This window comes from Quercus lobata, chromosome 6 (assembly GCF_001633185.2).
Source record: "Quercus lobata isolate SW786 chromosome 6, ValleyOak3.0 Primary Assembly, whole genome shotgun sequence".
In the NCBI taxonomy this organism is placed as follows: domain Eukaryota; kingdom Viridiplantae; phylum Streptophyta; class Magnoliopsida; order Fagales; family Fagaceae; genus Quercus; species Quercus lobata.
Window position 1 is genome coordinate 42,568,267 of NC_044909.1, and position 72,089 is coordinate 42,640,355.

The 72,089-nt window shown below is 35.1% G+C and overlaps 3 protein-coding genes and 1 non-coding gene across 7 annotated transcripts in view; 1 reads left to right on the top strand and 3 right to left on the bottom strand.

Annotated features, from left to right (window-relative positions):
- Nucleotides 1-6,266: 6,266 nt before the first annotated feature.
- Nucleotides 6,267-6,340, top strand: TRNAR-UCG. Its single transcript has one exon. It is a non-coding gene; the product is annotated as a tRNA-Arg (tRNA).
- Nucleotides 6,341-15,319: 8,979 nt separating this feature from the next.
- On the bottom strand, nucleotides 15,320-38,433 carry LOC115993812 (mitogen-activated protein kinase kinase kinase 5-like). The gene is made up of 10 exons (XM_031117786.1): nucleotides 38,318-38,433; nucleotides 38,123-38,244; nucleotides 37,480-37,639; nucleotides 37,312-37,399; nucleotides 35,714-35,776; nucleotides 35,458-35,618; nucleotides 35,206-35,281; nucleotides 21,897-21,962; nucleotides 21,704-21,823; nucleotides 15,320-15,934 (listed from the first exon to the last, which is right to left on the bottom strand). Exons 1-10 carry the CDS (start codon nucleotides 38,344-38,346, stop codon nucleotides 15,755-15,757), a joined length of 1,065 nt encoding a protein of 354 aa, XP_030973646.1. The 5' UTR covers nucleotides 38,347-38,433; the 3' UTR covers nucleotides 15,320-15,754.
- An 18,839-nt stretch (nucleotides 38,434-57,272) lies between these two features.
- LOC115993813 (mitogen-activated protein kinase kinase kinase 5-like) lies at nucleotides 57,273-65,753 on the bottom strand. 4 transcript variants are annotated; one of them, XR_004093083.1, is made up of 11 exons: nucleotides 64,868-65,753; nucleotides 63,760-64,356; nucleotides 63,592-63,679; nucleotides 61,928-61,990; nucleotides 61,668-61,831; nucleotides 61,420-61,495; nucleotides 60,531-60,590; nucleotides 60,332-60,457; nucleotides 58,192-58,401; nucleotides 58,016-58,102; nucleotides 57,273-57,861 (listed from the first exon to the last, which is right to left on the bottom strand). XR_004093083.1 is itself a non-coding variant. In XM_031117787.1 (11 exons), the coding sequence occupies exons 1-11, from the start codon at nucleotides 65,386-65,388 to the stop codon at nucleotides 57,666-57,668; spliced, it is 2,202 nt and encodes a 733-aa protein (XP_030973647.1). In that variant the 5' UTR covers nucleotides 65,389-65,749; the 3' UTR covers nucleotides 57,273-57,665. The 4 variants fall into 4 exon arrangements, 2 of the variants coding, with proteins under 2 accessions (XP_030973647.1, XP_030973648.1); XM_031117787.1 differs by having other exon boundaries at nucleotides 58,016-58,116; nucleotides 64,868-65,749; XM_031117788.1 differs by having other exon boundaries at nucleotides 57,699-57,817; nucleotides 58,016-58,116.
- Nucleotides 65,754-71,776: 6,023 nt separating this feature from the next.
- The window catches only part of LOC115993814 (50S ribosomal protein L25), a 3,026-nt gene continuing 2,713 nt past the window's right edge, over nucleotides 71,777-72,089 (bottom strand). The window contains exon 3 of the mRNA XM_031117789.1: nucleotides 71,777-72,089. This exon is cut by the window's right edge and continues 366 nt beyond it. The gene's annotated coding sequence lies outside the window, so the exon portion shown is untranslated.

Here is a 72,089-nt window from a genome sequence, read left to right on the forward strand (position 1 = left end):
CGGAGCTCACTCAGCCTTCTTCTCCACCATGCACCGGAGCTCACAAGCAGACCAACAACGAGTAGATCATGCTTCTCTCTTGATGTGGAGAAAATGATGGGAACAATGGATTTCACTGGAAAAACAAACTCGACTTGCATGAGAGAGAACGATGCGACAAGGCTAAACTCTCTCTTCGATTGATAAGGAGGAGGAGGAGGAAGGGGTAGTCGTTTGTTAGGATAGCATCGTTTGACGAAGTGGCCGAGGAAGCAGAAATGGTGGGATTTGACAACTTCGTTTTGGTGGGGTTAGGGTTGGTGGTGTGAAACATTTTCGTTGGATTTGAGGAGGCAGAAATGATGCCGTTGGATCTGCTCCAAACCCAAATACTCAGATTTGCTCTAAACCCAAAAACCATAGAGTTCGTTGTTACTTGTTACTGTGTTTGGTTGCTAAGAGATGGGTTTGTTTGGTTGGGTTTGACTTGCTCTTAATCGATGGTGGTGGTGGGTTTGATTATGAGAACGCGAAGTTTGCTGGGTATTCTTGCTCTTGTTCTGGGTTTGACTGTGAGAATGTGAAGTTTGATTCTGGGTTTGCTCTTGTTCTCTTTGACATGCATTGTTGGATTCTTTGATTTATTTCTTGTTTTTCTAGATTTGATAGAGATTAGATTTGGTTGTTGGGGTTTTTTTTTTTTTATTTGAAAACAATTTGGTTGCTGGATTTAGATTTGGGGTTTGTCATATATTGGTTTGGGTTAGGGATGGCAAAATGAACCCGACCTGCGGGTACCTGGTCTGGCCCGACCCTAAAACCTGACCCGTTTAACATTAGGGTTGTGTTTGGGTTTTCATTAAAAACTCGAAGCGGGTTCGAGTCGGGTCCGGGTATTAGGCATACTCGGCCTGAACCCGACCCGTATATATAATATTAAAAAATAAAAAATAAAACCCTAACTATAAATGCTCACTTTTCCCCTAAGTCCCTCAGACCCATTCTCTCACCCTTTCATTCTCTCCCAAGCCGCCTCCCATTCTCTCCCTCATCCTCACTCTCACTCTCACTCTCACTTGAGCAAGACCGCTGGCGCCACTCTTCGCCTCCCATGCTCACATTGCCGGCGCCTCTTCTCACTTCGCCGGCGTTGCTACTCCTTACATACCTCACCTTGCCGGCGCCGCTCCATTCTCCACCTCGCTGGTCTTTCCCCCCTGCCATCTTCACCTTGCCACAGCCTGCAGACGCCGCTACTCCTCCTTCACCTCGCTAGGCCCTCCTCCACCTCACAAGGCCGCAACTCTCTCATCTCCCTCACCTCGTGAACTCAAGCTTTTGTTCTTTTAGTGAAAATCGTTCTTTTTGTTCAAATAATCAAATTTGTAATTTCTAGTTTTAGTGCTATTTTGGTTGAATAGATCGGCTTGTTTGATTTGATTTTGTGGGGTCTTATTGTTCAAACCTAGGGTTTGTATGTTAATTCTTGTTTTTGCTTTTGATGTGGGAAAATATTGTAATGAAAAAAAAAGAAAAAGGGTTTCCGATTTGTTGGTTGCTGAGAAAATAATGGGTTTTCTTGAGTATTCTTTTTCCCCTCTTGTTTGGTTGCTGAGAAAATCAATATTAGACAAACATTTTTTTTTTGATTGGGCCACAGAATGGGCCCTGAAGTACCACGGCCCAACGAGGCCCGTGGGGCCCGACGGGGGCGGGTCCGGGCCCCCGAAAAAAATCCGTTTAGTAAACGGGCCGGGTCTGGGCCGTGGGTCTTGGCCCGCGGGTCGGGTCCGGGTATGGAAAAACCCGACCCGTTGCCATTCCTAGTTTGGGTGCTGGGTTTATTTCTTGGATTTAGGAAGAACATGAAGAACAAGTTCTTATTTTCTTATTAAAAAAACAATGAAATTAGATTTAAGGTTTGTTTTTTTAATTTAGTTTAAATTTTTTGAGCTAGCCTTTTTTATTAATTTAAATGTTGATGTGGCATTTAGAAAATACTAAATATAATTTTTTATTTTATTAGCCATGTCAGTAAACAGTGTATTTCATCTGCCACGTATGTATTTTCTGTTGTGGGTTGACGGTAGGGACCAAAATAAAATCGATTTTCTAATTTCAGGGACTAAGTTAGGAGTAAAATCAGTTTAGGGACCAAATCGAGAAATGGCCCAAAATGTAGGAATCAAAAGTGAATTTACGCCTATATATTACATTATACTCTTTTCACGGTAGATGTATGTGCCACATTTATGAATTGCGATTGCGTGAAATATATTTAACAGTGGATGGAAATCATGAAACGAATGGTCAGTAAAATAACAACTTTATAGAATTTCAATGACAAAATACCATATTGTGATAATCAAGAATGTGTATTTAGTGCTTGGTGGATAAGGAATGGTTTTAGAATGTGTTAGTTAAAACTTAAAACTTTGTGATAGCTTTTTGTGTTGAAACTTTGGTGCTGCGTGGAGCATATAATTTAAAGGTATTTTTTTAGCACATTTTTGAATAATTATTAATCTTTTGTTTGGTATATTAGAGGTACATCACATGCAAAACACTCGTATATGAAAATTTTATTTTACCCAAGCAAAACACTCATCACACCTCTAGGTACTTTTGTAGTTAGAAAATGTTTTGTAGTTGAAAAATGTAGTAATCAAGATGAATTCATATTATATCAATATTGTAAAATAGAATGAAGAAGCAAACTCAACCCAAAAACAAAAAGATATCAACAAAAAAAAATTCAAAAGTCTTGAACCTTACATAGTAATATAATCATAAAATTTGAGGCAAACGCCCACAAAAATTGTTAAATTCTATTTTTTTTTCCCTTTGTTTGACATAATCTACAACTTTCTTTTGATAGAGTACATTTTATCCTTTGTCAAAAGTTTTTGATGGTTAACATTAAAAATTATTTATATTTTTTTGGTTGTAATTTTATAACAAATGATAATGGGAAATTGTGAGAATAACACGTACATGATAATTGATAAGTAGTTTGTGAGTATTATGCATTTGTGAGTGAAATAATTTTTTCATCACACTCCTAAGTATTAACCTTTACCCAAATTAAAATGGGTGCAAATTATCAACCTTTATCCAAAAAATAGAAGAGCCTCTGAGCACGTGCGTGAATAAATCACGAGTGTCCTCAAAGGCTAGTTTTATTGAAAAAACTATAAAACTGTGTTTTAAGCGTTGTGAAACAAAATAATTTATCGTTTTTTAATTGTGAAGGTGGCAGATTTTTAGATGGCTCTTTTTCCTACATGGCAGTATGATCTTAATTGCAAGAAAAGACTTCTGTTTTTATATATAGTATATAATTATTTATTTTGTTATTGTTTTTCAAATAAAATATATATTTTATAAGATTATGATAAAATCGTACAACGCACAAGCTTTTAACTAGTAATTAGAAAATCTCACCACGCCTACCCCACCCCAAGTGTGTGTATTATTTAATTTGTATATATGAAATTAAATTATTCATATATAATTTAAGCTTTTCTATACATATTATACTCCATATAACTTACTACTGAAAGATCCAAAACACACACTCTCTCTCTCTCTCTCTCTCTCTCAGCAGGCAAAACTGTTTTGGATGAGTCGTGACAGACAGATATGATAATAATAAGACAAAAAAAAGTACTTTGACTCCTTAATTAAAGTGAATAGATAATCCCTAATCAAGAAAAGATAATCACAGTTTAACAACAATTACTTTTATAAAGAAAGCAAGGGGAATGATATGAGTTAATTAAAAGAAGAAAGAAATCAGATCAAATCTGATCCGTAGGACCAAAACCAGAGAGGGAAGAACATCTCTTCTCAACGTGAATAATCTCTCAGGGAAATCCTGCCATGGAAATTAATCACTTTGAGGGAAACAAACCTGAATGGTTGGTGCATAAGAGAATTCTTTATTTCTGGCAGAGAGCAGGACTTTAAGAGGGAGAAAGGGAATCAACCTATTGGTACATGCCTGCCGCTCTAACTCTCTATCTTTTTCTTTCCTTCTCTTCTAATATTCCCCTTTCTTATCTTTTTTTCTTTCTTTTCTTTTTCTCAATACTTGTTTTCTATTCCCCGTTTTTTTCAAGTTCCTCTTCCGTGGTGCTAGTCTCCTATACACGGCAATGGCCTCTTTTTATAGTGCCTGTCGTGACCAAGTTTTATTATTTTAGCCTTTAACCATATTTGTCTGGTTTGGGTGTACTTGCCGACCACGATTGGTCCGTCTGTGTGCCACTTCCCATCACTAAACAAAAGAAAACTATTTTGTTTGTTTATCCGTCGTGGCACCCTTCCCTGCTATGGTGTGGGTGCCTTCTCTCTCCCTATCCCTCATGGCATGCACCTAGTGGTTTCAACTCAGTTTTACTTCTTTTGGGTGGTATGTCATCCCAGCAAGACACTTCCCCCAAAAGAGCCCGAGCAGGAACCTCAGAATAGGTTTTTCCCCTCTCCCCATCGCCAAACCATGCCCTCTTACCTCTAACCCATGACCTCACCGTGTCCTGTATTGGCTGGGTACAGGTTGGTGATGTCTGGGCCTTGTGTGTGCCTCTCTTCCATGTACGTCCAAAATCTGCCTGCTGCTCATGTGTTCGTTGTGGTTAGCCTACACAGTCTGCTGTCTGTTTTTTGACTATTTTCTGGTTTCCCTTTCTTTTATGGCTTGTCCCACTTATGGGCTGGGCCTTGCTTGATGGTGGGCTTTTCCTTTCTTCAGCCCACCCTTTTTTCTGCTACCATATCCTGCCATACCACTTTATCATTCCTGCTGCAAAATTGTTTGCCTCAATCCTGCTGGGCCTCTTTGGGCCTGCCGTTTATTCTTCTCCCAATAGCCCAGTATGACTATTGGTTCTTTTATTACATCACTGGCGGGCTCCTGTGTCCCATTTGTTTTCTCTTGGGTGTCCCTGGCCCATTTGCTTTCCTTAGGTTTCCTTGGCCCTTTTCTTAATTTCAAATTCCCATGGGTTTTTACTGAGTTCTTTGGGCTTCCTCGGCCCAATTACATTATCTCTCATCCTTGGGGCTCATGGGCTTGCCATCAACCCCCTACTTTCTTTGCTTTCATTATTTTGGACCTGCTGTGACCCATTCTCACTTTTCCACATCATATACTGCCCATGGTTTGCTTTTTTTCTCTCTTTCTAGACTCCTTTAAGCTCATTTGCTTCCTCAAGGCCAATTTGTTTATCTCATGGGCCTGTGATCTATTATTCCTGTCGCTTGGGTTTAGTGAGTTTTCTATCCATTTACCAACTTTTTTCTGTCCGCGTTGCTGGACTTCTCCTTTCCACTTGGACTTCCAAAATGGCAATCAACATATGTATCTCCACTACTTTACTACATCAATCGCTCTAGGAATTTTTTTCAAAATGATTCTTATAAAACTTAAATTATACAAAATCTAATAAAAAAAAATTTCATATATTGACAACAAAAACATTAAAAACACACACACATATACACAAATACATAAAATCTTACAATTTTTTTTCACAGATTTTCTTATTTTGAAATTGTTGTATGATAGTCTTATTATCAATACTATAAGTTATATTTCTTTCAAAATTTTAGTTCGATCAAAATTTTCTTGGACTTTTCTGTTTTGTTTGTAAGAGCCTAATATATGATTAAGGGAACCTAGGTTTAAGGACAAAATTTAACTATAAATTTAGTTGTAGCATAAAGCTACATCTCTCATTAAAAAATTAACATTGCAACATATTTTGAAAATCTAACAGTTAAATTGCGTGTTCTTTATGTTTTAAAAAACACATGTCAAATTTTATACCAATCGGATGTTATTTATTATCCGATCTATAAACTTATTTTCATGTATAATTTTAAACTACAAAAATTCAAAAATTAAACATTTGATTGATAATAAAGTTATTTATCTTTGATTTTATTGATATTTTGCAAGTACGAAAAATATAAAAATAAAATTTAATTCAACAGTAGATTTGTCAAAATTCAAATTAAAAAAAAAAAAAAAAATTTTAAGTGAAACTGTAATCTTAATTTACAATCAAGTTTGTTGTCAAATTTTGTCTAAAGTTTAATTTTGTTGGGCCTAAAAAAATTTAGAGTGGTCACAAAATTTTTTTTTTAAGGGTAAGAAAATCATAAAAAAATTTTGTTTCCATGTCAGTGGTTCTGTTAGCCGTCTTTAGCATGGTCATTAATGTTAGCCATCTTTTTCAAAATACTATATATATATATAAAGGGGGTACATTTAAAATTCATTCGACCGCATAGCGCAGTGGATTAGCGCGTCTGACTTCGGATCAGAAGGTCGTGGGTTCGACTCCCACTGTGGTCGTTCATTTTTTACCACCTTCTATGATTTTGATAAAAAAAAAAAAAAAATTTAGAATTTAAAAGCAGTTTATTGCATTGTTTAACAATTTCATGAAATACTAAATACTATGTAGTGCAAGTATTACATGTGAAGGGTCCAAATCAAAATTTTGAAACATAAAACCATTTACTACCAATATCTTATGTATTCTTCTTAGTTATATCATCATTTGCTCTTTCTAAAAAAGAAGAAAAAAAAAAATTAACGTTTACTTATAATTCTTATTAAAAAAAAAAACGTTTACTTATAACGTTCATATAAAGGCGTCAAGGTTGTTTCAAGCACTAGAATTTTTTTTTTTTTTTTTTGAGGAAAATAATTAAAATGCTAGACAGCTCCATTGTTTTGCTCAGCTAAAAGGAAAGCAAAGGTCTGTGCCATTAAAATGACAAGGGACTAGATGCTAATCCTTTTAGCCTATTACCATCTCCACCAGTATACCATAGGGTCTAATCCCTGACGTCTTCACTTAACCCAAAAAGACAAAAAGTACTAAACAAAATAATTGATCCTGTTAATAATTTTCCATAAAATAATTGTTAATATACTATTTTAAGAAAGTTTTGATACTATTTTTATAAAAAAATATAAAAAATTATCTAAATAATTAATTTTTTTTTTAATAAAAAATTTCTTAAAATAGCTTCTAAACTAATACTCTTAGACATCTGATCTATTAACATTTCCTTCTCCAAAATAATTAAGGACAGCTGGACAAAGCATTAAAGAAACCAAAAACAGACTTCCTAGCTATTTCTTTTTTATTAAGCCTCATTCAAATGCTCAATTAAAAAGATAGAAAAGGCTAGAGGGCTAGATGCCTATGACCTTTCGGCTTATTGAAAGTTGACACCTCCACTGGTATACAATGAATTTTGGTCCAACAAATGTTGAACTAACTTCCCGTCATGTTCTTCAGGAAACGATGCTCTAGTAACACAGAAGCAGATGGCCTCTCAGCAGGATTTCTCTTCAAGCAGCACTGCAAAAATTCCCTGCCCTCACATGGTTGGAACTACACAGTTGACCACACGTGTAATATTGTTTAAATACTGAAAGTTGTTGTTCTAAATACACTACCATTAAAAATAATTTTTTTTGATAAAATGTTAGAATTTATGAGTGGTTTTTTGACGCATTGATTGTTGGGAAATTAAGGCATGTTTGTTAATATTATTTAAAGGGTCTGGTTAATGTGTTTCCTAAGGGCACACATTAATTTCCATTTTTGGAAAAAAATTTCTCGAGAATTGAAAAAGTAATGCATTGATTGTTGGGAAATTAAGACATGTTTGTTAATATTATTTAAAGGGTCCGGTTAATGTGTGCCCTTAGGGCACACATTAAATTTTTTATTTTTGGAAAAATTTTCTCGAAAATTGAAAAAGCTGTCATTACTTTTTCAATTCTCAAGAAAATTTTTTCCAAAAATGAAAATTAATGTGTGCCCTAAGGGCACACATTAGTAAAATCCTTATTTAAACAGCACAATACGTATTTTCACAATACTTTTTTACTCACATGTATTTCCACAACACTTAAACAACTTTGTTAAAACAACATTACCAAATGGGTCCTAACTTTTTTTGTTTTTCCTCTCTTTTTTTGGGGTTTGAGATTCCATAAAGTGACATTGGAGAATTAGATAAGTGTAAAATAAAAAATCACATTTTCTTGATAAAACGAATGAATTTAAATGTAGTTTATTGACTCAAAATGCACTCTCAAATACACAAAATCTAGAATATAGATTATATTAATGGGATGGATTGTAAAATAAAGAATGAGATGTTAGGTATATTGTTAAGTGAGAATGTAAAATAAATAAAATTGTAATTTAGGCAGACAAAATGCATATTCTTTGTTGGAAGAGAATGCTCTTAAAATTTAAATACAGTTTATTTCCGCCGCTTTAACCATTGAGAATTAACCTCTCTCTTTTTTTGGGACTCAAAACTTGACACAGTTACATCAGTAGGATAATTAGATAAGTGTAAAATTTAAAACAAAGTTTTTATTCTATTTTCATATTGGTTATATTGTCCATTTTTGTTAGTAATATGACCATTAAATGCCCTTCATGTTTAACCATTTCATGAAATATTAGCTCTAAAATTTGGCGCAATGCAATAGTTTCATTGTTATAACTTATAAGTAGAAAAATATATTATTGAGGTTTAGATTATTAATGATAATGGACAACATAGTCAATATATGAAAAATAAACTCTTAACATGTAAAATTCTAAAACATGAATGGTCAAAATGAAAACAACTCCAAACTTTAAGGGCCAACAATATATTTTAGTCTAAAACCATTGAGTTTCAATGTCTTGTGTGATTTCTTAGTTATATGATTATATCAACTTTTACTTATAATGTACATATAAAGGCGTTAATTTGTTTCATGCACTAGAATTAAAAATGCTAATGACATGCAGCTCCATTTAATTGCTTAGTTTAAAAAAAAAAAAAAAAAAAAATTAGAGAGTTTCAACATATGACGTCTACTCCTGATAATTTTTCTTTATCAAATACTAATTGATTTTTGGTGTAAACGGGGATTAAACTCAAATTTCTTATTTAAAAACAAAATTTTTTACCAATTGAGCTAATTAAAATCTGCAATTGCTAGGCTAAAAGGAAAGACCGAAAGAATAGATCCATGCCATAGAATTAATAAGGGGCTTGATACTAATGGCCTTTTAGCCTATCAGCACCTCCACAAGTATACCTATAGAGTTTAATGATCCCTGCGTCTTCACTCGACCAAAAAGATAAAGGGCTAAACGAAATTATTCAGGACAATTGGATAAAGCATTAAAGAAGCCCAAAACAAACTTCCTAGCTATTATCTTAGGTACATCAAACTAAGGCATTAAGACCATTTCATGCACCTGAATCAGAATGCTAATGCCGCAAGCCTCATTCAAATGCTCAATTAAAAAGATGGAAAAGGCTCATGCTGTGAGAATGATGAGGGGCTAGACATCGATATGCTTTTGGTGTCTTGGCACCCCATTGGTATACTGCTGGGTTGGATCCCGACATCTCACTTAACAAAAATTGATAAAGGGCTAGACCAAATTATTGAATGAGAAAGGACAGCCAGACAGCTTCCAAGTCAAAAACCAAATTCCTATTGTCAAGCTGGAACTGTTACTGATCTTAGGTACGTCGACCTTTACTTGTAATGTTGTTACAAGGGCGTTTGGGTTGTTTAATGCACCAGAATCAGAATGCTAATAAGGCATACCCCATTGAAATGCTTGGCTAAAAAGGAAGAAAAGACATACTATGAGGATTACAAAGGACTAGACCCCAAGGGCCAGACGATATATTGAGTCAGACAAAACAATTGGGTAGCCTCTAAAATTATTAGAGAAAGAGGTTTATGGAAGTTTAGAGAGAGAATTTTGAGAGAGAAGATATTTCTCATTCATCAAAATCAGAAAATGTGCAAAAGTGATTAATTAGATGAGTCCCTGTTTCTATATATATAGCAACAGAGGAGCTAAGACTGAAAACAGAAAATTAACTGACTCCCTAATCTAACGGAAATACAACTGAACCATTAGATGCTTGACAGGTGGACTACTAATACAATTAACTGGGATTAAATTACTTCACATGCTAAGCACGTGATCTTATTAATCAACACGCAGTCGTTTTGTTCTTCAGCTTACTCTGATCTTTTAACCTCACGCGTGTCGTTTTGCCTTGCACTTGATGTTTGGTTTTGCCATTTTTATGTGATTCAGTTCCAACTTCAACACTCCCCCTCAAGTCCTGAACCTCAAGTTCTGGGACTTGACCTTCTTGAACTGAAACTTGATCTGTGATTTGTGCCTTTACAATCCTGGGAACAAAAATGTCCTTCAAACCCAACTTTCCAGAAAGTCTTGTAAAAGTTGAGAAACCAAGTGCTTTGGTAAAAATATCTGCCACTTGTGAATTAGTAGCAACATGAAATGTTTTAATCATACCCTCCATGATCTTATCCCTTACCAAATGACAGTCCACCTCGATATGCTTTGTCCTTTTATGGAAGACTGGATTTGCAGCTATATGCAAGGCTGCTTGATTATCACAGAACTACATAGCTGGTCTTGTATGATTCACCCTTAAATCTTTAAGTATTTGTAGCACCTAAGTAATCTCACACGCCACACTTGCCATTGCTCTGTACTTAGCCTCAGTTGAGGACCTTGAAACAACACCTTGCTTCTTAGACCTCCATGAAATTAATGATTCCCCTAAGAAAACAGCATAACTTGTTAAGGACCTCCTAGTGTTAGGGCATCCAACCCAATCCGCATCACATAAGCTCTTAATATGCAGATTAGATTGGCTTGGGAAGAAAATGCCTTTTCCTGGTGAGCCTTTTATATATTGAAGTACTCTATTGGCAGCTAGTAAATGGGGCTCTCTTGGCTATGATACATACTGACTCAGCCTGTGCACAGCATATGTGATGTCTGGTCTTGTCAAAGTAAGGTATAAGAGTCTCCCAATGAGCCTTCTAAATTGAGCAGGATCTGTCAATGACTTTCCCTCATACTTAGACAACTTTAAGTTCTGCTCCATGGGAAACTTGACTGGTTTGGAACCTAGAAAATCTGTATCTTCCAAAATTTCCAAGGCATACTTTCTCTAGTTCAAGCTTATACCTGTGTCAATTCTAGCCACTTCAAGTCCTAAGAAATACCTTAAGGACCCTAGATCTTTCAAACCAAATCTGTCATCAAGAGCCTTCTTCAAATGTTGAACACAAGTTGGATTATTACCAGTCAACAATATATCATCTACATAAACTAAGAGCACTGTGAATGAAGCTCCTTGTGTGTGTAAACAAAGAATAATCTGATTTTGATTGAATGAAGCCCATTTGCAAAATGGTGGATGAAAACTTCTCAAACCATTTTCTAGAGGCTTGTTTCAATCCATAAAGGCTCTTATTCAATTTACATACCAGATGCTCCCCCTTGCTGTGAAAACCAGGTGGTAAACACATGTAAACATCCTCAACCAACTCACCATGGAGAAAAGCATTATTGACATCCATTTGGTGAAGAAACCACCCATTCACATCAGCCAAAGATAAGACAATCCTAATTGAAACTGACTTAGCAACAGGACTAAAAGTTTTTGAATAATCCAAACCAAGCTTTTGGGTAAAACCCTTGGCAACCAAACGAGCTTTGTACCTCTCTATAGAACCATCTGAGTGATACTTAACCCTATAGACCCATTTACAGCCAATGGGAGACTTACCTGTAGGTAAAGGGGTTAGTGTCCAAGTATTATTGAGCCCCAAAGCTGCAATTTCCTTGTCCATGGCAGCTTTCCACTCAGGAAACTGAACTGCCTGAGAGAATGAAACAGGTTTTGATGGGACAGAACTTACAGCTATGACAAAGGATGCAAACTGAGGTCCAAGATGTGAGTAACTGAGAACATTTGAAATGTCATAAGGCAAACCAGAAGTAGGCTTGGTACTAACTTCTTTACAAGAATAATCAGCAAGGTAAGAAGGTGGGTGATGGGTTCTGGTTGATCTCCTTAAGGCAGGTAAGGAAGAGGATGAGGAAATAAGCAAAGATTGATCAAGGGAAGGTGGTGAGGGAGGAACAATAGGGTCCAAAGCAGAAGGTAAAGACACATCAGGTTGGTAATCACAATGGGAAGTATTAGAAGTAGAAGGAGTAGGATTAATGGTTGAATCAGGTTGGGAAGTGGCCAAGATTGAATCAACCAAAGGAAGGTTAGGAGGATCAGAAACATAAGGTGCATCAGAAACATGAGATGCATCAGAAACACAATGGGGAAACACAAAAGAATCAAGATAAGAAGTGGAAGGATGATCTGATGAGACAAAAGGAAAAATATGTTCATAGAAGATGATGTCCTTGGAAAAATGAATAGAATTGGATTCAAGGTCAAGAACCTTGTATCATTTAATGCCATGAGGATAGCCTAAGAAGACACATTTTCTGGCCCTAGGTGCAAATTTGTGCCTATTATGTGGTAAAGTGGATATGTAACACAAACAACCAAAACACTTTAAATGTTTATAAGATGGAGAAGACTTAAAAAGTAATTCATATGGACTTTTGTTATTTAGAAGTTTGGAAGGCAATCTATTAATAAGATAGACAGCAGTGAGAATGCAATCACCCCATAAGCACAAAGGCACATTAGATTGAAATTTTAGTGCTCTTGCAACATTGAGAATGTGTTGATGCTTCCTTTCAACAATTGCATTTTGTTGAGGAGTATCAACACATGACAATTGATGCAAGTGCCTTTGGAATGAAAAAAATCCCTCAAGAAAAATTCTGTACCATTGTCACTCCTAATAGCCTTAACAAAAGCATGAAATTGAGTATGAACCATGTTAACAAAATTAGGAATGAAAAACTGAGTATCAGATTTATTCTTGAGAAGATAAACCCAAGTACAACGAGAGAAGTCATCAACAATTGTTAAAAAATACCTAAAACCTTCAACAGTACAAGTGGAAAAAGGGCCCCACAAGTCACAATGAACAAGCTCAAAAGGCTGAACAAATGCATGATTGCTAGAAGGAAAAGGTAACCTCTTTTGCTTAGAAAGGTGACAAACTTCACAACAATCTGGATTATTGAAAGCTTCAGAACTTACAATCTTATTTAACAAAGAAAGCTTTGAAAAAGAAGGGTGTCCCAATCTGCTGTACCATAAAGTGGAAGAAGAATGGCCAGCAGAAGCAACCAAGGCAGTAAGAGCAATCTGAGAAGCAGGAGCTTGCAGCAGATACAACCCTTGACACTCTTTACCCAGACCAATCATGCTCCATTGAGCAAGGTCTTGGATAAAACACCAATTTCCAAGAAAAATAAGGCAACAAGAAGATTGTTGTGTAAGTTTGCTAATGGAAATAAGATTGAAACTGAAAGTAGGAACACATAAAACATATTTTGGATCAAATTTGGATTGGCTGAGGCAAAACCATCCATATTGCCAAATGTCCAGAAGCCAAAATTGCTGAAACTTGATTTGCCATAGCTTGATTGCTTCCCTTGTGCTTGTAGCCTGGACGATACCCATGTAACTTATAACACTTGTCTGCAATATGACCACTAAGGCCACAGTAAGTACAAATGGGTTTATCCTTCTTGAAATGACCTTTGTTACCACGATTGCCTTGATTCTGTCCTTGACTGCCATTAAAACCCTTAGCATGATTAGCAAACATAGCAGTAGCCTCAGTAGGATAAACTATATTGACTCCATGCCCAAAACTCCTTCTCTTTTCTTCTTGCAAGATCAAGGAGCAAACCTTGCTAATAGATGGAAAAGGCTCAAGCAATAAGATCTGACCTATTATGTTCCCATAACTGTCATTTAATCCCATCAAGAAATGGAAAACATGCTCCTTATGTTGTGCTTCCAATTGAGAAGCCTTAGAACCACATGTGCAAGTACAATTGCATACAGTGAAAGGTTGAAAATTGATGAACTCATCCCACAGAGTCTTAAACCTAGTGAAGTATGAACTTACTGTGAGTGTACCTTGAGAAAGACGAGCAATTTCCTTTTGCAGCTCAAATTGCCTTGGAGTATTGCCCTGTGAAAGTCTGTCTCTGAGGTCAATCCATAAATCCCTTGCAGTGTTGATATACATCACACTTGCCTTGAGATCCATGCTGAGAGAGTTGGTCAGCCATGAGAGCACAGTGGTATTACACCTACTCCAAGAATTGTACAATGGAGAGGTAAGATCTGGCTGTGAAATCGAACCATTCACAAAACCAAACTTGTTTCATGAACTTAGAGCCAAGAACACTGATCTCGCCCAACTCAAATAGCCCTCTGGACTTGTTAAAGGCTGCAAAGTAAGAACTATTCCTGGACTCTTAGTGGCTGGAAGAAAATAAGGATTGTTAGCAGATTCATCTGCCATTGTTGTGCTCAGAGAAGGCACGGATTGAGTGGAAGATTGTGCTTGATTGGCTGTTGAATCAAAAGCCATGAAAACTAGAATTTCAAGCGAATCAAGAAGAAAAGGAAGAAACTTTGAAAACTAAAACTGTTTCGTAACTAGAATTTCAAGCGAATCAAGAAGAAAAGAAAGGAACTTTGAAGACTAAAAAGTGTTTGGCAACAGCGAAAATGAAAGAAAAAAAAAAATCTTGCTCTGATACCATATTAGAGAAAGAGGTTTCTGGAAGTTTAGAGAGAGAATTTTGAGAGAGAAGATATTTCTCATTCATCAAAATCAGAAAATGTACAAAAGTGATTAATTAGATGAGTCCCTGTTTCTATATATACAGCAATAGAGGAGCTAAGACTGAAGACAGAAAATTAACTAACTCCCTAATCTAACGGAAATACAACTGAACTATTAGATGCTTGACAGGTGGACTACTAATACAATTAACTGGGATTAAATTACTTCATATGCTAAGCACGTGATCTTATTAATCAACACGCAGTCGTTTTGTTCTTCAGCTTGCTCTGATCTTTTAACCTCACGCGTGTCGTTTTGCCTTGCACTTGATGTTTGGCTTTGCCATTTTTATGTGATTCAGTTCCAGCTTCAACAAAAATGCCGAAAACTAAACTTCCTGCATGATTTAAAAAACGATTTTGACCTGCTAACTTTTATGGACAAAAAACAATGCTGAACTAACTTCTCTAATGAGGGAACAATGACTTTTGGTCCAACAATTAATCCTACCATCCGACATCTTCGTTCAAGAGAAGCTTTATCCCCCTTCATTGCAAGTAATGTATTTATGTAAAACAGTTGCAATAGGTCCATAGTTAAAATGAGAGGATAAGATAGATCAATAATTTCAACATCCAATATCTACAAATTCATTTATTGACTCCAATTGTACATGGAGGTAAAAGTATTAGCATCAGAAAGTATGGTTAAGTAACCGTGATATCTGAAGCTCTAAATGAGTAGTATGCAAAACTGCTTCTAAATTCCCATGCAGAATAAACTTCCAGAATGAAGAAGCTTTTCTAACTTCAGAGCTTTCAATGATAAAAAAAACGAGGCAATAAATCTACTATCACAACACCCTATGGCTGCAAGTCACATACTATAGCATCTGTGAAGTCTATAATCCAATTTCAACAGTTGCATATCAACACAACCCATGACAAAAAGCCAGCAGTTTTTCCCTTTCTCCAGAAGGGCTGGGATGATCACGATTATTTTCAGAATGTTATTTTATTTTATTTTTTTGAAAAGTTCAGAATGTTCTTTTGGTCTATGTGGTTTATCCTGACAATGTAAGACAAACTATAATAAAAACAACAATTTAGCAACAATAAATGGCATGACAATTATATTTATCGTCAAGTTCTTCCCATTAAATGCTCAGTTGCCATCCAGCTGCTCCGAGTTCCTCACGAAGGGATGTTCTAGTAAGCTTGCAGCAGATGGCCTATCTGCAGGATTTATCTTAAGGCAGAGACTCAAAAATTCCTTGCCCACAGGTGACAATGTTTCAGGTATAGGAGGGGTCATCCCTTTACCTAACCTGTAAATGACTGCTACCTGCATCAAATATGATAAAAAGAAATGTTATCTAATTACCACAATCCAGTATCTCCTACAAGCAGGCACCAGACAACTACATTGCAATGCCACCAGATACAACATAACATATGCCATACATGCTTCTCCCTCCCTAATGGAACCCACATTTTTTAATATGTAATTATCAATAACCATTTCTAAGATGAACTCCCAATTCAATGGACATGCTAGCCATAATCATCTCATAATTTGCAAAGCATATAAATAAGCACACTCACTGTGCTTCATCCACATCTGATAGCATGGACGCATTAAGTATGAATTATAAGTGTTATTGACTTACTTGAATTACAGTCACTTAAACCTGATTTATAGAGAAAAGACACAAATCTAAATATTGAAAAGAGATCTAGTATCAATCTAATAGGACTGGAATTAAATAAATAATTTCCTAAGTCACTGATTGTAACAAATAGATTGCGGTAAGATCCACACACAAAAATTCAGCGCACCTCACTTAAATTTATTACAACACTTGAATTGTACTTAAGAACAAATTGGACTACAAGTTTCATTACGTACATGCTGCTATTAACTTCACTTTACCACAACAAAACTAGCCACTAGTTGGTGACCAACAAGCACACTGCCAATACAACAAAATAATTTGCAGGGGACAAAGCCAAAGTGGGACTACTTCAAGAGGAACACAAAAGGAAGTTATTAATTATAAACATCAGGGAAAGGAAAAGGAAAAACTTGCACATCATATATATTCATAAAAAAAATTGTTTTTTTGGGGAAAAAACTACATTTCTAGGAAAAAATTTTAAGAGGAAAAAGAAATCCACCAACAACCCCTTGATATACCATGGTTAGGAACACAAGAACACAAGAATTACGTAATACAAATCCTATGTTATGATGAACCATAAGGAAATTTTTAAGAGCTACATCTTTATTATATAAGAATGTAGTATGAATCCTTTTTTTTTTACTGAAAGTACAAATCCTAAGTTATGATGAACTACAACATGGATGTATATAAGAGGTTAATCCCTAAACTAGCCATACATTAATTATGGTTAATAGACTTGAAGTACAAATAATAAGAGACTTAGTTTGCACAAGATTGGGCTTGGATTTGGGCCTGGGCCTATAACAATGGATTAATATATATCTCTAAAATGATTCATCTCAAAATAGCCCATTGTTGAAAATCTTGGGTCTTGATATTTATAACCATAAAAAATAGGTGGTTTGGAGATTATCATGATGCTCTCAAATAATAAGGGCCCGTTTGGTATTTGTGTTTAAACACATATTTTCAGTTTTTAAACAACATTACATGTATTTCCACCAACTTTTTTACCCACATGTATTTCCAAAAAATACAAACAGTATTACTAGAATAACATTACCAAATGGGTCCTAAGCCTCAGAAAATAAGGGAACAAGAACCTCTGTTGGTTGGCTGGCTGGCTGAGGTGCTCTGAACTGATTGTTATGGGGTTGGTGGGTTGGCACGACTAAAGTTCAAAGATTCTTATAGGACTTTGCTGGTTACGTTGCAGGCTTTCAAACAAAACTTTTGTGGGTTTTTTTTTTGTTTGACTTAGTCAGGTTAAGTTTTTGAGATAATTACGCTTTACCCACCTATGGTTTGCCTCTAATTTGACTTACCTACCCATGGTTTCAATTTTGACACTTTACCCACCCGAGGTTCAATCCGTTACTGCTCCATAACCCACCTCCCTGTTTGCCGTTACTCTAACACGTTTTCTTTCAAAATCAAAACACAAAACAAATCAAAAAGTTAAGGTTTTTGATTGCTTAAGAACTACTATGAGAACATATGCCCAGAAAAATCAAACCTAAGTCAACCACTATAAATATCATATTTTCCTTCTCTATGGTGGGCAGTTTGACCGAATAGACCTGAAGACACTATTTAGAGCACTGACTGAGAAGGTCGGTTGGCAAGATGAAGCAATTTGTGTTATTAGCCAAACAATAGCCTGCTGCCAAACAAGAAGTAAAAAACGCTAAGGAGCAAGTCTGAGAGCAGATATATGGTTTAATTTTGTTGGACCTGATAGGCTTGGTAAGAAGAAAATAGCTCTTGCTCTTGCTGAGAAATTACATGGAAGCCAGGAACATTTTATTTCTATGGATCTGAGTTCCCAAGATGGGATGATTAATTCAAACACAATCTATGGTCTCCGAGGAATGAATGGTTATGATGTAAAGTTCAGGGGGAAAACTCTTGTTGATTGTCTTGCTGAGGAGTTAACCAAGAAACCCTTGTCCATTGCCTTAATTGAAAATGTAGATAAAGCTAATGTACTGACTCAAAATAGTTTGTCTCAGGCTATTCGGACTGGTAAACTTTTAGACTCACATGGAAGAGAAATCAGCATCAATAACACAATAGAGAATGTTGTAGAAGAATAGGTGAGAGGAAAGAGACAAGTAGATAAGGAAAATATGATATTTATAGTGGTTGACTTAGGTTTGATTTTTTTGGGCATATGTTCTCATAGAAGTTCTTAAGCAATCAAAAACCCTACCTTTTTTATTTGTTTTGTGTTTTGATTCTGAAAGAAAACGTGTTAGAGTAACAGCAGACAGGGAGGTGGGTTACGGAGCAGAACAGATTGAACCTCGGGTGGGTAAAATGTCAAAATTGAAACTACGGGTAGGCAAGTCAAATTAGAGGCAAACCATAGGTGGGTAAAGTGTAACTATCCCTAAGTTTTTAATGGGCCGTGTTGGGGTTTTATTGGGGTTGGGCAAAAGGTTCCTAGGCTTCTTATATGTGTTAGGTTGTGACGGTTTGTATGATTTTAATATGAATCGGGTTGAGTAAAAGTTAGGGTTGTGGAGCTTCAATCGACATTTGGTGACCTCTTGGGTGGCGGCAACTCTTTGAAGGGGTAGAGGACTTTACAGTGATGGCCCTTTTTTATGGTTTTTAATTTTGGCAATGGTGGTGAGGTAGTTGGACACTCTAGTTTTGGTTTTGAGTCAAAACCTACAAAATGACTAAAATACTCTTAGAACCTTTAATTTAACGAAAATACCCTCGAAACATCCAAAATACCCCAAACCCCTATTTTAGTAATTTTAGAGGCTTCAGGTGTATTTTGTTCATCTTATAGGATTAGTGGTATGTTGGTCATTTTAGATATTTTGAGGGGTATTTTGGTTGTTTTAGGGGTTTCAGGGTATTTTTGGTAATTTTAGAGGTTTCAGGTTGTTTGTGGCCATTTTAGAGGTTTTGGGTTTATTTGGGCCATTTCAAAGGTTTAGGGGTATTTTCATTACTTTATAGGTTTGAGGGTATTTTGGTCATTTTTTAGGTTTCATGGGTATTCTGGTAATTTTTTAGGTTTAGGGGGTATTTTGGTCATTTTTAGGTTTCTAGACTATTTTGATCAATTTTTAGGCTTCGGGGTTATTTTGGCCATTTTTTAGATTTTGAGAGTATTTTTGTCATTTTTTAGGTTTTGGGGTTATTTTGGTCATTTTTTAGGTTTCAGAGGGATTTTGGTAATTTTTAGGTTTCGGGCGTATTTTGGTTATTTTTAAGTTTCGGGGGTATTTTGGTCATTTTTTGAATTTTAGGGGTATTTTGGTAATTTTTTAGGTTTCGGGGGGCATTTTGGTCATTTTTTGGGTTTCGAGGGGTATTTTGGTCATTTTTTGGGTTTTGGAGGTATTTTGGTCATTTTTAGGTTTTGGGGGTATTTTTGGTAATTTTTAGGTTTGGGTAGGTATTTTGGTCATTTTTAGGGTTTTGGGCGTATTTTGGTCATTTTGTAGGTTTAGGGGTTATTTTGGTAATTTTTAGGTTTTGGGGGTATTTTGGTCATTTTTTGGGTTTTAGGGGTATTTTGGTCATTTTCAAGTTTCGAGGGTATTTTGGTCATTTTTTGGGTTTTGGGGGGTAATTTGGTAATTTTTAGGTTTTAGGGTATTTTGGTAATTTTTAGTTTTTAGGGGGTATTTTGGTCATTTTTTGGGTTTCGAGGGATATTTTGGTCATTTTGTAGGTTTTGGGGTTATTTTGGTAATTTTTAGGTTTTGGGAGTATTTTGGTCATTTTTTAGGTTTAAGGGGTATTTTGGTATATTTTTTTTAAGGTTTTGGGGGGTATTTTGGTTATTTTTAGGTTTAGGTGTTATTTTGGTAATTTTTTTGGTTGAGGGGGTATTTTGGTAATTTTAGTGGTTTTGGGGCATTTTAGAGTTGGATGATTTGTAGAAATGATAGTTGGATCATAATTGGGTCTAATTGGGTACCCAATTAAAACCCAATAAACATTAATGTTAATTGGGTTTAATTGGGTTAATACCCATTTAATCCAATTAATAATTGGGTGGGTTTGGGTCTCATTTAAGTAGGTGGGTTTGAGTGGACAAATGAGTTTGGGTTGATTTTGTCACCCCTAGTTTTGACAGATGCTTTTCTGATGGGTGGGTTTGTTGTTTGGCTTGGGTTACCATGATTTGATGGGATGAGTATCACAGCAAAAGATTTTTATTTTGTTTGGGATTTCCAGCTGATGGGGCTATGGTGGTTTGGTTGTGTAATGGTGGGATATTGGGTTTGACTCGGGTTTTTGTTTTTTGTATGCGCATGTTTCAGACTACTATGGTGGAGGGATCTATGGGTCACAGTGGTGTTGGGTGTTAAAGGATAAAGCTCAAGGCTACATAGCAGCTTGCAGTTGTAGTAGATAGAAAGGAAGAAGCAGAGATGCTACAAGTCGTATTGTATAAGTAGTTCTAGAGCTACAAGTCGTTTAATATTGATGTAATTAGTTAGCTAGTGGTGGACACGTGTTAGCTCTGTATTGGTAGATTGATTAGTTAGTTAGTTTGTTAATAGTTTGTTAAGTTTTCCCGCCTATTCTTACTGTATATAAGAAACAGAGGTCCTATATTTGTAATACACAAAATCATTCACATACAATTCTCTCTTTCTCTGGTTTCCTTGAGTTCCACCATTATGTGCTTGAATTCTAACATTAGGATTTTGTAGAATTTTAGTGTGGCACTTGGGCTTGAAAGTGTGAAATATGATATGCCAGCAGGGTTTATTATTTTGGATTTGGTTGGTCTGTTTGTACTCTGATACCAAGTTGTTGCAAGACAATATCAATGGTAAAATTAAAGTATATCCCTAAGACTCAGCACTTAGGATTTGTTTAAAATCAGCATTAAGCTAGAAAACTTGGAAATCAACACCCAACAATTTGGAAAAGTCTCCAACCTAAAATTTTATTCCTCAAAAAGTCTACTTAAAAAACACCACCAGAGCCTTCCAACCTCCAGGATGAAAAGATAATGTCCATAAAACTCTCAACTGGTAATAATCTAAAACACCAATCCCAATCTGAACTCATAATAAAATGAAAGTCTAAACTAATCCAATTACTACATAAGAAATCCAATCTCCCACGAGATAAAGATAATCTAAAATAATAAATTCCAAAATAATTGTGTTAAGCTCCCGCATCACAAATGTAGCTTGATCTTAGCCTTTTTCAGTTGTCAGTAACTTAGATTAGATGGGATGAACATGAACCAAAACAGCTAATGCAAAGCAACAATCCAACCATATAAACCTTCAAGAACTGAATATGATGGGGTCTTATTGCAATATTTTTTTAATCAAAATTTAATGAGATATATGCAAAGAAACATCAATTATTGTAATATAATACTGCAAGGTAAAAGTTTCCCAATTAACAAAGCACATAAAGGAACATTAGGTGCCTACCGGTTCAAGATCACCCCAGGGAAGTCTTCCAGTTAACATTTCAAGAACAGTACAACCTACACTCCAAATATCTATAGCAAGAACAGCATTAGGGCTGGAAGGCTCCAAACCATGCACGAGCTGCAAAAAGACAATGAACTCAGTAGGGGAAGATACAGGCCTATGAGAAATTGATGTAGCAGCAAGAAAATACCTCTGGAGCCGTCCAGTGTGCAGTTCCAATAAAATAAAGCTTAGCTGGGTCTGCGTGTAGAGCAAGCTGTGCAATAATAAGTCCCAAATTTCTTAAGTCCAATATTAGACACATCATCTAGAATCCCAGAAAGCAAATTATAATGGAAAGTTGGCAACAACAATTCTTTCATTTTATTTTATTGATAAGTTGGCAACAACAATAAAAGATAACATGAATGGTTTTAATAATGAACATGATTTACATCAACTTATCAAATTAGGTAGGTAGTCACCCATATTTCTTTGAATTTTTCTCAGCCAGTGGGTAATTTGCTATTAAATGCTTGAAGTATGGAATGAATAAAACACAAAGAGAAAAGCAATATTATTGATTGTAATATTTTACAAGAGGATTCTTTATACCAAGGATTACACTGCGCTATATATTCTGCATTCTTATTGTTAGAGACATATTTTATGTAATTAGCTAACCTTTTGACAAAGTGCACTTTACTTGTAATTGGGTAGGTCTAGGTTGGGTTTAAGACTTCAAGAAACATGTTGTTTAAGTCAAGTGTTAAAGTCATGAAGATCTGACCAAGAATCAAGTGAAGAAGAGCTGTTCATTAAAGCTAGATAGATACTTCGACAGAAACAGTATTTATCGAGATTTAAGAACAAAGCTCGACAAAAGCTGAATTTGTCGAGATCTACGAAATCAGAATTTCCAGATCTGATTTTTAGGCCATTATGAAATATTTGTATAGGGTTTATTTTCTCACAATTCTAGATATATATAAGAATTATTTTAAAGGTCGTCACACATCTTTTGAGTGACCAAATGCAAACAATGACCTAGTTCATCATTCTCTCTGAAGAAGCTATTGTGTCTTTGTGCCATAGGGTTTTGTAACCAAAGAGTTTCTTGATCTTCATTGTTGATGAACTGAGGAATTTTGCAGTCAACATCTTCTTCAAGTTACTGGTGTTAGTCACGTACTTAGATCCGTGCATCATAGGTTAATCACGTATTGGGATTTGTGCATTGAATGGAGAGATTATCGCTACAATACAAGTCCAATTGGGTATTGGGGTAAATGTTCAACTGTAGGTTGGTATTTCGAGATAGGCCGAAGGGTTTGGTAAGATTCCTTATACTTGTAACCACTTGTGATTGATAATAGTGGATTCTCGAAAGTGGTGACCTTAAATTCACCCGTTGGGGTTTTGTCTCGATGGTTTTTCCCATTCATACACAAATCACCTGTGTCAAATTTAATTTCCGTTGCATTTAGTTATTTGGTGATTTATTTGTACTACCACGTTATTGCATGTAATTTGACTAATTAATTAACCTGGGTAATTAATTAATTTGCAAGGGGTCAATTCATTTTAACCCCACAAGTGGTATCAGAGCAGGCACACTTTGATAATGTTTTAATCTTTGTTGTGTAATCCATTGACCCCTGTTTGTCATGGATATAGGACAGTCTCAGTTTGCTACAACATTCAAAGGTTCACACCATCGATATCTCTGTGCCTTAGTTTGCTACAACATTCAGAGGTACACGTATCGTAGTTATTCCGGATCTTATATCTGAGGTACTATATGTTCCTAGGGTAGCGCATCTTGACTACCCTGGTTATGAGCATCTCAGGACGGTGTCTAGAGACAAGCTTATTTCTCACTTTTGTGAGAAATCTTCTCTTTGGGGTGGTTTTCTAAACACCCCTTACTCGGGCTTTGCAAAAGGTTCGAGATTTTTGAACATGGTTGTTAGTTTTTAGACCCCTTAAAACAATTGATTTAACCTAGGTAATTAGCCAAGTTGTTACTTAGTCCAATTAAACAAGTCTAGGTTATCACAATAACAAAGATCAAATCATGCAAAGCAACGGAAAATAAATAACACAAGATATGATCACCCAAGAAACCAAACCGGTGAAAACCTGGGGAGGATTTGACCTAACTATCCTCAAAGTAAACTTGAATCCATTATCTTGAAAGAATCGAAGTTCATACAATAAGACTTACAAGCCCCCACGCTTGACTTCTTATTGCTACCAACCAGTAGAACTTACTGACACGACCACGTGCAAGCTCCGAATCCACGGACTCCTTCTTTCTTGGATTCACCACCAGATACAAGCACACCCGCTTGTGTTTTCTTTATGTTTCAATGGCAGCAACTGAATTGATCATCAAGGCGTAGATAAATCTTCTCCTTGAAAACCCTAAGTTTGGGTAAAGGAAAGCTCCTCTAGATCTCACAAGAGATTTACACAAACCACAAATATGAGCAACACTAAAACGTGACTAGGGTTTGCCTTTTATACTTAGGACAAATAAGAAACCCTAAAAACGTTTTAAAACACTTAGGGCTGAGTTGGACGAATTTGCAGAAAAACATTCTGCCCGAGCTTTGATCGATCGAGTCTGTCTTTCGATCGATCGAGCCAGGTCGAAAGGCACAATCCTTTCCTGCTTTAACTCGATTCCAACTTTACATAGATGCACAACTTTAAGCTAGACTTAAACACTTCTAAACACATTGTTTTGATCATGGTTTGCCAACAATACAAATTAGAATTCTAAATACATAAAATCCTAAGACTTTAGAACCTAACAAACTCCCCCTTTGGCAATTCGTGACAAAACACAACTAGACGCTCAAAGTTTACAAAATAAAAAGCCCTTTACAAAATAATGCTCATAAAACAAATTCAATCCTAACTACTATCCATCAGTTCCAAGTATAGACAGCAGCTCAATTGAATCAACCTGTATATTTCCTGAAACACTAAACAAAATGCATAACCGCATGTGTGGAAACAATACAAGTAAACAAAATAACTTCTTGGTTTCAAACAACACATAAATAAAGACATATATCAATGAATAACTCATAAATATAAATCAATAAGCAGTTTGAAACAAGAAACATATAAAGTACCAACAAAAACGTAAAACTCCCCCTAACATGAATATCCCAACAAAAACAAGGCAAGAGCTAAAAAATGTAAAGTACAAAGTGAAGCACCTAGATACAATCTAAACTCCACAAGCTCTAACCAAAATAAATAAACTCCCCCTGAAAACAAAAACTCTACAAAGTACTCGCCCTTTTTATGACGGAATGCCAAAGGGCAAACAAGATATTCATCATCAAAAGGGAGGTGGTCTAAACTGCGCCAACTTCGCACGTAAGGCACGGATCTCATCGAGCACGTCCACCAAAACTGTCCTTGAGCCGCTTAAACGGTCAAGACATGATCCAATGTGCGACGAATGTCTGAATCATCTGAAGCAGTCGGTGGAAGAACATCAGCATCAGCAGCAGCACTTGATGTCTCAGCAGCAGTAGTACCTGTAGAAGAGGGAGGAGGGGGAACACCACTAGATGACGCACCTCTAGGACGAGAAGGAGCAACTCTCAACTGAGCATCCCTCTGACGAAGAAAGGTGGCACCTATGGGAGCAATCACATGAACAGGCTCACCAGATGGAAAACCATCTAGACCTAAGAAGAGCAAAATCCTATGAATGAAAATAGGATGAATCAGCGCATGCTCTACGGCAGAACTCCTATGAACCTCGTTCAAAGAATGAAGGAACAAGTGAGAAAAACTGATAGACGCTCCAGAAACAAAGGCATACAAAAACACACATCGCTCTAAAGGGATGGTGTGGAAGTGAAAGATAGGCCACAAGGAATGACACGCTATCCTAAAAAAGAGATAGGCCGTCTCGGTAAGCTCAATGGACGTGATCCGGGGATCAGAACTCCTCTGAATAGATGACCTAGTGATGTAAGACATGACTACATCTAATGAGGGTGACTCATCATAGGGATAGTCAGGCTCCTGAACAACCGGAACCCCAAGAGCCTTAACCACTACCCGAGGGGTAATAGTGAACTCTACACCTCGTATCCAACTCCTAACAAGGGTGTTGGAATCATAGATGTGGCAAGAGAGGTTCGAGAAGAACTCTCTAATCAGGGCGGTCGGGGGTGGATGATCTATTTCTAAGAGAGGCAACCAACCTCTAGACTCAAAATTGGCCCTAATGGTCGGATCAAGCTCATTTAAGACCACAGCTCGCTCAGCCCATATCTTACGCTTACAGTTCAAGGTCTCAAAAGCTTCTCTACACTTATCATTCCTAAACAACTCAACCCTAGTGGGAGACTCAGAGGAAGTGGAAGTGGAAGTGGTCCTATGAGCTCTAGTTTTCCTAGGCATGGTGCTAGGATAAGGACCAACACACAGAGAGAGAAAACAAACAAAACCAAGGGCAGACTACAAGTTAGCACAAAACAAAATATAGAATAAAAATCTATATGAAGCATGAACATGTTAAATGACATGATGCATGTTCTAATGCAGTGAATTAAGTCCAAAGGTTCAAATTCACAAAATTGGCTTGAACATTGAGGTATTAACACAAAAACCCCAAAATTTGGAAAACCACTTGATCAATTTGAAAAATATTGACGAATTGATCATCACATATGATAGAATAACAAAAATAATGACCAAATACATCAATTTGATAAGCCAATTTCATCAATTTAACCCAATTAGACAAAAATCCCCAATTCGGATCAAATTCAAACCCTAGAATTTCCAATTTTTCAAAAACCACAAAATTGATCAAATTAAACTACAAGGATCATTATTATAGCATCATAGAACAAAAACCCATTGATCAATTTCACCAAAATAGGTTCGAATCATCAAAAACCCCAATATTTTGAAAGTGCCGAAAATAGCCACAAGAATGCATGAAAAATGCATGAAAACATGAAATAAAATGCAAAAGGAAGGGCAAAAGAGACTTATCGGCCTTCAAGGACAAAAACCTTGCAAAAATCTTGAAGGAAAACAACAAAAAATTGATGGTGGAGCCTATAGCCAATGCGGAGAGAGAAAAAAGTTGAAAAACTTTTGAAAAAGTCCTTTTGAAAAAGACAATCTCACCTTTTTAAAAAACATGTTTCACGAGTTTCGATCGATTGAAAAACAGCCTTGATCGATCGAAACAGACAGAGACTCTATAAAAATAATTTGAAACAAGTTCAATCGATCGAAAAACAGTTTCGATCGATCGAAATAGACAGAGACTCTCTCTATCAAATTTAAAAATTTTCGATCGATCGAAATAGGCAGAGGCTCACCAAATTTTGAGGAAAAAACACAGTTTTTGAAAAACATTTAGAATTAACTCAAAGCATTGAAATTTAAGAACAAAAATGCATGAGTATGTGATGATATGATTTTCAAAACAAGAATTTGAAGCCCAAATTCCCAAAAACAAAAATTCTTGCATTCTCCACAAATTTTCTAGTAACAAATTAATTTTGCACAAAATTCAAAGTATTTGCAAAACTTGGTTGGTCAGACCATAAACACACGCAATAACATTTACAATATTTAGCAAAGAGTAACTCGTGTAGTGTGTGCAACTAGCAAAAACTTGAGATACATGTGAGGTGATATGTGAATAGCAATCAATCACAAAGTCTACAAAATTCATCACAAAGAATTTAAAAGAGATTATCACCTAAAGAGTTACATCATATAACTCCCATATCTCCTAGATCATAAGCTTGCAATCATGTAAGTTTCTTGTATTTATGCCTCATAATATACATACCAATTTTAAGTTGTGTGAGTTTGGCATCAAGCCTAATAGTACACACCAATTTTGATTTTAAGAATTAAGCAATTTAACCCTAGGCTTCACCTTATATTCTTTTTGTGCATATGCTATACTTTCTCGAACACAAAATCTTATGATATGCACTAAGGTGTTCATGATTGGCTAGTGAACTGTGGTGAGATGGTTATTTATACCTTTCTCTAAAAGTTCAAGTTAAACATTTAAAAACATGTGACTTCAAGATTAAGACATAGTAATCAAAAAACCATAAACATCTTTCCCACACAACATGCACTACAAAGTTTCAACTAGTAAAGTGCAATAAGTAAGCTCATCAAAACTAAACAAGGTACAAAAGACATGTTATGTGAAAATAAATTGACCAACCTTATTCTCAAAAACCAAGAAAAATAGTACAAAACACAATGTGCTTCATTTTTCTTCCCTTTTTATTTTTTTATTTTTTATTATTAAAAAAAACACCTAGAATGAAATGCATGAATGTTATGCAATGCAAATCCTAGAAACAAAAAATAAAAAAATAAAAACAAAACCAAAGAACAAAGGTCACAAAGGGTAGAGCAATGAAGTACAAGGACCATGTCAGAAAGACTCAGTTAGATCGAGTCTTTTGCATCCAAAACCTTTTAGATGTACCACGAGCATTGAAGTTCTTATTCACATGAGAATAATTACCAACTCCAGGATTGGAATAAAGGTTTAAAACCTTTACCAAATCACCAATAAGTACCATAGGATCAAGTGCTTAAGGCACAGGTACTTTTGGTTTGTTTGCTCTCTTAGCAGCTTGCAGCTTGTAGCAGTTTGGACAGATGTGTCCAGACTTTCCACAAAAGTGACAAACCCATGCAGGCTTATCATGTGTCTTATCCTTAGATAGGGTAGACTTCTTAGACTTAGACTCTTTCAGATCAACCATAATCTTCCTGGATGATGAACCTTCTAAGGGTTTAACAACCTCACTCACAAGGGGTTTGACAGTTTCACTCACTATCTCACTCACTGAAGGTACAGAAGAAGAAGATGAAGGAAAAAACTTTGTGGAATGAGGAGCGGACACAAAGATGCTTTCAACATAACCTAATCCAATTTTGTCAGAAGAAGACTTCTGAACACTCAGCATTTGATCAAGTTTAGAACTAGCAGATCTAGCAACAGATAAATCAAATTCCAAAGATTTAACTTTATCAAGCAAAAGCATATTTTCAGTTTTCACATTGTTAAAAAGATCATTAGCATCAAACAGTTTAACAAGCAAATTTTTCTTTTCAAGCTCAAGAGATTCAATTTTCTTCAGGTCAAGTTCAACATTCATAGCATCCTTTGCAGCAACTTTGTAAAGTGTATTATAGGCCTCTTGAAGATCTGCATCTTCAGAGAGTTCCCCATCAGAAGGGTTCTCTTCAACAGATATGCTCTCATCAACTACAGCAGTAGCGGTGAAAGTAATGAAGTTTCCATCCTCATCACAATCAAACTCATTATCAGAAACTTTACCATCACTAAGGGTTACAGCCATAGCCTTACCCTTAGACTTCAAATAGGTTGGACATTCAGATTTCATGTGTCCATACCCTTGACATCCAAAACACTGAGAGCCCAAGGAATTATTGGAAGATTGACCTACTTTTTCTCCAGGTTTATCATTGTTGTTAACCTTAGTGGGTTCATGCTTCCTAAAATTTCTAGGTTCATCAGTGTTTGTGCCTCTTGCCTTTCTATTACTATTCCTGAGAAAGTTTCTAAAATTCTTGGCAAGGTAGGTAATCTCTGTAGCAGAGAGCTCATCATCAAATCCACCACCTTCAACATCATCAACTGACTTAAGAGCCATTGATTTGGATTTGGTAATTTTGGGTAGATCTAACTCATAGGATTGAAGAGATCCTACAAGTTCATCAACAGGAACGGAGTCCACATCCTTGCTTTCAGTAATGGCAGTCACCTTGGGTCTAAAGTCTTCAGTCAAAGATCTAAAAATCTTCCTAACAATTTTAGGTTGATCATAGATTTCACCCAAGTTAAAAGCAAAATTAACAATATCATTCAACTTAGCATAGAATTCATCAAAAAATTCATCATCAGACATCCTAATGCTTTCAAATTTAGAAGTCAATTGCTGCAATTTACTAAGCCTGGTCTCATTATAACTCCATCACTAAGCCTTGTGCTTGTTTTCGTCTTTCCTTGATGGAGGATCTTTCCATTGACTTTGCCTCTCACTTCATCACATCTATTATAGATGTGTATCAGGATACCGCTACCCGTGATAAGCTTATCTTTCCTTTAGCTATCATGCAGATCCTTCAGCAGTTTTACATTCTCATTCCTCTCTCTCCTTTCTTTACCATCATAGATGTTATCAGCCCTGGTTCTATCTAGCGGAGTGAGGTTCAGTTTCGACCGAAGCGGCCAAGAGTGGAGACGACCGATCCTGCAACTTCTGCTATTCCATCCTCTTCCGCTCCTTCTTCCTCCGCGGTTGGTGGTGTGACCCTCGAGGCTATCATGGAGCAATTTCAGTGGATGCATGCTGACATTGGTGGTTGTCTTGACTATCTCATTGATGAGATGTGTTAGATGAACACCTGAGTAGGCGTATTGCCCGCCGACAGGCTTGCATGGTTGGTCTTGCTCCTTCTCCCTCTCCTTCTCCAGAGGCGTCGCCCGATGATGATGATGAGGATGATGCTAGCTCTTTCGATGATGACGACCTCTCAGTGACTTGCTCTTTGTCATTTGTGACAAAAAGGGAGAGTAGTTTTTGGTTTAAGAGTAGTCTTGTATTTAGGAGGAGAGTTAGTGTAACAGCCCATAACTTTGATACCTATTTAATTATTATATGTAAATTATAAAGGAGACCTACAATTAAATGGATTAAATCGATTTGGGCCTAAGATATTAAAAATAAGATAAATACTATGGGATATAAAGCCCAAATGAGGTGGCATAAGTAAATATATGGGCCTTGAAAACTCTAGCCTTCTTCCTCTTTAGTCACACGTGTATTTTACTGATGGGGCTTCCTTTTTCTTCAGCCGACTATTGAACTTTGCCTTTCTTCATTGTGGCGTTGAGTTGGAGTCTACAGGTATGATTTTCTCATGCATTTAAGAAGTTTGAATAGTCAATAGTTAGCAATTGTTATGAACCTAGACTATCATTATACTAATAGAAAAGGGCTCCTATAATTGTGTTATATTAGATAAGGATTGTTCAATATGTTAGGAAGGGCCACAAACTTTGAAATTGAACCAAATAGAGTAATAGGCTTGGACTTTGTCACCATGTTAAAGGGAAAAGAGCATTTGTAGTTGTGGTTAATATGCATTCACACATAGTATCAATTGTTGACCAATTAACCATCACATTTTATTATTGTCTAAAACTAGTCCAGCAGCATTAAAGGGGCAATAGGCAACTAGATTGATAGTAAGGCTAGTACATGGCTTCCCATGTTAGATTGAATATATATATATATATATATATATAATATTAAAGTCAATAGATATCCAGCGACATCAAGTGGGAATACTAAGCAACTAGATTGATAAATTGAGGGCTATCACGTGGCTTCCAATACTAGGTTGAATATATATAATATTAGAGTGAATGGATATATATAATATATGGCTTTTTTTGTTAGATGATCAGACATCCATCATTCAGCCTATATTGAGTCTTAAAGGGAAAAGAGCATTTGTAGTTGTGGTTAATATGCATTCACACATAGCCTCAATTGTTGACCAATTAACCATCACATTTTATTATTGTCTAAAACTAGTCCAGCAGCATTAAAGGGGCAATAGGCAACTAGATTGATAGTAAGGCTAGTACATGGCTTCCCATGTTAGATTGAATATATATATAAATATATATATATATATATATATATATATATATATATAATATTAAAGTCAATAGATATCCAGCGACATCAAGTGGGAATACTAAGCAACTAGATTGATAAATTGAGGGCTATCACGTGGCTTCCAATACTAGGTTGAATATATATAATATTAGAGTGAATGGATATATATAATATATGGCTTTTTTTGTTAGATGATCAGACATCCATCATTCAGCCTATATTGAGTCTTATTTTACTTAAAGCTATTCCATACATGTGACCCTGACTTTAGGTTCGGCCATATTGAAGTTCATGAATACCTATGTCCAAAAATCTGATCAAAGCTGAAAGTGAATTGGATAGTTAAGTGAATAAATGTAGGATTTTGGATATATCAATATTGTCTAGGATAAAACCGTTTAAGTGGGAAATTGTGTATTGATGAACCTATTTTTGGTGTTGTTAGGTTCTAATTCTACTGATTCATTGTGACTCAAGTTATTTTGCAACTAAGAGGTAAGTGGTGTTTACTAATTTTGGGGGTTTTCCCAAAACAGTGTTCATTATTAAACTATTTTATATCAAAGAAACATGTTGATATTTTATATATGAATTGATATTTTATAAATGTTTGATATGCACATTGACTATTCGTTTTATGAAAATTTGTGGGACAACCTGAATTTATTTAAACTTGTATGCGAGAATATATCTTTATATTTTTGAGAATTATGAATGGATTATTTTTGTGAGCATATTGAAATGTGTTTTGAAAACCTATGGCAAGTCGTGATTAGAAGCTCAGTATTGTATTTAGTCCTTAGCAAAGGACAATTAGACTGCAGCTAGTCCTTAGCAAGGGACGGTCCTAGAAAAGGGGACAGTGCACATTTGATAACTCCTTAGCAAGTGAGTATACTATTGAGAATCCAAAAAGGAAACTCCTTAGTAAGGGAGTGCACCTTTAGGCTCCAAAGGAGCCATCCTTAAGTAAAGAGATGTAAAGGAGGTTCTAGTCCTAAAAAGGGGATAGGACAACCCTGTCAACGGGGCGTAAATGTTGACCACAAGAAAAGTCTAGGAATTTGTTTATATGATGGTATTGATATATATTTTTATATATATATATATATATATATATATATATATATTATGATGTCTCACAATATAAAGATATTATTATTTTTATGTGAAATATTTGATGACAAAATATTGATAGGTTACAAGTTATGAATTTGTTGAAAGAATTATTTATTTGAAAGGTTTGTTCCCACACCCCAATGTTAGTGAATTCCACTTATTGAGTTATCCCACCCCTCCCCCCCTTTATTTCCCCTTATGGATACATTAAAGGAATTATTGGAGTAGAGACTCGTGGAAGACAACAGTTATGAATTATTTTGTGGAATTGAGGAGTTTATTATGATTTTTTTATGGCATTAAACTTTGTACTAGAGACTTATTTTGAGGATGTTTTGTCTTTGGTGGATTAGAGCTCTGACATTTGTGATGAGATTTTAGATTGTTGGTTTCTTTCATTTAATATTTTTTATGGATTATTCAGATTAAATAGACTTTTATTGCTTATGATTTTGGAGCGTTACAGTTAGTATAGGACATTTTTGATAGGGGGAGTGTATATAGTTTTGAGGGATGTAGTAAGGTTTATATGTACTTTTCTCTCTTTTTAGTAACATTAGCCTCTTGTATACCGGTCTTGTGACCATTTTTTTATGACATACTTTGTACTTTATGTTCATATATATGATGATGATGTATGTTTTTTTTCACTTATCTCTACATGTGTAGTTGTTGTTGTTGTTGTCTTTTTTTTTTTTTTTCTTCTTTATACACATGTTTTTTTATGTATGCAATCTTTATTTCTTTTTCACACATGATGCCTTGATGAGTCTTGTTTAAGTGTTTCAAAAAGAAAGGTTGTGAAAGTCTATCATGCCATGAACTCTCTTCTTGCAAAAATTTTCAAGAGTTTGTAGTAGGGATAGATTTCTTTTGTAATACAACAAGTGGTTATGAGTTTAATAATTTAAGACTTCTCTCATGATTATTTGTTTGTTATGATTTTGTCACGAATTGCCAAAGGGGGAGATTGTTAGGGACATATTTTATGTAATTGGCTAATCCTTTGACAAAATGCACTTTACTTGTAATTGGATAGATCTAGGTTGGGTTTAAGACTTCAAGAAACATGTTGTTCAAGTCAAGTGTTAAAACCATGAAGATCTGACCAAGAATCAAGTGAAGAAGAGCTGTTTATTAAAACTCGACAAATATCTCAACAAAAACAGTATCTATCGAGATTTAAGAATAAAGCTCGCCAGAAGCTCGACAGAAGTTGAATCTGTAGAGATCTACGAAATTAGAATTTCCAAATTTGATATTTGTATAGGGTTTCTTTTCTCACAACCCTAGACATATATAAGGATTATTTTAAAGGCCGTCACACATCTTTTGAGTGACCAAATGCAAACAGTGACCTAATTCATCATTCTCTTCGAAGAAGCTAGTGCATCTTTGCGCCATAGGGTTTTGTAACCAAGGAACTTCCTGATCTTCATCGTTGATGGATTGAAGAACTTTGCAGTTAACATTTTCTTCAAGTTGCTGGTGTTAGTCACGTACTTAGATCCATGCATCATTGATTAGTTACGTATTGGGATTTGTGTATTGAACGGAGAGATTGCCGCTACAATACAAGTCCAATTGGGTATTGGGGTAAGGGTTCAATTGTAGGTTGGTATTTCGAGATAAGCCAAAGGGTTTGGTAAGATTCCTTATACTTGTAACCGCTTGTGATTGATAATAGTGGGTTTTCGGGAGTAGTGACCTTAAATTCACCCATTGGGGTTTTGCCTCGATGGTTTTCCTCATTCATAAACAAATCATCTATGTCAAATTTAATTTCCACTGCATTTAGTTATTTGGTGATTTGTTTATGCTACCACATTATTGCATGTAATTTGACTAATTAATTAACTTGGGTAATTAATTAATTTGCAAGGAGTCAATTCATTTTAACCTAACACTTATAACAAGGGTCATGCTGTTGTCACATTTATAGACTTGATCAAAATTGAACATTTGAGCATAAAAATCAAAGTTTTGAATTATGTTCTAGATTGACAATTGGAACGAAATATTCCAGTACTGGTGTGTTTCGGTCCACCATTTCAAGATTACTCACCGGATATATATACACACACATGTACATAATTTATATATTTACAACTTCATATTTCATTATATCTAAGTAACCAAAAAAATTTTAAAATATGATATGGGAATAAAATGAGTCAAATGATGACTTTTGGGCTCCAAAGTTTAAAATAGGCGGGAATATAGAGACTAGAATAACTGAAATTCGTTCGGTACGTTGGAATAGTCCGAAACAAATTGGAATTTAGACCAAAACGGAGCAAGGAGTTATGTGCACCAAATTAAGGACTGGAATGGAACGGAATTTAAAACATTGATACAAATGTCAATTTATCTTCTTTAAAAATAAATTTGTCCACAAATATTGAGAACCTTCTTTAATGAGGAAAAAAAAAAAGTAGGTGAAGTCAAAAAGATATTTTCTTACCAAAAGTTCAAGATGATGAGGGACTGTTAAGGTGAATCTAAGTATAGGAAGAAGAAGAAAATGAAAAAAAAAATACCATCTACTAAATGTATAAGGAAGAACAACTACATCAAAAGAGAAATCATTATGCAAGATTAAAATCTAAGCACAAGATGATACAGTGATAAAGAAGAAGAAAACAAACTCACACATTTAGCCGTCCCAAAATCAGCAAGCCTGACAACTCCAGATGAATCAATGAGCAAATTAGCCCCTTTGATGTCCCTATTGACACATGAAAAATAAATAAATCCAAACATCAAGTTAAGCAAATTATCCCCAAGACTACTTCCATGCTGAAGAGATGCATAGAAATTTCACGTACTTATAATAAGTGTTAAATTCTAATTTGCAACACTAATTAGATTGTTTCAACAAATCAAATCAAACGTGAATTGCACCTGTGAACTATATTATTGCTATGCAAGTAATCCAACCCAGAGAGAATATGGGTAGTAAACCGGCGAATATCAGATTCTGGTATGGCTCCATTATCCTTAATATATTTTTTGATTGAACCTCTAGGAACATACTCCAGATATATACGAAACCAGCTATCAACCTGCATGCATAACATTAATTTCATACATTGCTGCAAGGATACTACAGTAAACAATGTTGAGAATGTCTAAACATGCAAACTGGGAGAATACTCACTATTTCGCTGCCATAATATTGCACAATATTTGGATGCTTTAGCTCGCTGAGAAGTTTGATTTCCTAAAACCAATAAGGAGTAATAAAGGCATGAGCCAAGAAATCCAAATAAATAATTATAAAGACAATTTACAAACAGAAAGAACCATGAGAATTATAACGACAATTTACCAAAACAATAATAATAATAAATATTTATTTATTTATGTAAATTCTATAACTCAACATCTAAGAAAACATGTCATACATACTCCTGACACACACAGAACAAAGATCAAACCAAACTACATTAAAAAAATCACTGGCCAAACATCAACCAACTAAGATACTTTTACCTTCTAATGAATTACATAAGTTAGAATCATTGTGGATAATTACTTTCAAGAGATAAAAGTTTCCCTTACCATAATGCCACTCTAGAGGTGATGCAGGAGACAATGGGAAGACGGTTTTGTTTTGCTTTATTTATTTTTAAGTGTCAGGGGCAATTTTGTAATTTTCTAAATTCTGGATTTGGGCTGTGCTAACAGTCCATTAAGTCCTCTTTTGGGTTTTATTTAAGTTTGGTTATTTAGTTGGGCTTGGTAGTAAAAGCCTAAGGAGTCCAAGTTCATGCCTTATTAGGGTTTTAAGAAATCCTATTTTGAGTCTTCTATTTAAAGAATTGTAATGCATTCTATTAAAGGAGATTAAATATTTTCAGACTTAAGAGCTATGAAGCTTTTTTATGGTTAGTGTGATGCAAACTTCATTGAGGTGCAGGGTCGGACCTAGGAGGGGGCTCCTAGGTCCCCAAAGGGGGCCGAGCCCCCTGGGCCTATGAAAAAATAAAAAATAATAGGCATTTTTAAGACTTGGAGTTGGTTGAACCACATCAAAATATTGTTGTCTTGTTTGGTTGTTTTTTTTATTGTTTGTGTAATGCCCTTCCACAAGCCCCATGTCATAACAAGAACAAACAACTTCTTAGTGAAAATGGACGACCATTGATTTTTGTTATAGCCTTATAGGGAGAGTTCCTAAGGATGGAAAGTTAACAAACACAGACACACACCATTACCAGTAAAATTAAATATATAACTATAAAACAAGAAATAAAATGTATGGTCCATTAAAATGCCTATGCAATAATTAGCCTAAGCATACTTACGCCTACTAGGTCAACCATAACCAATGTTCACATGTTCAGGTTCCAACTATTCATTGCATGCATGTCTGGCATAGTTTACCCACTGACAGCTTTGTGCTATTGAGGAAATGAATGTGCTAATGGTTTCCTTATTATAAGGTCCAAGATATGGGATGCAAGCTAAACCTTTTTTTTTCACACATATATAATGAGCAAAAAAACTCCCCAAGATATGTTTGCAAAGAATTCCCTAAGCTATGAACAAAAGTAAACACTTTGCTGCAGCTATTAACCCCCCTGTTGGTAGCAGAAAATTACCATATTTACAAATCAAGACAATTCAGACCATGAACTTTAATCCTTACTATAAGATTTCCTTCAATAAACCAAGACAAAAGCTTGATATGTTTGATAACAATATATATAATTATAGAGTGAAACTAGTAGTGAAAAAATTCTGGAAAATGACCTGCCATAACTGCTTTATAGAGACTGCAGATCTTTCGTCATCAGGAAATATTCTAACTTCCTTTATTGCACATGAAACTCGAGTATTCCTGTAAGAAAAGTGTAACTGTACTAAAGACATTGATGCAGGTAAAGAAACTAGCACAAGAAGGACATCAAACATATATACCATTTGGTGGCCAAGTAAACACTTCCAAATGAACCGCGCCCAAGAAGTTTTTCTTTTTGCCATTGGCTATCTATACCTAATGACACCAATATTTCAGCATAAGGCTGGGGAGTGGGAGCAAACGGTGAAGGTGTGGCTGCTCCAGGACAAATACTTTGCACTGTTGAGGTTTCAAGAGATTAATTAGAATGACAATTTATTTTCATATTAAATAAAAAGATATAAGTGGATTTTCCATTCCTTCCCCCACGTCTATTGAAGGAATTGAAATCCAACTCAATTGAAACCCCTTAATTATTTTACCAAAAAAAAATTGTTATGAGTGTGTTAATTAAGTGCATTAACTATTATCAATTGTAGAAAAGATTTTAATAAAACTTAAATATAAAAATTTAATTAATAATCTTACATCTCAAAAAGCAAGAAAGATAAATAAATATTATTTATTTTATATTTAAATATTACGAATCATCTCACTTAAAACGTATTGAGCACCTGGCAACGGTTTACTTTTATTATTATGAAAAGGATCCACTAGCACTTTAAATAACTTCAATAATATGCAAACAATACTTCCTAATAAAAACTCGCCAATTATAAAGTCAAATTACTCACACACAAAAGAAGAAAGAGATAGAAGTACCTTTCAATTTGAAATCAGGACAATGCATTTGCACCGTCTCCCATATTTGCGTCCCTATAGTCGGCACTATATGCAAATCAACCAGAAAGAACCTGACGATACTGTTGTCCAACTTTTCAAGTCTGCGACAGTAAAAGAATTTGAGATAGAATTTCCACCACCGGATTTTCAAGAAATTGCGAACCAGGTTCTCACCCATTTTCATTTGTTCGATCAAGCCCCATGTTTCTTCCCCTTTTGGGCAATCAAATTGTTTTGCATATATCATTATAGGCTCCAAACGATCTAACGTGGATTTGAGGCGTGTAAGAATGGGTTTGAAGTTCTTGGCTTTGTATAACACATCCCTAACCGTGTCATGTAAATCCGCAAAGCTCGCTCCAGGTGCTGCCCCAAGAACAGCCCCTCCAACCACTGCTGCTGCCATAAATTGTTCTGTATCTAATATATTTGGAAATTCAATTAAGAAACAAAACCACTCTACCCAACAAATAATTTTGAATTTTTTTCTTTTTTCTTTTTAAGATGAATTTGATTTTTATTCAAATAAATGAAAAGGTGCAAGTGCAACACGGTAAAAGTAAACTAGCAGTGAAATGAACTCCTATAAATTAACATGAATTCTTCTTATAGTATTTAAATCAACTCCTATAGTCAAATCTGGTCAAAAAATCCCACTTTTCAATTTTTGCCAATCTACAATTTACAACAACTACCTCAACAAGTCGGAGCTCTAAGAGAGAAACCACTCGGCTGATGTGAATCAGACCAAACTTGACGGAATCGAAGTTCTTGGAAACCTCCGCCTTGTTGATCTGAGAGAGAGAGAGAGTCACAGACGGAGGGAGAGAGTGAGATTTGGAAATAAACAAATTATCTCCATTTGATTTTGATGTAATGAAGATTACAATGTGTTGGGTGCATGGCACCTAGGGGGTTCAGCCCTCTTGTCACATAAGTCAAAGCTCAATTCATGAGCTTACTTCCTCAAGCTTCCAAAACTCAAGCGTGTGAGACACGCTGAGGAGAAAAGAAGGAAAAGAAAAAAAAGGCCATTCGGCCATGGTGTGTGGCTAAGAGAGAAATTGTAATACCCAAATTTTGATTTTATGATTATCACTGTACCTTGTCAGTTTTAATATAGAGTTGAGGGGCCATATGTGTGCGCAGAGTAAGATGGGAGTAGACAATTTTGTGGTGCTACAAATAGATGAGAAAATTAAAGTTTTAGTGTCTACGATTTAGTGAGGCAATAAAAAAAAATAAATAAAAAGGAAAAGAGGAAGATGTTTTATGAGCTCCTTGCAAAATAAAGAGATAAGTTCAAGTGGGTTTTAAAATCTAGCCCACTACCCCACCAAGCCCACATCTCTTTTGTGTTAAAATATAAGTTGGAGGAAAAAAAAAAAAAAAAAAGAATTAGGGTTTTGGGATAAGAAGGATTTCATCACTAAGGAGGCTAGGATTTTATCAAAGAGGCTAAGAGGTTTTCCTTGGAGTTAGAGCACATACAATTGAAGAGGTAATCAGATTTTTTTTCAAAGTATGATTTCTCACCATTAGAAACAAAGAATTAAAAGTTTATAAGGTTATCTTGGAATCAGTTATGATGTTAGATTGTTCAGAAGTTTGATTTTGGTCCTAAAATTCTACTTATATTTTACGGTTAGATTGCCGCTGTGTACCCATGAACAAGGCAAGACTTCTACGTTTTCATTAGGATATGTATGTATATATATATATATATATATATATATATATATAATTAATTAATAAGTCAACAATTGCTGCCACCGTTTTCCTTGCCGTTGAGATTATGCTATTAAACCATGAATAAGGTTGCATAGTGTTCACACTAGATTGCTCACATTTTGTCAAAGTTCAAGTTTCTCTGATGGATAAAGTGATGGCCTTGGTAGTCTTTGCACTTTGACTACAATGAATCATTAGAGATGGATAAAGTAATGGCCTTGGTAGTCTATTGCCTAGGTGTTGACTAATTCCAAACAGAATGATACCTTAAGGTTCTACACGTCTACAGCCTTCTTTTTAAAAGGCTAGTGGCAGTTTTATGATTTCATACCAGAAATCCTTATATTAAATTCTAAAGTGCTGCTACTGCATCCCTCATGGTTAAACGAGTTTTGATTAATACAAGGGTGTATTATTGATTAGAATACCATTGGTTAGAGAAACGTTAATTTAGTGTTGAAAGTGTTATTAGTTCAGCAAAGTATTTTCTTAGTGAGTTAGTTTGTATAATTTGATAAGTTTTATTTTTGTGGAGGATATTTAATAATTTCCATGATTGATTATAGGTCCTATTTAAGAGTGTTTTGAGGCTTTTTGGAGGTTGTTTCAGCTGGACTTTCAGAGTGATTCAAATGCTGTAAGTAATTATGCATAATATGCACAAGTTTTGTCCATTAGGTTCTTAGAAGTTAAAAATTTTCAAAAGTTTTGTATTTCAAACTTGTATTTTCTAAAGTTTGTCAAAGGTATTTTTGTATCATTGAAAGAGAAATTTTGACTATTAAATAAAGAGATACTTCGAATTTTAAATAAGTTTTGAATGTGCAAATCTCATTTAAAAGATGATTTTTAAACTAAACTATTTTCCGAAAATAATTGAGTTTCAATGTAAGTTTTCTAAAAAGGTTCTTGTTCTTTAAGTTTATTTAAAACCAAGTGATTTCAAAGTTATATTCTTATTTTTCAAATGGTATTTAAAACGTTTCTTTTAGCAAATTGGGTTTTCAAACTTACTCAAGGATTGTAAAAATATTTATATAAACTCTTCAGTTCTTATTCCTTTCCTAAGAGAGTCAAGCATCCTTTGATTTATGTTCTATTCGATATTGTGATATTTGATATGCCTCTATATTTGAAAAGAAATTGTTAATATCAAGTAAATTATTATATTTTGTATAAACTTTACTTTTGTGATATGTGACTCAAAAATAAGTGTTTTTAGAATTGATCAAATATATCAGATATGTGTAAATCCGCTCACATGATTGTATATGAGAATATGTGTTGATCCCTCACCAGCAGGGGTTAGATGTTGGTATCCGCTCACAGGATTGTATGTAAGAATATGTGATGTGTATATGAGACACTGTGCTCTGATCAATTATAAGTATGTGTTTTCTAATGATTTTAAGATGTGATTACAATTGTATTAAGTTATTCATTATATGTTTTGGAATAATTATTTTTGATATCATTGAATGAGTTTGTGAAAAATCAAAATACTCGTGTCTGGCTTGACTTTATTCCGTTGTGTATTCTGTATAATTACTTACTGGATGCGTGGCTCACCCCATCAATTACAAATTTTCAAATTAAAGTTTAATTGGAGAACAGAACCTTTGGATTGCTTTGTAAGCTGCAAGGTAGAGCAAGGGAGTATTAGGCAAAGTCAATAATACTTGAAGTCTTAAAAGATTATTAGTTTTTTTTTTTTTTTTTTTTTAATTCTGCTTTAGATTTCACTGTATTTTTGGAGATTATTCTAAATTTGTGGAGTTTGGATTTTTGCAAGAGGTTCTTAAGAGTATTGCTTCTTTGGAGTTTTAATTTATTTTGGATTAGTTATGTTTAGTAAGTTATATAAGTTCAGCAAGTTAGTCATGTATCTAAATTCATGTTCCATGAATTTGGGTCGTGACAGAAACACACTGAGTAAGGGCTGAAGCAGAGTGTGTGAGTTCCATAGAATGGGCAAAAACACAAAGAGATATTCAGCCATTTGAGGTGCAGTTTGGGTGAAGAGATAGTGAGAAACATAGTGAGAGTGTGAGAGAGTGAAAAAGAAAAAAGAAACATTTTTCTTTGCTCAAGTTACACACAAGGAAGATAAATTGGTGGAGCTTTTGAGGGTTACAACCATAGAGAGTTAGAGTTTTCAGAGAAAGATTTTGTTACTGGTTTTGTGGCGAGATTGTATTTACTCCTTGAGATTTATTTGTTGTATAACCAATTTATTGTGGACTCAAGTTTAGCATAAACTTGATAGTTGTAATTTCTATTTCATAGTAGATATTTTTTAGAGCTGTCCCGTAGTTTTTCCCCCTACACTAGAGGGTTTTCCACATAAGATTTGGTGTTTTTGTGTGGTTGTGTTTATGTAGTACTTGCTGAAATTTTTTTGTTTCTATAATATTGCTATTGCTTGGTAGTTATATATTTTAATTCACAAGCACTTGCTATTGCTTGTGCTTGCTGGATTTGGATTTTTTCCCAACACAATGTTTACTGAACGACTTCATCATTGAAATACTAAAAGAGCTACTTAGTCAACACTTTAAAGTCTAAACGTTGACCTTTGAACGTTTGAATTAGTCATTCTAGTTCAGCCGAAAAACAAATAGAATTCAGTCCTTCTGTAGAAGCTTTTCTTATAAGATAAAGTAACCGAATTGGACAGAAGTATGGTTTTCAAAGTTTGGTGACCTAATAATTTCTTTCCTGTTTTACGCTCCTTTTTTTTAATGTATGTGAATCTTTCAAATTAGGAGTTCTTTAGGGCAAACTATTGCTTATTTATTGGTAAGCATATTGCTATATTAGCTATTTTCTCTTCCATACCCAAAAAAAAAAAAAAAAAAAGTTTAAACATATTAGCAGGTGTGAAGTTATTTGACATAATGAAGAAAGATTAAAAAAACGTTCAATATTATTTTTACCGAATTAAGGAGTAATTTAGTATACAAAATGCCAAAATAAGTGTTAAAAAATAAGAGTGAAAAAAGTAAAGTATAATTCAACATTTTCAACGTCGAATTAAAGTAAAGAATGAGTGATAAAAACTTCACAATTCTTAGAATCTAGTGTCTCTCTAAGATTTTTTTTTTTTTTATCATTAAAAAAACTTAAATTATACAAAATATAATAATAAGAAAATGTGAATATATCAACATAAAAAAAATGCAAATACAATAAGTTTTACAATTTGCTTCTACTAATAAAATTAAAAGGTAAAAAAGGACTGATGAGATATAAATTGAGAATTAAAAATACTGAAATGAAAGTAATGAAAGTAATAAAGTGAGAGAGAATCTGAAATAATAATAAACAAAAGAAAAATAGAGAGAGAGAGAGGGAGGAAGGCAAAGAGCAACGAGTGATATATGCTGAGACTGCAAGCTAGCAAACACCCCCTAAACTTCCCACATGATTTAAAAAATGATTTTGACCTGCTAACTTTTATGGACAAAAAACAATGCTGAACTAACTTCTTCAATGAGGGAACAATGACTTTTGGTCCAACAATTAATCCTACCATCCGACATCTTCGTTCAAGAGAAGCTTTATCCCCCATCCATTGCAAGAAATGTATTTATGTAAAACTGAAACAGTTGCAATAGATCCATGGTTAAAATGAGAGGATAAGATAGATCAATAATTTCAACATCCAATATCTACAAATTCATTTATTGACTCCAATTGTACATGGAGCTAAAAGTATTAGCATCAGAAAGTATGGTTAAGTAACTGTGATATCTGAAGCTCTAAATGAGTAAGTATGCAAAACTGCTTCTAAATTTCCATGTAGAATAAACTTCCAGAATGAAGAAGCTTTCTAACTTCAGAGCTTTCAATGATAAAAAACGTGGCACTAAACCTACTATCACAACACACTATGGCTGCAAGTCACATACTATAGCATCTGTGAAGTCTATAATCCAATTTCAACAGCTGCATCAACACAACCCATGACAAAAAGCCAGCAGTATTTCCCTTTCTCCAGAAGGGCTGGGATGATCACGATTACTTTCAGAATGTTATTTATTTATTTATTTTTTTCTTGAAAATTTCAGAATGTTCTTTTGGTCTATGTGGTTTATCCTGTCAATGTAAGACAAACTATAATATAAACAACAATTTAGCACCAATAAATGGCATGACATTTATATTTATCATCAAGTTCTTCCCATTAAATGCTCAGTTGCAAGGGACATTCAGCTGCTCCTAGTTCTTCAGGAAGGCATGTTCCAGTAACTGTGCAGCAAATGGCCTATCTATAGGATCTATCTGAAAGCAGCACTGCAAAAAATCCTTGACCTTAGATGACAATGTTTCAGGTATAGGAGGGGTGTTTCCTTGACCTAGCTTCCTTTTGCTGCATCAAATATGATAAAAAGAAATGTTTATCTAATTACCACACTTCAGTATCTCCTACAAGCAGACACCAGACCACTACATTGCAATTCCACTAGATACAACATACATATGCCATACATGTTCCTCCCTCCATAATGGAACACCCATTAGAAAGGCGGGAAATTAAACTCTGAAATTGATTGATATTCTGCTACAAGCAGGCAAAATTAGTTGAGTCTTCTTTTAATTATCATTAACCATTTTTTAGTAAGTAATTATCATTTACAATTTCTAAGATGAACTCCCAGTTCAGGGGACATGCCAGCCATAATCATCTCATAATTCGCAAAAAATATAAATAAGCACACTCACTGTGCTTCATCCACATCTGATAGCATGGACGCATTACATATGAATTATAAGTTTCATTGATTTACTTGAATTACAGTCGCTTAACCTGATTTATACAGAAAAGACATAAATCTAAATATTGAAAAGAGATAAAAGTGTCAATCGAATAGGACTGGAACTAAATAAATAATTTCTCAAGTCACTGATTGTAACAGAAACATTGTGGTAAGATCCACACATAAAAATTCAGCGCACCTCACTTAAATTTATTACAACATTTGAATTGTACTTAAGAACAAATTGGACTACAAGTTTCATTACGTGCATGCTGCTATTAACTTCATTTTACCACAACAAAACTTGCCACTAGTTGGTGACCAACAAGCACCCTGCCAATATAACAAAATAATTTGCAGGGGGCAAAGCCAAAGTGGGAACTGCTTCAAGCAGAACACGAGGAAGGTATTAATTATAGATATCAGGGAAAGGAGAAGGAAGAACTTGCACATTGTTGATGGTCATTTTGGGAAGCCCAATAGAAAGAAGAAGCCCAGCAACATGAGCAGAAAAGAGTTAGTGAGTGGATAGAAAAGCTATTAAGCTCAAGCAGTAGGAATAATGGATCACAGACCCATGAAATAAACAAATGGGCCTTGAGGAAGCAAATGGGCCTCTAAAGGAGCCCGGAGAGAGAGAAGTGGCAAACCCATGGGCAGTATGTGATGTAGAAAAGTAAGAATGGGCCATAGCAAGCCCGAAGTAATGCAAGCAAAGAAAGTAAGGGGTTGATGGCAAGTCCATGAGCCCCAAGGATGAGAGATAAGGTAATTGGGCCAGAGAAGCCCAAAGGAGTTAGTAAAGGCCCATGGGAATACAGAGTCAAAAAAAAGGCAAAAAAAAGGTCTAAGGAAAGTAAATGGGCCAAAGATGCCCAAAAGGAAAATGGGACACAGGAGCTCGCAAGCAACGTAACCAAAAAGCCCAAATGACTATACTGAGTCATTGAGGGAAGAATAAGCAACAGGCCCAAAGAGGCCCAATTGGCTTGGGTCAAATAACACCAAGCAAGAATAGCAAAACGGTACGGTAGGAAACGCAAAGACAACAAAAAAGAGCAAGAAAGTGGGCTGAAGGAGGAAAAGCCAACGACCAAGCAAAAACCCAGCCTCGAAAGGAGCAAGCTCTAAAGAATGAGAAGCCAGAAAATGGCTCACGCCATAAGAAGCCAAGGATGGGCGGCAGAATGTGCAGACAAGCCTCCAGACCACGGCGAACGCGTAAGCAGCGGCCAGATTTTGGATATACATGGAAGTGAAGCACACGCAAGGCCCAGACATTACCAACTTGTACCCAATCAATACAGGAGGTGGTGAGATCATGGGTTAGAGGTAAGAGGGCATGGTTTAGCGGTGGGGTTCGGGGAAAACCTATTCTGGGGTTCCTGCTCAGGCTCTTTTGGGGGAAATGTCCTGCTGGGATGACATACCATCCAAAGGAAACAAAGATGAGCTGGGACCACTAGGTGCATGCCATGAGGGATAGGAAGAGAGAGAGCACTCACACTGTAGCACAGCAAGCAAACAAACAAAATAATCTTCTTTGTTTGGTGGCACGGCCAGCACAGGTAAATGGTGATGGCTAAACGACTAGCAAACTAGTAAGTGGTCGACAGGGATACCCAGACCAGACAAAGGTTGTTAAAGGCTAAAATAGTAAAATTTTATCACGGCAGGAACTATATAAAGGACCCTTATTATGCACAGTAAGGGGAGGACACCATCACAATCACGAACACAGTAATAGCAACTTCTAGGAGAGAATCACAACAAAAAGGTAAACACTGAGAAAGAAAAGGAAGAGAAAAGAAAGAAAGGCAAGACTAGGAAGAATAGAGAATGGGGAGAATAGAATGACAGACATGCACTAATAGGTTGTCCTCTCTCTCCCTCTAAAGCCCTGCTCTCTATCAAAGACAAAGGATCCTAATTGGACATAAACCATTCAAGCCTATTCCCTCAAAGCAATTAATTTCTTATCCTAGGGAGATTGCTTGCATTGAGGAAGTGGTTTCCCTTCTTGGTTTCAACTCCGCAGCATTACTTGGCATGGTAGACTGATTTTCCCCTCTTTGATCCAAACAAGCCTATTATTATTATTCCCCCATTTATTTCTTTACTATTCGTGTACGGGGTGCTTCTTGTCACTCCGTTTTATTCATTTTGTCTAGTATTTCTTGTGTTATCTTTATTATATTTGCTTGCCATAACTTTCCCATAGCGGCTTTGCCTGCCATGGACATGTGATCAAAGTTTGGCAAAAGAAAAGAGCATAGTTTGTGCACAAGCCAAACCAAAATGAGTTGCAGTTGAACCGGTCTCAATTCCCTTACTCAGAACACTTGGGCCTTGTACAGCAGGAGGCAACCCAGCCTAACATTACAAAAAGGCCTACTACACACATCATATGTATTCATCATAAAAATTGTGTTTTTCTACGGTAGAAAACTACATTTCTAGGAAAAACTTTTAAATGGAAAAGAAATCCACGAACACCCCCTTGATATACCATGTTTAGGAACACAAGAACACGAGAATTACGTAATACAAATCCTATGTTATGATGAACCATAAGATAACCTTTAAGGGCTACATCTTTGTTATATAAGAGTAGTACAAATCCTAAGTTATGATGAACCATAACATGAATGTATAAAGGAGGCTAAACCCTAGACTAGTCATACATTAATTATGGTTAATAGACTTGAAGTACAATTAAGAGACTTGGTTTACACACAAGATAGGATTGAGCTTGAGCTTGGGCTTGGGCTTGGGCTTGGACCTGGGCTTGGGCCTCTAACAATGGGCTAATATATATCTCTAAAATGACTTATCTCAAAATAGCCAATTGTTGCTGGGTCTTGATATTTATAACCACAAAAAATAGGTGGTTTGGAGATTACCATGATGCTCTCAAATAATAAGCCTCAAAAAATAAGGGAACAAGAACCTGAGCTTAAACTGTTGGCAGGCTGGCTGAGGTGCTCTAAACCGATCATTATGGGGTTGATGGGTTGGCACAGCTAAAGTTCAAAGATTCTTATAGGGCTTTGCTGGTTAGGTTGCGGGCTTTCAAACAAAACTTTTGTGGGTTTTTTTTTTTTTTTTTGGTTTGACTTAGTCAGGTTAAGTTTTTAATGGGTTGTGTTGGGGTTTTATTGTTGGGGTCGGGCAAAAGGTTCCTAGGCTTCTTATATGGGTTAGGTTGTGATGATTTGTATGATTTTAATATGAATTGGGTTGGTTAAAAGTTAGGGTTGTCGAGCTTCAATCGACATTCGGTGACCTCTTTGGTGGCGGAAACTCTTTGAAGGGGTAGAGGACTTCACAGCAATAGCCCTTTTTTACGGTTTTTTTTTTTTTTTTTTTTTTTTGGCAATGGTGGCGAGGTAGCTGGACACTCTAGTTTGGGTTTTGACAGATGGTTTTCTGATGGGTGGGTTTGTTGTTTGGCTTGGGTTATGTAGCAGATGGGCTATGGTGGTTTGGTTGTGCAATGGTGGGATATTGGGTTTGACTCGGAGATGCTACGCACGTGAGAGAGATTTTTTTTTTTTTTTTTTTTTTCCGCTGAATAAGAGAGAGCTTTGTTTTAATTGTTTGTGAAAATAGTATTTTTGCCTTTAAACTATGCGCCACCTAAGTAAAATTATTAACTTGCAAGTCACATGCAATTAATAATTTCAGTTTAACTTAATAGTAAAATTAACATTAGGGTGCAAAGTGTAACAAATGTGATAGTTTAAGGCACAAAATGTGCATCTGAATAATTTTATGTGCAAACATGCAAGTCTCATGCAATTAATAATTTCAGTTTAACTTAATAGTAAAATTAACATTAAGGTGCAAAGTGTAACAAATATGATAGTTTAAGGTATAAAATGTGCATCTAAATAATTTTATATGTAAAATATAATCTAATATATAGTTTAAGAGGGTAAAATTTAATTTCTTTGTGTGCGCGTGTTTCAGACTATTACGGTGGAGGAATCTATGGGTCACAGTGGTGCTGGGATTTTGTAGAATTTCAATGTGGCACTTGGGCTTGAAAGTGTGAAATATGTGCCAGCAAGGTATTTTTTTGGATTTGGTTGGCCTATTTGTACTGGGAATATCAATAGTAAAAGTAAAGTATATCCCTAAGACTCAGCACTTAGGATTTGCTTAAAATCAGCATTAAGCTAGAAAACTTGGAAATCAACACCCAACAATTTGAAAAAATCTCCAATCTAAAATTTTATTCCTCAAAAGAGTCTACTTAAATAAAATAAAATTTAAAAAAAAAAAAAAAAAAAAAAAAAAAAAAAAAACCACCGAAGCCTTCCAGGTAGGGTTGTTCATGCCCCGATCCGGACCAACAGAGTTAACAGGTGCGACACCGCTCAACAAGGTTGCCAACAGTGATTGGTGGTTGGAGGTGAGTGGGGCTTTCTGACGTTAGCGCTGTACATTTGTCGGTAGCAAATCTAGGATTCCAACAATACCAAGCCGATATATAAATACTCTCTCCCCCTCATTTCACTCACTCAGAAATAGATCTATCTCTCTCTGCCTCTTGTAATCTCCACAAAAACCCCAAATCCCCAAACCCTACCTAGTATCCACCACTATTTCCAGCCATCAATCCAATGAAATCTGCCACTTCTGCCATTTCTTCAACACAGTCAGATCTCAGATCTTCAGCCCAGTGGATGCCTCCTCAATCTCCGGTCAGATCTAATATATCTAACCTTGTTTAGTTTGATTTGTTATGGGTTTTGATATTTAGATCTTAGGTTTGATTTGTTGTGGATTTTGATATCTGTGGGTTTTGAATCTAGGGAGATTTTGTGGGTTTGTGATTTGCAGTGGTTGTTTTAGTCTGAACCTTCCAGATTGCTCATTAAAAAGGCCCAAAAGGCCTACCGATGAACAGCCCTGTTCCAGGACTAAAAGATAATGTCCATAAAACTCTCAACTGATAATAATCTAAAATACCAATCCCAATCTGAACTCAGAATAAATTGAAAGTCCAAACTAATCCAATTATATAAGAAATCCAATCTCCCATGAGATAAATATAATCTAAAATAATCAATTCCAAAATAATTGTGTTAAGCTCCCGCATCACAAATGTAGCTTGATCTTAGCCTTTTTCAATTGGTAACTTAGATGGGATAGACATGGAACCAAAACAGCTAATGCAAAGCAACACTCCAACCATATAAACCTTCAAGATCTGAATATGATGAGATCTTATTGCAATATTTTTTTAATCAAACTTTAATGAGATATATGCAAAGAAACATCAATTATTGTAATACGGCAGGTTAAAAGTTTCCCAATTAACAAAGCACATAAAAGAACATTAGGTGCCTACCGGTTCAAGATCACCCTAGGGAAGTCTTCCAGTTAACATTTCAAGAACAATACAACCCACACTCCAAATATCTACAACAAGAACACCATCAGGGCTGGAAGGCTCCAAACCATGCACGAGCTGCAGAAAGACAATGAACTCAGTAGGGGAAGATACAGACCTATGACAAATTGATGTAGCAGAAAGAAAATACCTCTGGAGCTGTCCAGTGTGCAGTTCCAATTAAATAAAACTTAGTTGCGTCTGCATGTAGAGCAAGCTGTGCTACAATAAGTCCCAAATTTCTTAAGCCCAATATTAGACACATCATCTAGGATCCCAGAAAGCAAATTATAATGGAAAGTTGGCAACAACAATTCTTTCATTTTATTTTATTGATAAGTTAGCAAACAACAATAAAAGAGAACATGAATGGTTTTAATAATGAAAATGATTTACATCAACTTATCAAATTAGGTAGGTAATCACCCATATCTCTCTGAATTATTCTCGGCCAAGGGGTAATTTGCTATTAAATGCTTGACGTGTGGAATGAATAAAACACAGAGAGAAAAGCAATATTACTGATTGTAATATTTTACAAGAGCATTCTTCATACTAAGGATTACACTACGCTATATATTCTGCGTTCTTATAATAGGGGCCATGCTATTGTAACAACCATAGACTTGATCACTATTGAACATTTGAGCATAAAAATCAAGGTTTTGAATTCCGTTCTGGAGACCGTTTCGAATTGACAATTAGAATGGAATATTCTGGTACCAGTATGTTTCGGGGCATCATTTTGGAATTATGCACCGGATATATATACACACACACATGTACATAATTTATATATTTATAACTTCATATTTCATTATATCTAATTAACCAAAACAAAATTTAAAATATGATATGGGAATGAAATGAGTTAAATGATGACTTTTGGGTTTCAGAGTTTAAAATAGACCGGAATTTAGAGACTGGAATAATTGGAATTTATCTAGTACACCAGAATAGTCCAAAACAACCTGGAATTTAGACTGAAACGGAACAAGGGGTTATGTGTACCAGATTAAGGACTAGAATGGAGTGGAATTTAAAACATTGATACAAATGTCAATTTATCTTCTTTTAAAATAAATTACATCAAAAGAGAAATCATTATGCAATATAAAAATCAAAGCACAAGATGATATACAGTAATAAAGAAGAAGAAAACAAACTCACACGTTTAGCCGTCCCAAAATCAGCAAGCCAAACAACTCCAGATGAATCAATGACCAAATTAGCCCCTTTGATGTCCCTATCGACACATAAAAAATAAATAAATCCAAACGTCTCATGTTAAGCAAATTATCCCTAAGACTAGCTACTTCCATGCTGAAGAGATGCATAGAAATTTCACGTACTTATAATAAGTGTTAAATTCTAATTTGCAACACTAAGTAAATTGTTTCAACAAATCAAATCAAATCAAACGTGAATTGCACCTGTGAACTATATTTTTGCTATGCAAGTAAGCCAATCCAGACAGAATATGAATACTAAACCGACGAACATCAGATTCTGGTATGGCTCCATTATCCTTAATATATTTTTTGATTGAACCTCCAGGAACATACTCCATATATATACGAAACCAGTTATCAGCTTGCATGCATAACATTAATTTCATACATTTCTGCAAGGATACTACACTAAACAATGTTGAGAATGTCTAAACATGCAAACTGGGAGAATACTCACTATTTCGCTGTCATAATATTGCACAATATTTGGATGCTTCAGCTCGTTGAGAAGTTTGATTTCCTGAAACCAATAAGAAGTAAGAGAGGCATGAGGAAAGAAATCTAAATAAATAATTAAAAAGACAATTTACAAACAGAGAGAACCATGAGAATTATAACGACAATTTACCAAAACAATAATAATAATAAATATTTATTTATTTATTTAAATTCTATAGCTCAACATCTAAGAACACGTCATACATACTCCTGACGCAGAGAACAAAGATCAAACCAAAATACATTAAAAAAACCACTGGCCAAACATCAACCAACTAAGATACTCTTACCTTCTAATGAATCACATAAGTTAGAATCATTCTGGATAATTTCTTTCAAGAGATAAAAGTTTCCCTTACCGTAATTCCACTCTAGAGGTGACGCAGGAGGCAACGGGAAGACAATTTTGTTTTGTTTTATTTATTTTTAAGTGACAGGGGCAATTTTGTAATTTCCTAAATTTTGGATTTGGGCTGTGCTAACAGTCCATTTAGTCCTCTTTTGGGTTTTATTTAAGTTCGGTTATTTAGTTGGGTTTAGTAGTACAAGCCTAAGGAATCCAAGTTCATGCCTTATTAGGGTTAATTTTAAGAAATTCTATTTTGAGTCTTCTATTTAAAGAATTGTAATGCATTCAATTAAAGGAGATTACGGGTCTGTTTCATTGGAGGTTTTTAGTATCGTTGTTTAAAATGATGTAAAAACTGTGATTTAAAAAGTGTTGTGAAAACACGTATTTAATTATAGTATTCATAAAACAAAAAATGTGTTTGGTACTTGATGTAGAACAGAGAGCCCCTGCCTTCCTGGAGTAGCAAGGGTGCAGGAAGTTACAACGCAAGATTAAAAGGGGGTGTTAGTAGAGGCCATTGGGGTGACAGTGTCGGAATTACATGAAATTTAGCAGGTTGAAGAGAAACGGCGTTCTGATCCAGATTCATGACCATGATCGTCGCCAAAATTTAGACAAATTCCTTCATTAAGGCCTTGAAAACAATGTTTTTTCTATTTATAGTAATATTTGTTTTTCCTTAATAACTTTTAGTTTAAAAGTCAGAATAAGGTCCCGTCTGTTTTGGGACGACCCTTAAGGTCATTAGCTTATGATTCAACATTTAACTCAATGTTTGGTTGGAGGGGTGGAAAAGTGGGAGGATAGAAAAGATTTTAATTTCTCTCCTCTTTGTTTGATTGTGAGTGAAAAAGTGGAAGGATGGAAAAAGTGAGTTTGTATAAATTTACTCATATACCTTTGTTAAAAAATGATGCCCAATTAAAACAAAAAAGTGATAAGCAAGCAAAAAAAATCACCCAAAGTTATTTTTAAAAAATCATTTCTAGTTATAAAAAAATAAAAAAATAAAAAGAAGAAGAGGCAGTGTTCACAGCCAGGAAACCATAAGGAAAAAAATAGCCAACTGGACTTTGCCCATGTGCAATGTACATGGGCAATTTTGTCATTTCACCATCAAACTCTCCCCACTTGGTTTTCTCTCCATTTTGGAGAGACAAATTTTGTGTGGGCCCGGGTGAAAATTGCCTAAGCCCCATAAGAAAATTTTCTCTCCCTCCCCCTTTACCAAACAACACCATTCCCCATTTTCCCTCCTATTTTCTCTCCTTTTATTTTCCATCTCTCCTATTTCACCTTCTACCAAACACACCCTAGAGGTTTGACGAAACTTGAAGACAAGTAAGCAAAAAAATGTAGTGCAGATAGAAAATAAAGCAAAATATGAAAGGGAAAAGAAAAGATCAAGCATGCAAATGAAGGTTGGACACTACCAATGTTGTTAATTTCCTTCTCTCTTCTTAATTTCTTTTGGGTTGTGATTATTTTCTTTTGAATTTAAAGATATAGATCTTGTCAAAATAGAAGCTTTACATGTGTGAATGGATTTGTGAACATCTGATTTGAGATGTAAAACAACGTAGTTGCAGGATAGATTTTTTTTTTTTTTTTTTTTTATAAAGGCAAAACTAGTACCAACCGAAATTCCCATTCCACACGAAATTTTCCAAAATTGACTAGAATGGCCAAAACATCTCGAAATAGGCCAGAATTTTACTCGAGTTGGAATGGGTGGTAGTAACATTCTGGATTGCACACCAACACGAGAAATTCCAGCCGTTCTGGTCGGAACAGAACGAAATTAATAACATTTGTTGAATCTTTCAAATACAACCATCGTTGGAATTTTTTAGGGCAAACTATTGTTTTATAGGCATAGTTATTAAATATGGATGTTAACTCCATCAATGAGCTGAGTCATTGGTTCAACGGCCAATAATTATTGGTTAAATTGCGTAACCATATTAAATTTTTTTGAAATAAATATATATAGGGTAAATTTCACTAACTACCCCTGAGATTTGAGCTAATGCCAACTAGGTCCAAAACAATTCAAAACTAACCATTTCAGTCCTTAAGTCCAAACATACTATAACGCTATTTTTTTGTGTGTTTAAAAAGACCAAAATATTGTTAAGAAGATCATTTTTGAGCTTATTTCAATTGTACTAAAAAAAAAAAAAAAAAAAAAAATTAGGTTCAGGGTATTCAGATTTTCATTTTAAGAGGGACAAATCAAAAATTAAAATTAAAAATATTATATATTATAAAAAAAAATGCCAGCTTAGGGGGTTCATTTGAACCCCCTGAACTCTACATAACGTCGCCCCTAATAGATAACTTGCCTTATAATGTTCTTTAGCCAAATGTCTCACCTTTCTAGTCTCGCCTTTCATTTCTTATATTCAATTAAAATATATAATTGTCCTATCTTAAACCCCGTTAGGTTGGGGTGATTTTAAGGGTATCAAAAAGGAGAATGGAAAATGAATTTGGTTAGGAGAAAAAAGAGAAGAGATTTTAGGAGCCCAAATGTTTTCTATCTGGATTCACTGAAACACAATTTCTCCAAAATAAAGAGAAAACTAGAAAGAAAAAGAGGCGTCAAACTAAATTACCCAATTGTCCTTATTAAGGTTCACTGAGTTCACCAGTCATCATTAAGAAGTTCTTTAATTAAGGAAAAAAGTATATAACAAAATTAATAATGGAAAAGAAGTGTAATTGTGACAAGGAGAATGCGTACCAGTGAACCTTTTTCCACTTACATACACACATAAAAATATACTCACGATTGTGTTCTTTTACAATAATTGGAAAAAAAAAAAAATTATCCCAACATTTTTTTTAATTCAAATAAAGTTCATCTTTCTCACTACATTTCAACTTAGAGAACAGATCCCATATTTTTAATTTAAAATAATGATTAAAAAAAGCACAAAATATTAAATCCTTAATGTAGGGGCAAAGGTCCAAAGGTCCCAAAATCATACAATGGATCTTGGGTCCCATACGAGATGGTCAACCATGTCCGAGAAGAGAACGTGGATGCCAAAAGGGGTCCCAGTCCAGTTCTCGTAGGCCTGAAGTCACTTAAAGGGCAGTCCGAGGAGAAATGTCTCCTCGGATGTGACGAGTATGGCTCAAAATGCACTCTGCCTACTAAAAGAATCCACCCCAACGAACACTAGTAGCAAGGACAAGTCCTACAGACCTGTGGCAAAGAAGGAAACAAAAGATGCCCAAGGAGAGGCTGCAGTTGCCACATTAAATGCGTTGCAACTACTTTTCTGGCCGCATTAATGTGGAGAAGACCTGTGAACAGTGCTGCCTTGGCTACCACAACTCACAGAAAGATGGAAGGGGTGTCCAATGGGACAAGCACTCAAGTGGGAGTCCAGATAATCAACAAGTGTAAGGTCACGATGGCTTCAAAGAAGCTATATAAGAAAGGGAGTCCTCATGAGGAAGGACACATGAAAAAAGGGAGAGGAACAGAAAAAGAACTGGAAAACCTAAAGTAAGAACCAACAAATATCTATCTCATCTCCTCGGACTGGGAATAAATGGACATTAATAGGATCTTCTTGTGTCCAAGTGTTGTGTAGCCCAACCTTAGCCTCTATTTACTTCGTAAGACCCGGTTCTGTCACCCACTCTCTACAAATTCATTGTTTCAGGGCCTCTTGGGCCAAGACCCCATACTTGTTGGGCTTAGACCCCATACTTGTTGAGCTTGGGCCCCAAATTAAGACCCTACACTTAATAATACCATTCTTTTCCTAATATTTTTTTCCCTCAAGCTGGGATCTTTCACAAATTCAAACTCTAGGTTTTGCTATAAACTCATCATTTTAAATAATTAGAATAATATTTTTTTGCTAAACAAATAATTAGAATAATATGTAAAGAAAGTTGAATTCTATGTAATTTTTTAAAAGTAATCAAGGCATGGAGAAAGTGCACAATTTTTCTGGTTCTAATATATTGCCATATTTCAAACAGTTATACATTAATTTATTTTCGGCAATCAATTTAAATTACAATTTCAAACCTGATGTACTTAGATTAATCTCTTGAATTGTTTGTAATCTTGTCTTTTAATTTTGTCTCCTGGACCTCCACCGCTGGTCGTAGTTATTAAAAAGATAGTTTCATGCAGCGGAACCAGGATGCTAAATAAGGCAAGCCCCATTGAAATGCTCAACTAAAAAGAAAGAAAAGGCCCAAGCCATGAGAATTATAAAGGGCAAGACGCCAATTCCATGGGTTTACTTTTGGAGTTCGATATCGGCATTTTCATTTAACCAAAAAAGTTAAAAGGTCTAGATTCTAGACCAAATTATTGAATTGAGAAAGCACAGTTGGACAAACTTTTACTGATCTTCTTATAGCCATAGGTACATAGACCTTTACTCATAAGTCATAATGCTTATACTAGGGCGGGCGTTAATGTTGTTTCATGACCCAGAATGCCGCACCTCCATTACCACTGGTATATACCTTCTGGGATCAGTGATCCCTGGCATCTTCATATAGCAAATAAGATGAAGGGCCAGACCAAATTATTGAGTCAGCAATGACAATTTTACAAAGCCTCCAAGAAGCCATAAACAAACTTCCCATTTTGACATCCTAATTTTTCTGGACAACAAAAAGAAAATCATTTTTTTTAATTAAAAAAAATTACTGAAGTAACTTCTCTAATGAGGAAACAATGTCTTTTGGTCCAACAATTAATCCTACCATCCGATATCTTCATTTAAGAGAAGCTTTATACCCTCCATCGAAAGAAATGTATTTATTTATTTAGTGGAAAGCTGATAACTATCCTGGTGTTTCCATTTTTTGTTTTTAATATCAAATTCCAAGAGTAACTTAACTGCTATTTGTGTTTTTAATGTAGATATTTACGATTTAAATACCCTCTTCCTGACTATTGAATTATTACAGAAATAATAATTAAACCATCCATTCAACCAGTATAACTGCAAGTCCTTGGTCGGTATTGTTGCAAGAAAATGTACATTTTAAATTTTCAAATTGCATGAAACTAAGATGAACCACTCCGACTTATTATAGAATATCGGCCACAATCCCAGAAATCAATATCAAAACTGAAGATAATTTATGTAAAACAGTCGCATCAAATCCATAGTTAAAATGAGAGGACTAGATAAATCAATAATTTCAACATCTAATATCTACAGATTCATTTGTTCGACTCCAATTGTACATGGAGGTAAAAATATTACCATCAGAAAGTAATGGTTAAAGTAACTTCCGTGATATCTGAATCTCTAAATGAGTGGTATACAAAAACTGCTTCTAAAATTCCCATGCAGGGTAACCTTCCAGGAGGAAGAAGCTTTTATAAGTTCAATTGCTGTCAAAGATAAAAACAAGGCAAAAAAACCTACTGTCACAACACCCTATGGTTGCAAGTCACCTACTATGCCATCTGTGAAGTCTATAAATACAAATTCTACAGCCGCATATCAGCAGAACTCATGAAAAAATGCCAGAAGCGTTCATCCCTTTCTGTACGTTATCTGAAATTACTACTCTTTTTGGCTCCGTGTTTGACATTGCTAGGAGTACTTGCAGAAGGGCTGGGGTAATGTCTGTTGCAACCCGTGTGTGGAGGAGATAAACTAGAATGGGCCTCAAGGGTAGAGCGAGGGGAATAACGGGAGGCCACTGTTAAGTCGGAAGTTTCATGATGAGATTGTTGGCCAGTGTCACTGGAGAAAAAGAATAATGCATGAAACTGGAGTGGTAGTCATGCAAGAGAATGCATTGAAATTCATGGTCCTTTTTTTGTTTTTTTTTTTTTCTTTCCATTGTCATAAATATTTGTGGTCTAAATATTCATGTTAATGCAGAAAGTAACTCTACCTCTCAGAGGCCAACTTTTCTTTCGCAATAGGTGTGCCTGGGAACCTTGGCAGCTGATCACATTTATTTTCAGAACGCTCTCTTGGACTATGTGGTTTTTCCTGTCAATGTAAGACAAACTATAATATAAACAACAACAATTCAGCAACAACAAACGGCATGTCATTTATAGTTACCGTTAAGTTCTTCCCGTTAAATGCTGGGTTGCAAGATGGAACATCCAGCTGCTGGGAGTTCTTCAGGAAGCGATGTTCTAGTAACATTGCAGCAGATGACCTCTCTGCAGGATTTCGCTGAAAGCAGCACCGCAAAAAATCCTTGCCCTCAGAAGACAATGTTTCAGGTATGGGAGGGGTATCCCTCATTACCTTGAACATGGCTGCAGCCTGCATCAAATATGATAAATGCAACTTAAACAAGAGTGGGAATATCTAAATGGAAATAAAATGATTAATGCAACTCCAACTACAATATACCATCCAGTATGCTACATCCAGAGACAGCAGACAAAAGCTACAGCTGAGTGCAGAAAGCAAAAGTTGCCAATACTACCAAACTCTACAGAACTAGGTAATAAAATGCAATATTATATGTTATCCGATTGCCACACTTCAGCATCTCCTACAAGCAGACAACTACATTGCTACGCCACAAGATACAACATAACATATGCCACACATGCTTCTCCCTCCTCCATCATGGAAACCACATGAGAAAGGTGTGAAAGTTAATTCTGAAATTGATTGATATTCTGCCAAAAGCAGGTGAAATTAATCAAGTCTTTTATTTATAATTACTAACTATTTCTAAGATCTCCTAATTCAGTGGACATACCAGCCATGATCATCTCATAATTTGCAAAACATATAAATAAGCACACTCACGGTGCTTCATCCACATCTGATACTATGGACATGTTGCGTATGAATTATAAGTTATTGATTTACTTGAATTACAATGTCCCTTAAATTAATTTATATAGAAAAGATACAAAACTAAATATTGATAAAAGATCAAATATGAATCTAAATAGGATTGCAATTGAATATATAATTTCCCAAGTCACTGATTGTAACAGAAAGATTGTAATAAGATCCCCGCATATAAATTCAGAGCACCTCACTTAAATTGTACTTAAAAACAAAGTGGACTTCCTAAGTCACCGATTGTGGCAGAAAGATTGTGGTAATATCTACACACATAAATTCAGAACACCTCACCTAAACTAATTAACACTTAAATTGTACTTAACAACAAATTGGACGACAAGTTTCATTACGTACATGCTGCTATTATCTTACTTTACCGCAACAAAACTACCCACAAGTTAGCAACCAACAAGCACACTGCCAATACAACAAGGTAATTTTGCAGGGGGCAGTGCCAAAGTCGGAACCGCTTCAAGAGGAGCCGAAGAAGAAAGGAATTAATTATAAACATCAGGGAAAGGAGAAGGAAGAATTTGCACATGATATATTTTTATTATAAAAAATGCATTTTTATTTTTTGTGGGAACAAACTACAATTCTAGAAAAAACATTTAAGAGGGAAAAATAAAATCCACCAACACCCCCTTAATCTTTTAAGCACACCACTTCCATCACCTCATTTTGATTACCTCTTTTCACTAAGTAGCAATTGCAGAAGAGATAATCAACACAAAATATAAAGGTCATACCCAATGCATAAAACTCCCACTTTTGCAGGATTTGGGAGAGGTCATAGTAGGCAGCCTTACCCCCAATTTATTGGAGCTGCTGATTCCCAAACTTGAACCCACAACCTATTGCTTTTGGTGGTAGGCACTAGCCATCGCACCAAGACTTGACCTCTAAACAATACAAAACATATTTCTTATAAATTAGAAGTTTGTGAGGCAGTTGCCTAGAAAAACAGAGGAAATGGATGGCATAATTTATTGATTTCTAAGAGCATCAAACAACAATCCAAAAAGGGATCTTGGGCAAAAAATGATTTTAACACTCTCCTTCAGTTAGTGGGAAAGAACATCCATTCATCATAAATGACCTGCTTTAACAATGTAGCTTGATCTTAGCCTTATTCATTAGTTTGTAACTTAGATGGGATAGACATAAACCACAAAAGCTAATGCAAAGCAACAATCCAACCATATAAACCTTCAAGAACTGAATATGATGAGATCTTATTGCACAATCTCTCCCCTTTTTTTTTCTTTTTCTTTTTTAAATCAAAAATTAATGAGATAAATGCAAAGCAACATAAACTTCTATTGTAATACTGTAGGTTTAAAGTTTGGTGATCAATAAAGCACATAAGGGAACATTAGGTGCCTACCCCTTCAAAGTCGCTCCATGGAGGTTTTCCAGTGAGCATTTCAATAATAGTACAGCCCAAACTCCAAATATCTACAGCAAGAGCCAGATCAGAGTTGGAATCTCTCTGCATCACAGCTTGCATGAGCTGCAGAAAGACAATGATCTCAGCAGGGGAAGATACAGGCCTATGAAATATTGATGTAGCAGCAAGAAAATACCTCTGGAGCCATCCAGTATGGACTTCCCTTTAAAGAAAGATCAGCTGCTTGTCCAGTAAGCTGTGCAACAATAAGTCCCAAATTACTTAAGCCCAATATTAGAAACATCAACTAGAATATCCTAGAAAGCAAATTATAGTGGCAAGTTGGCAACAACAATTTATTTTATTGGTAATTTTTCAAAAACAATAAAAGACGTCAAGAATGGTTATAATGATGAAAATGATCATACACCAATTTATAAAATTAGGTATCACCACTAACCAGAGGTAATCACCCATATTTCTCTGAATGATCCTCAGTTCATTACTTCATTACTGTGGCCGGGAGGTAATTAGCTACTGGCAATAACAACAATATCCTACCAGAGGATTCACAAGTCTAAAAGTAGGTACTTCAGCATCCACCTAAATGCTTGAATTATGGAATTGAATAAAACATAGAGAGAAAAGCAATAATAGTAATTGTAATATTTTACAAGAGCATTATTCATACTAAGGATTATGCTACACTGATTCTGTTTTCTTGCAACAGGGGCCATGCTGTTATCACAACCATAGACTCAATCACAATTGAATATTTGAGCATACGAATGTCAATTTATCTTCTTCTTCTTTTTCAAAAGAAAATTATCCACATGTATTGATAATCTTCGTTAATGTAAAATAAGGAATAAGTAGGCAAAGTCAAAATATATTTTCTCACCAAAAGTTCAAGAAGATGAGGGACTTTTAAGGTGAATCTATATACAGGAAGAAGAAGAAGATGAAGAAATACCATCTACTAAATGTAAACGGAAGAATGACTACATTAAAAGAGAGCCACTATGCAAGATAAGAAAACAAAACACAAGATGATACAGTAATAAAGAAGAAGAAAATGAACTCACATGTTTAGCCATCCCAAAATCAGCAAGCTTGACGACTCCAGATGAATCAACAAGCAAATTCGCTCCTTTGATGTCCCTATTGAAAGAAAAGAAAAAAATTCCAAATGTCACATTAAGCAAATTAGCCCCAAGACTACTACATTCATTCTGACAAGATGCATAGACAATTTCACATACTTAAGTGTTTAAATTCTAATTGGCAACACTAAGTAGATTGTTTCAACAAATCAATCAAACGTGAATTGTACCTGTGAATTGTCTTTGTGCTGTGTAAGTAAGCCAACCCAAAGAGAATATGGCGAGTAAAATTGCGAACAACGGACTCTGTTATGGCTCCACAATGTTCACGAACATATTTATTGATGGAACCAGGATGAACATACTCCAGATATATAAAAAAACGGTCATCAACCTGCATACGCACGACATTAATTTCATGCATTGCTTCAAGGATACTATTGTAAACAACAATGAGAATGCCTAAACATGCAACTGGGAGAATACTCACTATTTCGCTACCATAATACTGCACAATATTTGGATGCTTCAGCTGGCTAAGAACTTTGATTTCCTGAAACAAATAATTGGAATAATAGAGGCATGAGGCAAGAAAACCAAATAAATAATTATGAAGATGATTTACCAAATACTAATACTACTACTACTAATAATAATATATTTATTTAGGAAAGTTTTAAAGTTGAACATTTAAAAACATATGTCATAAATACTCCCAACACAGAGAAACAAGACAGCAGGATATGGATAGCATTCATCAAACCAAACTACATAAAAAACTTCATTGACCAAATATCAACCAAGATGCTTTTAGCCTCTAATGAATCGCATAAGTTAGGATCATTCTGGATAATTACAGAATCCAAGATCTAAAAGGTGCCTGTACCATATGAATCTACTCAAGAGGTTTAACCACTACCTATTCATAAGAAACGTTTTGATAGACAAATCAACAATGCCAAAATTAGTATACTCATCTGTTACAAATGATCCACATTACAATCTCAATCACACTTATTACCCCCCACCCCCATGAGGGAGGGAGGGAGAGAGAGAATGTGCGCTCCTTAGTGCAAGGATTGCAAGACTAAATACATCATTGTATGCAAAACACTGGCATAGGACAATCCTTAATTCATAGAAATCCTCAGCTGAACAAGGGGAAAGAAACCTCAAGTATACTCATCTATCATAGAGAACTCATGCAGAATCTTCAAAACAAAAATACTAATCCAAGAAAACTTCTTAAAGAAAAAAAAAATTTAATATGAGAGCCTTGGGATTTGACGGCAGAATTAAAAAGCCACAAGAGAAAGAACACTAGTAGGGTGTCTACTTCAAAAGCAGAGTGGTTTTTTTAATGTATAAACAAATAAGAAGGATAACTGATAACGCACAGAATTGATGTACTCTAAAGGCCAAAAACATGAAAACCATTCATTTCAATAAAAGGGGAAGTTCCCAAGGCCTAGAAGTACCAAAATTCATCAAACACACACATCTAAAAGAAGGTATTATCCTAATATGGTTTAGAAATAAAAAAAGAAAATAAAAAGAAAAGTAGATAATGATCAGGATTAAGGTATCCACAACATATACTGCAAAACCTTCCTAGTGAAAATTGAAAAGATAAATAAATAGATAAAGAGGGCAAAATTTAAACTGTTAGAAATTATCTCAAACAATAAAATAAAAAAACCACACAAGACAAAAACAGCCATCACCCACGTTCACATGTGCAAGTTCCAACTATTCATTGCATGCATGTCTGCCATAGTTTACCTACTGACAGCTTTGTACCATTGAAGAAATGGATGAGCCAATGGTATGAGAGAGAAAAGATATGGGATGCAAGCTAAACCCTTTTTTTTTTTCGTACATGTATAATGAGAAAAAATATATATATCTCGCCAAAATATGGTAGCAAAGAGTTCCCTATGATATGAAAAAAGAGTAAACACTTTGCCATAGTGATTAACCCACATCAGTAGCATAAAATTAACCATTATTAGAAATCAAGACAATTTAGACCATGATATTTAATCCTTACTATAATATTCCCTTCAATAAATTAGGGCAAAAGCTTGATATGTTTTATTACAATACATATAATTATAGAGGGAACTAGTAGTGCAATAGATTCTGGAGAATTACCTGCTGTAACTGCTTTATACTCTCTGCAGATTTTGGGTCATCAGGAAATATTTCAACTTCCTTCATTGCACACAAAGCTCCAGTTTCCCTGTAAGAAAAGAGTAATTATACTAAAGACTTTGCTGCAGGTAAAGAAGCTAGCATAAGAAGTACATCAAACATATATACCTGTTAGTGGCAACATAAACACTTCCAAATGTACCGCGCCCAATAAGCTTTCCTTTTTTCCATTGACTATTCATCGGCACTGACTCCAATTTAACTATAGGTTGGGGAGGGGGAGTGGGAGGAGGGGAAATGGGATTGGGAGTTGTAGTACTTGGTGAAGGCGTGGCTGCTCCTGGAGGAAGAGGTAATGGGTGGACATTTACAGGACAACTACTTTGGCTTTTGGGGAATTGTTGGGGACATTTTGCCCGAGGACTGTGAAGAGGAGAAGTATCAGAACTTAAAGTATGGTAATCAAAGAACGCAGGGGGAGGGAATCCCGGAATCATTGCTGTTGTTGGTATCTCTGGAGCAGACCAGACTTGATTTCCCTTTGGAATCATGTAATAATAATATGGAAATGAGTCACCGGTACTTGCCCTATGTGGGCTGAGTGCAGGACTTGAAAAAGGACTATTTGGGGCACTCCTCATAGGAACATGGACCCTGAAGTCATCTCTTGAGCTTTCTGAGCAATTTTGCTCTGGAAGCTCCCTCCTATATGACCTCTTTTCACCATAATCCATACCACCTTTTGTGTCTCGGCTAGCAAACACACTGAAATTAAACATAGTAATAGATGCAAAATGTCTCAGCCAATGCACAAAGAATCAACCAAAATACAGAATATTAAACCGGGAGGAAAAAATTAGCATTTATTTCCCAACAAGGCAACTACTACAATCACGCAAAATGACATACATTCAACACAAACTAATCTCATCAACGAGCACTCTATGCACGTAAATTTAGCATTTCACCAATCAAAATCCACTCTTTTCATCATTAAACACAAACATACACAATTTGCACACAACCAAAACGCTCTTGATTGAAATATAATAACAGAAATACCGGTGAATCACCAATCCGCCTATGCAAAATCAGACAAAAACAGGAACACAGAAATTCATCAAAAAAAAAAAAAAAAAAAAACCACAGCTGATTATTCTACCAGAAAAAGAAAATTCCTGCCTAAAATTGTAAATTAAACCAAAAAAAAAAAAAAAAAAAGTAAATATAAATATGAAACTGTGAATTTGACAGCGAAGACGAAAGGTTTTTTCACCTTTTAATGGGAGAAACAGAGGAAGAGGCTCTGTCTCTGTCTCTATCTCGGTCCTCAACGACTCTGCTCTGGGCGGTCTTCGGCGAAGGGAGAGGGACGTTGACGAAATCAGGAACAGGCCTTTCCTTGGCGCGAAAAATCCCTAACTCCGGCAGAGGCAAAGGCTGAGGCTGAGGCTTAGCCTCCGACATGGTGGTGGACCGCGAAGCCATGCTGGGCGATCTCGTCAGCGAAAGCGGCTCCAGCGTGATGGAGCCGGCGGAGACTCCGACGACGTCGTTGTCGCTCAAATGCCTGAGCTTCCTCTGCCGCGTCAGCCTCTTTATCGGCCCGAAACGCCACGTACCGGAACCTACCTCTTCGCTCCTTTTGCTGCTGCTAACGCTACTACTACTACTATTATTGTTATTATTAATATTACTATCATTTGGAGATTCACCATCGCTCGGAGATTTGAGCGGAGACGTCGAGGTCGAGGATGATGAAGCCGGTGAGAATGAAATGCTTGGCAACCAACGCATTGTAGCTCGCGATCATACCTGATACCAACACACCTACATAATATATGAATATGAATTTTTCTTCGAAAGAAAAAAAATTTAACGGTGTTGATGGAGAGGAGGGACAAATAGGTCGTCAGGCAAGAGAGAATCAAACCCTAAGAGGAGAAGGAGATCCATGGAAACTGTGGATCTTCTTCAACAGAAAATTTGGACGGTGCACGAGTCCTTGTTTCTTTGGGCTTTTGGTTTTGGTTTTGATTTTTTCTCTCTCTTTCTTTTTCCTTTTCTTTTTTTCTACGCGGTTTTTTTACAACGTACTTCCACGCCAAACGGGAAGGGTGCGTCGATTTTGAGAGGTCAATAATTAATAGGTTCTCCTTCTTTTAACAAAGTCAAGCTCTAGAGAGAGAGAGTGTTTGCGTCTGGTGTTGCTTCTTTCGTCTTTTTTAAATTCCGTTATTTCTGCTATTTTGGATTTTGGTAGTTGTTCTGTTTGCTATGCCAGATGTACGCCTAGGTGGTAAGGTTCGTTAAGCTAATTTTGCCAAGGTATTAGTTATGTAATTAAGATTTGAAACATATTGGTTATCATAACTAATATATTTGCAAAATTATTACTAACTAATATGCTTCACTTCCGGTGACATAACTAATATGTTTGTAATTTATTTTAATTAGTGTATAATCTGTGCATATATATGGTATAATTACATACGTATGGATTCAAATTATTCTCTTTCTCTTTTATTTTTTATTTTAATTTCTTTTAGATATACACATGAATTTATTCTTTTTTTCTTTTTTTGTTTATTGAGTTTTTGATGATTTATTTATATTAGACCCTTTGTCTTTTACACCTTATTAGCTCACCTAGAACAAAAAAAATTAAATAGGACACGTTGCGTAAAATTAGACAAGAATTAGAATCAAATTTAAAACCTAATTAAATTTTCTCTCAACTTTACCTATTAATATATATATATATATATATATATTGGCAAAAAAAACTTTGGTGATAGGCCTCTTTATCATTTTCCCTTTTTTAAAAAAATTAGATATGTTTTTTTCTAATTTTTCAATTCAAAAAATTCTTTTATTAACAAAATAAGCACTTGCGCACTTGTATAATAGAAAACTAACTATATTTTAGCAAACTAAATTCAAAATTCACTCATATTTGACCATGCAAAATTATGTAAAAATACATGATTGCTATAATAATCGTGTAAATTTATACTGACACTATTCATTTTGCATTTAGTGCTAATTTACATTGACATTATTCATTTTGCATTTAGTGTTTTTTAACTCTTTCTTTATGTACCTAAGGATGAATGAAGAGAGTAAATGGTAGTTGTGTGTAAAGAAAAAAAACAATTAAAAAAAAGAAAAATTGATATTTTAATAAAATGTAATATAAAATAGATAATCTAATATAAGGAGCATTCACATCAGTTTATACAAAAATTCATATCTATTTTAACATAAAAACCTACTTTTTCCTATTTTACATACTCACTTTTCAAAACACTCCACACCTTAAACCAATTTTAAAACACACACATAACATTTGAACATTTGTGCAGTTGATATAATTCAGTATTCATTGACTTGTGTTATTAATTAGTAATAACAAGAGATAGGAATATAATTTACTGAATTTGTATTTAGTGTATAAAGAAGTCTAGCTAACTCCATGTAAAGAACAAGTCAAATTACGTGTTTTCTTACCACGTAACACAGCCTTATAACGATTCAACATGCACAACAAAGGTCAAATTGTTAATTAAGAAAATTACCAGCATCTAACTGAAGAATAAGTAGGCGGTTTGAGAGGTAATGACCAAAACCAAGTCATTTGGACTAGACCCAACATCGCTCTCTTTTCTTTCTTTTTATACTGTTATTGCTAAAGTGAAAGTCTATACATCCAAATTGTTGACCCTTCCAAAAGGTTACCTTCTTTACCAAAATTGGTCAACATTATGATTGAAATTGTAACAAGTGGATGCAGTTAACATCAAATAGCTGAGCATAGATTTTATTAAAAATATTTGACAGTGACAGGGTATACTTCATCCATTATAAATGGAAAAAAAAGAAAAATAAGGGTTAAAAGGAAAAGATTTAGAGTTGACTTTAGGTCTAGAATGGACCAGGGACTCATTTTCCTTTATCTTTTATCTTTTTTTCTTTTTTTTTTTATTGATAATATTTACCTACAAATATAATTGTTCAATTGATATATATATATATATATATATAATTTCAGTTTGTTTGAGATCATCTACTGCGATGAATATATGTTGTGAACCAAGAATAACGTGTTCTTGATGTTTTGGAAGTCTCTAGCATTTGTTCTAGAGAAGATTTTATTCTATTTGTGGATGTTTTAACCAGATTAGGACTCATGGTTTTTCCCTCATTGGTTTTCCATGTAAAGATTCAGTGTTCTTGATTATGGGCTGTTGTTGAATTTTCTATTTATATTTAGTATTGGAATATATATTGACTAATTTATCTGGAATATCCATTTAATTTGCACAAATAGAGAAAAGAAAATTGTAAGGACCAAATTTGAGTCCCTAGCTTAGACGATGGATGGACCTAGGCCCAAAAAGCCCAAACAATGAATTTATAGAGAGCGGGTTGGAAAACTGGGTTAAAATGAGTTGGATAACAAATAAAGTGAACTCAATTGACAAGAACAGGAAAGTAGATTGAATTAATCCAAAGAAAATCGTCCTCGGCACGGTCCGAGGAAGTCAGTTCTTGTGTATTTCTTATAAGTTTGATTACAAAGTTGATTCTTGATTGCTACAGTGTTTCTCTCTTGATTTCTCAATCTCTTCTCCATGGAGGGTCTCTTCTATTATATAATTCTCCTTAGACAATCTTGGCCCTTCATTTGTTGATCATTCAAGCCACCATTTAAGTGCTTGTCTCATCGGACACCCTCTCAGTCCCTTTGTGCGTTGGGGTAGCCAATACAATACTGTTCAGGGGTCTTCTCCATATTAATGCAGCCAGAAAGTTAGCTGGAGAGCATTCAATATGGTGGTAGCAGCTTTCTCCTTAGATATTTTAGGACTCCTCCCTGTCCTGTGTTCCCATAATGCTTATCCGTATCAACAGAATGTTCCTAGGACATTTCTCCGGATGGCAAACCGTCTCTACGGACCTCGGCCTTGGTTAGCCGAGGAGGCATAGTCCTCGACCCAATCTCCTAGGCAGTTATGATCAAAACTGACTTCTTCATTTATTAACATAAGCTCTGTTGACAATGTCTACCCTCATCGAACGACCTCTAGTCCTCGACTTGGGCCCTAAACCCATTATATACATAGATAATGAGTTCTTGGGCTCAATACCCCTACAAAAATAATTATGTTGTGTGTTGTATTAATTGGTTATTTTTCCTAACAAGCACAACATCAACCCAACTTCATTGGGTCTCTGGCAACCATAGCTCAACCAATTTCCCTACGGAGACCTACAACCAATTTTACACCCATCATAGATATCAGCCAAGAACTACAAACAACCATCACTAAAGCCAAACTCAATTTTCTTTCCCATGAGAGAGAGAGAGAGAGCTACAAAAAGAAGAAAAAAAAAAAAAACCTGTAAGGACTGAATTTGGATTGGACCTAGTATAGGATTGAGTTTTAGCCCAACAAGCTCAAACAATGAATTTGTAGAGCATGGGTGAAAGAACTAGTTCTATTCCAGAAGAAAGAGTTGCTGATTTAAGAATATTAAACACAAATAAGATAAGAAAATCTGTCTTCAACACGGCCTGAGAAGCTCTGTTATAATGTCTTATTGATGAACAAAATTACAAGAGTTCAAAGTATTATTCCAAAAATTTCTTGGTTTTTCCGATCCCTTTTCTTTAGGCCACCTTCCCATACTATATACTACAATCTTGGTATCATCTCTACCATACACGTGTAGGTTAGATTCTAGGAACTCCTTCTTGTCTCATCCAACACCTCCAAAAACTATCAACTAGTAGCTGTAAGGTTGCTTGACCACTGTTCAGGTATCATCTCCATATTAATGCGGCCAGAGAGTTAGTTAGGAGGCATTTAATATGGAGGTAGCAGCTTTTGATGATATTTATTGCCTCCCTTTACTCGTCTCTTATCTAATGTCCGACTCCTAGTTGTGATGCAACCTTGAAGAATGTCCAGGATGATAAGACATTCTTACTGACCTCGGATCTCCGTTTCCGATATGACTTTTCTTCTCGGACGTATTTTGGACTATCACATACAATCTTTATTTCTTATTCTTATACCATTCTCATTATAACTTTACTTGACCATCCTCGGATTGAGCCATAGGCCCAATTCATATAGTTTTAATTGTACCTTCTAGATAATTGGCCCCCACAAAACCCAACTAGAAAAAATATTGAAAGGGTGCTAATGGGCATGTGGGTTTTGAAGCAAGAAAAGATTTCTTTGTTTACAAAATGTTATGACCTCTTGTAAATAATATAAAATTCACCAACTTTTTTAATAGACACTCTCATAGCATATTTTACAATTTGTTGAGATAATGAGTTGTGAGAGGTGGATAATTAATTTTCACGTGGACCCAACATAATGTCACTTTGCAAAATAAGTAATATCTCTACACTTATTCAAAACTCAAAACCCAAAATATTTTTATGGTTTTTTTTTTTTTTTTTAAATGGCCTCAAGGCTCAACAATGTATTTTGAGAATTTTTTTAAGAAAATAAAAATCACCTTCTATAAATATATATATATATATATATATATAATTTGGGATCAAGTTACACTTAATATAATTTTAAGTAATATTACACCACCTAATAAATTTTTACTAAATTAATATTTTGAAAATGACATTGGGGGTTTAAATGTTCTATATGTTTTTAATATATATGTCAAATTTTATGTCAATTAAATGTTATTTACAATTTGATCGTAAACTCATATCTTATGCATAATTTTTAACTATAAAAACTTGAAATTTAACATTTGATTGATGATATAGCTATTAATTTTTAATTATTTTGAAAATTTATAAACATAAAAGGTATTAAATAAAAATGTAATCTAACCGTGAATTTATCAAAATTCATATGAAAAATAAAAAATGATGTATCATCATTTAAAGTTACATCATTCATTATTATGTTTCTAATAGCTGAAAACATTTTTTTTTTTTAATTTATAAATATGTTACTCAAGTACCCAACAACCCGCTGAGTCTCATATTGCTTCAAGACACGGTACGGTCCACAAGAACTTGCTCCAAGGCAGGGTCAGAAGTCAACTATAAAGGAATTAAGGAAGGCCACATGGGCTTTAATACGATACCCTTCTACAAGACAAGTGACGTTTGCCATAGAAGTGGTCTACTAAACTACTGTTGAGTCTCAATAATGCACAAGAGATTAATCCCAAATTAGATATGTTTACTAATTAAAATTTTCAGTTCATAAAAAAAGAATGTCCAAATTAAGACATGGCAAGTATATAAGTTGTATCTTTTACATACCAAATAGAGAATTGGGAAGAAAAAACACTTTCTCCTTTTTACGTATGGGGCAGTTCACAATTTACTCGTTATTTTTGAAACTAACTAATTTCTCATTTATATTTGAGAAATAAGCAAATAACTCCAATTTACTATCTCAGTTAAATCCAATGTGTCTTTTGAAGAAATTATTAATTATACACCACAAGGAAGAGAAAAGGTTGAAAATTGTATTGTTGTTTTCTTTGATTACATTTGTAATCATTATGATTTCATTGGATTTAACTGAAAAAGTAACAGATTTGGGATATTTGCTTATTTTCCAAATATAGAGGGGAAAATTGATTGGTTTCAAAGATAAAAGAGGAAATTGTGAACTACCCTAAACATAGAGGGGAAAAGTACTGTTTCCCCTAGAAAATTTTACGCGAGTTATTACAATTGAACTAGTTACACACTTGAAATCATGTCTTCAATTCACTATTTTAGTTCAAAATTCCATTTATGGACGTGTGTGCAAAATGGTGTGTAATTAACATTGCTCTATGACAGTATACATGGGAAAGAGTTGTCTCACCAGTATAAAAACCTGTGCAAGTAGCTTACAGCTACAGAAATGAGGAATCCCAATTATCAAACAGAGGTGTACCTTATGCCTACAGTCATACCAGGTCTGGGTTTTCATGAGAAGTTTATTTGGCCCAAGTCCAAACTCCTGATTCAAGACTTTCTTTTATTTGTTTACCTAGAAGTTTGACTTGCTAGATCATGGGATTAAATGGTTATTTCCACATTCAATTAGATTTATAGAGCTCATTACATTTTCACAGAAATTATTACTTTAACATGTGCATAAAAAAAAGATAAGGAAGATTCATTCTTGCCTTACAATATGGAAACAAAAAACTTGGATAAATTGTGAAGTGTTCACAAAGCTAAACAATATGTCATGGGACCAGAATACAGCTGTTTATGTCACTCTCTGGTTATGCTTGAAAAGAAAAACATCTCAATTGACCATGCTCTGGAACTAGAATTGAAGTCACTGGCCAAAAATAAAAGGAACTGCCATTTATGAATAATTTGACATCCACTAACAGCCTTGACCATTACTGCCCATACAATTAAACAAGTGATTAAACAAAGAAATATTGTGTAAGATCTTCTTGTCTGATTAAACTCTATTTCTAAACAACAATGTCAA

Coding starts and splice junctions, on each gene's coding strand:
- LOC115993812 (XM_031117786.1), bottom strand. CDS start 38,346: ATGGGGCTTGATCGAACAAATGAAAATGG. Junction 38,245..38,317: donor GATCGAACAAATGAAAATGG/GTGAGAACCTGG, acceptor TTACTGTCGCAG/ACTTGAAAAGTTGGACAACA. Junction 35,619..35,713: donor AATATTATGGCAGCGAAATA/GTGAGTATTCTC, acceptor TTATGCATGCAG/GTTGATAGCTGGTTTCGTAT.
- LOC115993813 (XM_031117787.1), bottom strand. CDS start 65,388: ATGCGTTGGTTGCCAAGCATTTCATTCTCACCGGCTTCATCATCCTCG. Junction 64,357..64,867: donor TCTGTTTCTCCCATTAAAAG/GTGAAAAAACCT, acceptor GTTTAATTTCAG/TGTGTTTGCTAGCCGAGACA. Junction 63,680..63,759: donor GTTTATGTTGCCACTAACAG/GTATATATGTTT, acceptor CTTTTCTTACAG/GGAAACTGGAGCTTTGTGTG.